Source organism: Nesoenas mayeri (genome assembly GCF_963082525.1).
Source record: "Nesoenas mayeri genome assembly, chromosome: 5".
NCBI classification, from domain to species: Eukaryota; Metazoa; Chordata; class Aves; order Columbiformes; family Columbidae; genus Nesoenas; species Nesoenas mayeri.
In genome coordinates this window covers 66109693-66181781 of record NC_137548.1, presented here as the reverse complement: position 1 = coordinate 66181781, position 72089 = coordinate 66109693, and the positions used below count along the sequence as shown (strand labels likewise).

General features: G+C 43.0%; 3 protein-coding genes across 13 annotated transcripts; 2 read left to right on the top strand and 1 right to left on the bottom strand.

Moving 5' to 3' along the window:
- Nucleotides 1-6125: 6125 nt before the first annotated feature.
- On the top strand, nt 6126-9876 carry FGF19 (fibroblast growth factor 19; the record flags this gene model as incomplete). The annotated part of the gene is given in 5 exon segments (XM_080345296.1): nt 6126-6173; nt 6175-6279; nt 6281-6515; nt 6605-6708; nt 9544-9876. Coding segments are annotated over 5 exon segments (825 nt in total).
- Nucleotides 9877-15341: 5465 nt separating this feature from the next.
- On the top strand, nt 15342-40928 carry LTO1 (LTO1 maturation factor of ABCE1). 11 transcript variants are annotated; one of them, XR_013922145.1, is made up of 6 exons: nt 15342-15462; nt 17106-17211; nt 18883-18953; nt 19829-19946; nt 34466-34709; nt 40722-40928. XR_013922145.1 is itself a non-coding variant. In XM_080344716.1 (5 exons), exons 1-5 carry the CDS (start codon nt 15431-15433, stop codon nt 40731-40733), a joined length of 339 nt encoding a protein of 112 aa, XP_080200842.1. In that variant the 5' UTR covers nt 15342-15430; the 3' UTR covers nt 40734-40928. The 11 variants fall into 11 exon arrangements, 10 of the variants coding, with proteins under 10 accessions (XP_080200842.1, XP_080200848.1, XP_080200847.1 ...); XM_080344716.1 differs by lacking the exon at nt 34466-34709; XM_080344722.1 differs by lacking the exon at nt 40722-40928 and having other exon boundaries at nt 34466-36012.
- On the bottom strand, nt 34324-48062 carry CCND1 (cyclin D1; the record flags this gene model as incomplete). Its single annotated transcript, XM_080344713.1, has 5 exons — nt 34324-34479; nt 39689-39837; nt 45235-45394; nt 45923-46138; nt 47865-48062. The coding sequence occupies 5 exons, from the start codon at nt 48060-48062 to the stop codon at nt 34324-34326; spliced, it is 879 nt and encodes a 292-aa protein (XP_080200839.1).
- Between the last annotated feature and the right edge of the window lie 24027 nt (nt 48063-72089).

Below are 72089 nucleotides of genomic sequence, written 5' to 3'. Positions count from 1 at the left end.
AGTGGGGGATTTTACATTCCATTTGATATCTGCTGTCATCTTTAGACAGATGAATCCCTTGTTTTAATGCAAGTATTTCACTTCACTTTTCAGCGCTGCTTTAGATCTTATCTCATACTGAAACAAGTTATTTAATGAACCTGAATTACTTTTGGAGTAAGACATCCCTTACCTACTCATTTTCTCGCTAGTCAGATGTGTAAAACCTAAGTAAACTTGAATTACTTTCTAAAGACCATCCAGGCTTTTTCCGTGCTGATTTGTTCTGCTTCTCTTACTTTCAAATGGCCTTTTAATTGGCCATTAAACTAGGAAATTATGGCTGATTAGGATCAATCCAAATGCAATGCTTTGGACCGACTAGCAATTTGAATGCCCTTCTTTTAGACCCCATGTTACTTCTGCTTTGTCAAGTAAAGGTCACTTTTAGCTGCATTGGCAGGATGCTTCACTAACCTTTGCCCTTCAATTCTTGACCCCAAATGTCCCACAGCCATGACTCGTTGCAGCAAGCGGGACTAGTTAAGAAGCTGCAATAAGGAACATCAGAAAAACTTGCTTGGTTTCCCGATTCATGGCAAATCATGCAGTGCAGTGGTATAGGCTTCCTTTCAGCAGAAAATTATTTCCTATGACCCCAAGTGGAAGAACAGTTATTAATAATCTTCACCTCTTGCCCTTTGAGCTTTCTACGTGACTGTCACCTGTGTTAAGATTTGAGTCTGGGTGTCTTGTGAAGAGGGAGGCAAGACAACATCACACTTTTTAAAATCCAGGTGAAGTAAGTCCATCTACTAAACTGATTTTGGAGGAGTTACATAAGAATTGTATCTCTTTGAAGATATTTCTCCTTGGTTTTAGGCCCAGGATATGAGCTGGGGTGAAAGGTAGACTTCTATGGGTTCAGCTGTATCACTTTGCTTTCTGGAAACTGAAGATGTGGCTGTGTGCAAAATATTTTTAACAGCCTTAAATGATGCCATTAGGAAACTTTGTACATTTTAAAGCTTACATTTGTTCAGAACTGTTTCATAAAGGCATTCACCTTTTCAGTAAGAGTCTTTCCTGCAATATCATAATCAAAATTACAACAGCATGTGAATAAACACTTATGGACTGAACTGACACTTTGACACAACGTTCACCCGCATTCACTAATCATTTACATCTCTCTAACAGTTTATCCAGTTCTGGTGGTAACTTGCAATTCCTAGTAGTGATAAGCAGCAGAGCACGGCATGAAATAAGAGGCAGGAAGAAAACATTTTGCCACTGACAATAAAAGAATAAAGGTAAATGCTCCATGGATACCACTTCTGACTGACAATTTGATGATCCAGAATTATTCTACCTACCAGCATATAAACTTGCAATTATTAATTTCTGCTGTAGGATGCAGGCTTGCTAGAAAAAATAAACAACTATTGTTGATTTAGTGTAAATAAGGTGCTGGAGAGCTACTGTACCCAGAAAATCAATAGGGCTTCTTCTATACCAGAATTACAAAGGATTTCATAGCACACAGAAAAGATGGAGTGGTTTAAGTATTCCCAAAGTATGAAATAATGGCCTACAGTGATGAAAAAATGCATCTAGGCTATTTGAAGCTGATGGGACTTCTGTGAGCTTTAGAGTAGGCTTAATCAGAAGATATCATTTGACTGTGAAAGTTTTAAGTCAATGCCAGGCTAAGTATTGCTCTCAGGAATGCAATCGACTGATAGTAATAGTTAAGAAAGCATTAGATAACAGAATGGCGAGAGATATTTGAAATTAGTTGGAAAGAACCAGCAATAACACATGCAACTACCAATTACAGTAGCAACGATCTCTCCAGCACATTGACCTTCTTTAGTAGAGCCATTTTAGAAGCTGAACCCCTTCGGAAGTTGATAGTTTGAAAAATCTTTAAGTATCTGATGCATTTGGATCCTACTAATTCACTGGGGACTATTGTACTGTATTATTATCTGGGGGAAGCCTCTGTGAATGCTCATCCCGTCGTATGACATCCTGTCAGTGGGTGCACGCAACGGGAGCTGTGGAATCTCAGTTCTGCGCTCATTCACAGCCCAGGGAGAAATATTGTCACCTTTATGCCTCTTGGGTTGCAGAAGCAGCTGGGAAGCAGAGCGGTCCTTGACATATGGTGGAGTAACCTCTCCTTCTTAGGCAGGTTTTTTAACTCGCGCCGTGCTGATAAGGCTCTTTATAGAACAACTCCATGCTCGAATAACCGCATAACACAGTGTACTGTGTCCTCACTTCTGCCTTTCCTCATTTGCCTGACATACTCATCTCTACCAGAAGCAAGAGAAAGGACTGGAGTGTTCTAGTGTTCCTCTTCCATGGGAGAAACAAAGGAACTTTTTTGGCTGTCACTTATGGGGTGATGTGCAGCATCTACAGCAGAAATCACAACCCAAAGGAATTAACACCAACATCTGTAGCTTTGCTTGGGACCTTACTTCCCTCCGTAATTCTCCCACTTCTGACTTCAGAGAAAAGGGGAAAAAGACTTGCAAATTTCTGCTCAAGAGTAATATTGACTCACATTTGTGTATTACCTACTCCTAAATCTGTGGGAGATCCCAAAGATAGCCCAAAGGAAGCAAAACTTCCTTGGAGTTTCTGTACCATTTTCCTCTTTCTGTAACGACTTACATATTCAAAGTTCTCACCATGATGTTCTGTAGATATTCTGAAGCTATTCTACTATTGAACTACTCTTTTCATCCTAGACATATCTAGTTCATCACATTTTGACCCTCCTATGTAATTTTTCCTCTGGTGTCTGCCACAAGGTAGCTGCTATGACCACCTTCTACTCATGGGTGGCTTCATGCCCTAGTTCTGATCATTGTGGCAAACTTCCTTGGTTTCATCTCAGTTGGTTCCAATTACGGTATTATATAGTTAGGCACAAGCCGTCTGCTATCTTCTTGATATGTCCCAAGATATTTGACTTTTAAATATAGATAGTTACGTTCTTCCAAAACACATTCAGTTCAGTTTTAGCGTTATGGAAAGCTGAAGTTCTTGTTCTGCAAAAATTACATTGGGAAAAGTGCAGTGGAAATAAATGATTCATTACAACAGGTGAAAATGCTTTTGCAGTTGTGTACTATTTGGTCAGGAGGTATTTTTATTCTAGACTTTCCTCCTGGGTTTTATTTCCTAACCCCATAAATGCAAAACGTCCTACACACACTACCAGGTTTCCTTGTTGAAGGTGAGGAGTAGGACCAGCACTGGAAGTCATGGTGTGATTTACCCTATAATTTGTTCTGCAAATAAGTTTTTTCTGCAATACAATTGTAGAAACTTGTAAAGACGTGTCTTTCTATTGAACTCCGGTAAAAAGATGGTAATAAATGATAAAGTTCAGTGACACAGATAGGACTGAATTTAAAATCTCTTCTTGCAGTTTTCGTATTTTGAAAACAGTGAGATTCATTAGCTTATTTGGCTCTAACTAAAACTGAGGCACTTAATCTGAGTTAATCATCTAGGCTTATTTTTTTCCAGAGCCAATAAAGAAATAGGCACTTCGAGAGATTATTTAACCCATATCTCTTAAACAGCTGTTTTGAGATAGGACTGTTACTATCCAGTCTAGATAAGTAGTTGAAGGCACTTACCTCTGTCACTGACTACATAGAAACGTGAACAAATGGTTTCGATTGAAAGCTTTCTATAACTAGAGAGGCCATTCTGAAAAAAATAATTAAGTGCTTCAATTTTTTATTTTAATCTGATTTTATATGAGCCTTTAAGCATCAGTCCACATAACATCAGTAACAATGAAAAAAAGTTTGCAAAAGCTCTCTATCAATTGTCAGGAAATTCTCGCTTATATCCAGCTTTTGCACTGATTTGAAGTATCATTTGGTGCAAAAGGCTTGCCCTTTCTGCCTCAATTTTTGATCTTCACAAGGGAGTAATAATAATGCTGTCAAAATGAATAAAGAAGTTGTAAGCATCAATTCTTTACCGCTGGAAAGAAGTTTGACTTCTTGAGAAGAAAATGTAGTTATGATCACAAACATTATTAACACTATAGTATAGCAGAAATAGTAATAATAAAATAGCTTCTGTTCAGTGAGATGCACAACAAAATGAACTAAAAAAGCCTTTCAGATTCATTTCAGACCATAACCTCTGTGTGTGTGGTGGGTGCTCGATACCTTGAAGAATGCATATGTAGCCAGGATGAGTTACATGCACAACTGCTGTGGGGCCCAGGGTTGCAGGGCAGTGAACTGCCTTTGTAGCAGTCATGTAATAACATTGCAGAATTCTGTAGAGGAAAAAAAAAGCAAAAAAACCCTCAAAAAACAGGGTCTGAGATGCCTTAGTATTATTTATTGGGTTTATAATATTGTGAACTTGTGTGATGTTTGAAAAGCCAGAGTTTTTCAAATCAGCTTATGATTTGGAGGATGTAACAGGAAGCACCTGAAAGTGACGTGGTCCACATTTTTATTAGTTATTCATCAACCATGAAGAGAAAACTGGGCTCCTTCTTGGATGTCTCAAGCTGACCACCAAAACAAAACCTGAAGGTAGTCAAGATCGTTAGTTGCTTTTGAAATGGTGGGTGACATACAATCCCTGCTCCAGGGAGCTTGCAATTCAAGACCCTGATCATTCAAACACTCATTGACAGATGGATTAAATTCAGTACCATAAGCTACACATGATAGAAGTGTAAGCATTTACACAAGTGCAGTCCACCATCCTACAAGACTCTGTATTAATTTATGATGTTGTCTACATGCACAGCCTCACTGAGCTAAGATTACACATAAAGACAAGTTATTTGTGTGAGTGTTTGCAGGAGGGAGAAGCAAGTGTACAAACAAAAAGGATGAAAGTAATCAGGTAGCAAAACATAAAAACAGGATTTGAAGCCGATGGGAAGTTTGTTGTTTCAGAAAAGTCGCCGGGGGTATGGGGTTATGTTTTGCTTAATTGTTATTTAATGTGTCCTGTGGATCAAGAGTTCTTTTTCTTTATGAAATCCCATCAGTACCTCATTTCTCTCTTGAGATCTGAGAAAATTCCTTTAATGCTCAGTTTGGATGGGCAGCACAAAAGTCAGCAGCAATCCCCTAAAGTGCAAAAAGCCCGGAACAAAACAAAATATGTGCCTGCTTCTTTCCATTTCTCCTGCTGCACTCACTGAGCAAGCTCCGGAGGAGGAGCACGAGTGGAAAAAGTCCATGCACAGACCAGGAAAAGAAACAATCTGTTTGATGCTCAGGTCTGGCCGCTGGCTGGCAGCAATGCAATTTTACTACACACGCTCTTTTTAAATCTTTTTCCCCCCAATCTCTTTGTGCAAATGGGGACGAATAGGAGCTGAAGACCCCCCTTAGCTTCCAGGCAGCAGCTCCCCAAAGTCGAGGCCGGTCTCAGCCCAGGTGCCAGGCTCCATCTAGTGACATAGCCGGGGATGACCAGGCGGCAATAAAGCCCTGGAGAATTTCCAGCCCGTCCAGAGGCGCCGTGCCCGTCTGTACGGGGCTGTACCACGCTGTACCGGGCTGTACCGCGCTGTAAGGGGCTCTGCCGGGCTGTACCGGGCCGCCCCGTCGCGGCATGGGAAGTGTCCGGCTGTGCCCCGCCGGTTGCGGGTACCAGGGACCGGCGGCACAGGCTCACCCAGCGCTCCCTGGGAAGTGACCGGGGCTTGCGGAGTCCTGCTCTGCCCGAGGCTGCTTTCTCTTTACCGAGGTGTAAAAAAGGTGTAAAAAAGGCGAATTATCCTTCTGAAAAGGAAAATAAAGGATGGGCAGCGGCTAAGGCGGGTTGGCTCCCACACCTCCGCATGGCGGCGGGATGGGTTTGGATTTACACCCGCCCACCCCCGGTCCCCTTCCCGGCGCTCACACCAGGGCAGGGGTTGCGGGAGCGGCGGTGCCGCCCGTCCCGTCCCCTTGGGGACCGCGGGGGGTCCGGCCCTGGCCCGACGGGGAGAGGCGCTGCTGGAGACTCGAAGGAGGGAGAACTCGGAGGTGCGGATGGGGAGGGAGCGACTTCAGGGTGTCCCCTGCGACATGATGTCATCCGATCAATATTTTCGGGGGGAGTGACCGATCCCGACCAATTCCCGCTATGAAATGGGCTCTATATTGGAGCTGGATGCAGCCGAATCGATCGGGCTGATAACGAGAGAGCTATAAAAGGCCGGGGGGCTGGCCCGACGTACAGTCCCGAGGTACAGCGCAGCCAGCGCACGCAGCGCACGGCCGTCTCTCCGCTCCCCTCCGCGCCCCTCCGCGCCATGAAGCCGCGCCCGGCCGCCCTGGCGCTGCTCAGTCTCGCCGCCGCCGCCGCCGCTGCCATCTCGCTGCCGCTGCCCGACGCCGGTCCTCACGTTAACTACGGCTGGGGGGAACCGATCCGGCTGCGGCACCTCTACACCGCCAGCAAACACGGGCTCTTCAGCTGCTTCCTCCGCATCGGCGGAGACGGCCGGGTGGATGCCGCCGGTAGCCAGAGCCCGCAGAGTGAGTACGGGGGGCGGCGAGACGAGAGCGGGGCGGGATGGGGATGGCGCCGCGGAGTTAACGCGGTTTTTCTCTCTCTATCCCTGCAGGTTTGCTGGAGATCCGCGCCGTGGCCGTGCGCACCGTGGCCATCAAGGGCGTGCGGAGCTCCCGGTATCTCTGCATGGACGAGGCGGGACGGCTGCACGGGCAGGTGAGATGCAACACTCCGGTCCTGGTAACTCTGTCCCGAGGGAGTTTTCCAGCCCGGCTGCCGCGCTGAAGCGGCCGACGAGACCAAAGAGCTGCCTTTCTTTTAACTGCTGCGGTTGGCAAAGGGTTAACAAAGCTTTCAGGTCCCCATCACACCACCCCCACCCTCTTTTCTCTATAGGACCGGTGATTCTTGTCACTATTCCCGCCTGTAAGGCCGTCAGGATTATTAGAATTCAGCAAGGGACATAATTTAGAACGCAAAACGTGTGTTGCGTGTCCCCCGTCAAAATATGTTGAAAATACAATGCAGGACAAAATTGCATTTATGTTCAAAAAGTTGAATGACCTGCTGACACCACTTTGCTAAGTCAAGCTTTTCCCTTAGGTATGTCAGGGTTAGCCGGTCCTTATCAGCGATATAAACTTGTTTTTTAAGCCACATGAATAAGCTGCCAACTCTAGGATTTGAAGGGTAAGATTTAGATTCAATCTATAACTGAGTTATGGGAGCCTGAGTTTCACAGACCGGCAGCTTTTTATTATGCCATAGTAAAGATGCAGCTCGATTCTGCTTTGATTACTCCAGCAAAATTCCTGCTGATTTAAATTGGGCAAGGACTTGGCCCATTGTCAAAATTCCAAGTGTCTTTAATAGGAGCAATACTGATATACTAATGTTTTTGAACGTGTATATAACACACAGCTTTTCTGAGCTAGAACCAGTCGATGCAGTGCTAACGTGCATAGGTTTAGATGATACGGCAGGTCAATTATTAGCTTGATGTTTTAATGTATATCCCTAGCAAAACGATCAATGAAAACAAAGCACAGCCTGGATCCAGCTCCCATCAGAGCTGCCGGCTGGACTTTAGCAATCACAGAATTTTAAAGTAGCTTTCATATAACACTGTTTTGAAGGCATATGCATATGCCTTGACTGAGATTGCATTTGTTTGTATATAGTATTAATTGCAGGGTTTTTATTTTCTGAAAATACAATGGCGTGTAGCCATGCCATGGTGTCTGCATGTTGTGGGCACCTGCTGTCACCTCTCTTGTTAACAGCCCAGGCTGGCAGCTCCACAGATAATTCTCTGTCTTATCAGTGCTGCACTGAGGAGTGGAGGAACAAAAGGGCAAATACGGCATCTGGGGACTTGAACTGGGCAACCACTTGCACTCCTGAAACGTGACCTTTATTAACACTGGAAAACTAGTGATTAGGGTTGATTTTTGAATGTGCAGCATGCCACGTTCTGTAGTTTAGGGGAAATGGTGTGACTGCTTAATATATTGATGTACTATGAATTCCTCCTGTGAAAAAGATAACCTGGAAACACTTCAAGTGCATTTGGTACTTGTTTAAAAAATACACGAGAGGCAATCCCAATGAAATTAAGAGAGAATTATATACTTGAGGCATGGAGGTGAAATCAATAACTTACTCATAGTGTGCTAAGAAGCTTTTTTATTTCATCATCCTTGTTAGTGAGACTGAGAACTCATAGAAATAAGCACAGCTAAAATTCAGCCATACATTTGTATCATAGACACATATGTTTCTGAGCTATACTGTGTGTAGAAAGATAAATATTGTGTAATTTAATTTGGAGAAAATGCCTTTTTAAAAATTACTTGATTAGTTTAAAAAGTGCTTTTATAAGACAAGCAAATGCATGCACTTAATTGTACTCCATATTATTAAGGATGTTTGAGAAAGGACTGAAGAGTATCAAATATGTTCTCCATTCAGACAGGCAGAGCACTTATATAAAGGCATTTTTATCACTGCAACCTGAGACATAATCAACAACTGTCTTTATTGACCGTGAGTTCAACCACCTGTAGTGGCTGAGCCTGAAATAGCACCGGAGTTGAAAGAAATACAATGCTTGTGTAAGGATCTGTAAAGGTCTGACCTGGTGGTGCAAACTCTTAGTATACTATCCGTACAGTATATCCCAACTGTAATTCTCCAAATTCATACCCAAGAGAATACATTCTTATATACAAAATCTTAACATGCTGGTATCAATTTGACAGTTCTAACTAATATGTAATGAGCAAATAACATCGCATTAACTGGTCTTTTGTAATTTTAGTAAATGCTGAGTAAAAAAAAAGACAATTACCTTTTTAGTATTTACTGACTGGCCGTATTTACATGAGCGCTTGCTTTGTGCATCCTCCAGACCTCATCCTGAAGTCCTTACACAGACAAAGCTCTAACAGAGCTGGAGTTTTATAGCTGAGGATGGTTGGGGTAGCTCTTGTGACTGCAGTTAAGGACTGTCAACCATTAAAGACAGTTTATCTAAATGAGCACTGGCAGCTGAGATACTTTTTTCCTATGCTCAGGACCAGATAAGTGTCATAGCTGTGGAGAAGTACACATCCAGGATTCAAAGCTTATTTGATGTGATGGATGTGAATTAACTTCAGGAGTTCTGGATTAGGTCTTTTAATGGCCTCATGAACCCAAATGCATATGATACTCAATGTGAGGGGGTCTATTAGAATAGAAATAGAAATAGAAATAGAAATAGAAATAGAAATAGAAATAGGAATAGAGGTAGGAATAGAGGTAGGAATAGAGGTAGGAATAGGATAGAATAGAATAGAATAGAATAGAATAGAATAGAATAGAATAGAATAGAATAGAATAGAATAGAATAGAATAGAATAGAATAGAATAGAATAGAATAGAATAGAATGGAGAGGGACACCCCCACTGTCAGCAAAGGGAAAGGACTGGTCACATCACAGGTTTATGTTGTGAATACCATGAGTCTGGTGGGTGTATTTGTAATTCTTGTTCCTCACTGCTGTTCAGCTCAGGTATTCCACTGAGGATTGTTCCTTCGAAGAAGAGATTCGTCCGGACGGCTACAACGTATATAAATCAAAAAAGTATGGAATATCAGTGTCTTTGAGCAGCGCCAAGCAAAGACAACAATACAAAGGCAAAGATTTCCTTCCGCTATCTCACTTCTTACCAATGATCAACACAGTGCCTGTGGAGTCCACAGACTTTGGTGAATACAGTGATTACAGCCAGGCGTTGGAACCAGAGGTGTACTCCTCGCCCCTCGAAACAGACAGCATGGACCCCTTCGGCATCACCTCCAAACTATCGCCAGTGAAGAGCCCCAGCTTTCAGAAATGACTCTGATCACACGCACACACGTGTTTTTAAAGAAACACGTGTTGTTCATGTAGGGATATTTTTGAACTTTTTTGTATAATTCAGTATGGAGCCAGCCCTTCCCTTGCGATGTGTTGGAAGAGGTGAGTGCCCAGAGGCTACTCTATAGTCTGAAGAATTGCCTACCCATAGTTTTATTTGGAAAAGAAGGATTAAATAAGAAAAAAACTTAGCAGCTTCATCAGAGTTCCTCTGTTACCATGGTGATGAGAAAATAATCACAATTTTTCTACATCAACTTCATTACCATGTATGTTCACCTGCCATTTCTGCTCATAGAAGCAAATGCAGAAAGACTTTTTCCCAGTCACAGGGAGGTTAATGATCTCTTCAGAAGCCTTAAAGACAAACATTTGGAACAAAACACAGTGAAGGAAAACCTAGCAGATGTGGTTTACTCAAACTAGAGTTAACTCTGCTTCTTGAAAACCTGCTGACAACGTTCTGGGAAAACTTCCTATTGAAAGCTTACCACTGAAAAAACAATTCTGCTTGTATATTGTGCTTTTTCCTCCCTTAGGAAATAAGGAAAGAAAGGGAAACATTTCTTCCTTCCCTTATTGCTAAACGGTACTTTGGAAAACTGGATCTTTGATTTCTTTTATAGGCTGATTTGTGTTCACTGTGGGATCAGCATCATCCAGCAGGGAGTTCTCATTGACAGTGAGAACTCGGTGTGCGGTTGGAAGAGTGCACAGAACTAGCATTTAGCAGATCAAATTAATGTTGAAATTAAGGTTCTGTTGTATATAAGCATGCATGTCATTAGCAAACAGAGAGAAAAACTGAAAATGGATCATGTATAGGTCAAATCAGTTGCAAAATAGGTTTTCTGTTTAACCTTCAACCATCAGCAATTCTTTCAGGTCCCTCCCAGGCTTGATTCTGCATCAATGGGAATCAGGGAAGAGACAGTTTAGTGACTTAAATAGCACAGAATTGGGCCAGTCACACTGTTCTTCTTGCAGGAAGGGATTACGAGTACCTCGTGGCCAAAAAGCGGATGTCTGATGTCTTCAGTTCTGTAAAAATTGGATGAAGGAATAACCAAGGTGAAACTAAAGGAAAAAAGGAGCAATTCAAGAAAAGGGTTCAGGGATTCTACTAGTTTCCAAAGATTCATTTATAATAGAGATTTCTATACCAAAAAAACCTCTACTGGAAATACTGGTGTTCTTCTGACCTAGCACTTCATATTTATAATTAATTTATTAAATACATACATCTGTTTATTTTGTTACTGTTATTTATGCTCAAAATTCTATTTATATACTCCTGAAGGTGGGTTTTTTAGTTGTAACAAATTTTGTGAAGTTTTGTAATCATGAAATTTTAGCAAACAATAGCTTTTAAAAAATTCTGTGCATTATCAGTAGTGTAATGTGTACATTTGCAATAAAAAAAATCATCTTCAACACTGAAATCCAGTTGACTCTTTTGTCACTGCTTTAGTCGAGAGATTTCAAGGAGCTTTGGCAAACTGGGGCACCATGTGAAGATGGTGGCTCTTGTGAAGGTGATGAAGCTGAGGTACCACAGGCAAAGACATGGAGACACAAAAGGGTTTCCCAAAAACTGGGGAGTGAATGCCAAGGCTGGAATTTGAGTGTCTGTGCTGACAGTTACTGATGAGCTCCAGGTGAAACAGCAAGTCTAAGAAAAGTATGTTATGGAAGGGTTTTGGAAACAGCTCATTAAATGTTGCCCTTGGGATGCATGAAGGTCACTCCATCTAGTCTTCAGTTATTGTTCACTTGATAAAACAAATAATTGAATTCAGTTTTAAGCTGTGTGAGTGTGCTCTGATGTTTTCCTCACATTCCTCATCATTCAACCATAGAACAGAATCGAGTCATCCTTAAGATGATCAACGTTAAGAACATGAAGTCCAACCATTAACCCAACACTGCCAAGTCCACCTTCAAACCATGTCCCTAAGTGCCACATTTACACATCTTCTAAACAACTCCACCGCTGCCCTGGGCAGCCTGTTCCAATGCCTGACAGCCCTTTCAGCAAAGAAATGTTTAGTGATATTCAACCTAAACCTCCCCTGGCACAACTTGAGGCCATTTCCTCTCGTCCTATTGCTTGTTCCTTGAGAGAAGAGACCAACCACCTCCATGCTCCAACCTGCTTTCAGGTAGTTGCAGGTCTAGGACCACAAGTGCTGCCCGCAGGCATCATAAATTATACTTTATGGGTGATAAAGCAGTCATGGATTTGCATCTACTCTATAAAAAAAACCCCCTGCCATCATTAAAAACTGCCATCCACAGTGCTCTGGCAGCAAAAGAAACTGAAGGTTTCTGCTTGGAAATGTCATGAGTCACGGAAATTGCAGATTTCTGGGCTGGCAAACACCTCCCACAGTGTTTCCCATTCTCCTTGGTGCTGAGCCATTGCCACACATCCGGAGGGCTCCTGTGCCTCGAGTGCTGGGAAATGTAGTCCTGATTGTCATGGTGTTCTAATCCGAAGTTGTTCATTTCCATCCTTGATCAACCACAATATTTTATTTGAACACTGGATATCTTTCATGACCCTTTTCTAAAAAAAAGAAAATAAAAATTATAATTAAACAACAGCAGCAACAACAAAAACCAAACCCAGAAAATGAAATAAAATAAATATGAGCTTTCAAAGTTGTGTCAAAAATCTACTTTAAGTTTTCTGCTAAAAAAATGCAGAGTTTTGATGGGAAACATAGCAAATAATAGAGTCCAGAGGGTATGCTCTTTGTTTTAACCAATGAGAGGGTTTTTTTAAGTAGATGTAGTGTCGTTGTTTGTGAGTATTGCTCCAGAGCTCAAAGATGAGCAACCTTGCATTTATGCACAGCATCTTGAGCTCTCCGGTGCCTTTATTTGCTGATGCCTTTGGATTTGCCTCTTCCGCCAGCAGCACAGGGTTTCTTACTGCAACAGTGTGGTTAGAGATGGTTCAATATTTATCCAGATGGAGGGAAGAATGCCAGGAGAGAAATTACCCACACAGCTTCCTGCAGCACTTCGGTTTTCCTTGGAGGTTTCCCATCCAAGCTCTGACCAGTTCTGGCTGTTTTGCTTATGAAAATCTGACAAAGCGACAGCTTAAGGTGGAAGGATTACTGGAAAATGCTTTTTCTTCTCTTTTTTTACCATCAGACACCTGACTCGGTCAGGAACTCGCTGTGCAAAACCTCAAAACACCATTGCCGATGGTTCTGTGGGAATGTAAACATCAGCACCACCAGTCACTATATACGTCCCAGTTGATTATCGTTTCTCAAAGACAGTAGAATTGCAGCGCTTTCATTTGAAGGAGAACATTTTACAGCCCTAGAAAGGTTTTTAAAGGTCAGGTGTCAAATGTCTCCTTGTGAAGTCTCGGTTAGAAGCTGTGATGTGCAAATACGAGTTGTTGGAGTAGTGGGAAGGCTGGAGGAAAGGAGATACTGGGTATCTCCATTTCCACTCCGGGGAAGTGTGAAAAGCTATAAATCTTTTATTCAAGAGCCATAGTATCAACTTAGCTCTGCTCAAAGCACCAAAACTATGTTAGTGAAAAATTTGGGTCCACTCTTTCTACTTTGTATATGAATGAAGACACAATAAATCAAATAAATGTGCTCTATTTTCTCAAAAAGGTATGGAAGCCAACCCTCCTTTTGGGCAGCTTCAGACGTGATGAGAGCAGAGATGTATTTCACCTGAAAGCAAATGGGATTGCAAAAAAGACATCACTGTGACTCTGAATTTAGGGTGAATTTGTGACAGTCTAGGAACACAGAAAGTTTATTGTGAACCCTGTTGGATGGAACTGATGGTTGAAGGTATGTAAGAATGCCCCAAAATGAAACCAGTGTTTTGTAGTCTTCTTGCCAGGACATTATTACATTTTCAGCATTTTTCATCAATCTCACTGTCTACTGAGATCAAAGAACTTGTTTTTTTATTAGCTTCCAAAGCAAGATGTAAATTGTAGAGGAAACCTTCAAAGACACCTTGAATTTCCATTGCCTTTAGTGAACAATGTGTGTTTGCTTGTGATTGTGAGGTTGTAGAGCAGGTAGGTGTGCACACCTGGCAACCTTCAGTGATTTCATGTGAGATCCAGTGATACTAAAACTTTAAATTAATGCAGAAAATGAACCACCCAACTGACAACAGTCACTCTGTGTAAATCAGTAAAACCTGTTGCAATGGAGTATTTTTAATGAACTGTGATTGCTGCATCTGCTTGGCTAAACCTTCGGTAGCACAACTTCATTTCTGCTCCAATGCAGTTTTATTTTGTCTTTAGACCCGTTTCTGGATTTTAAAGCCATCTTTTCGAGTCCTCTGCCCTCCTGTGTTTGATTCGGAGGATAACAGAGCCCCATAGCCCTGGATCAGCAGACTGCTTTGTTATGCCCACACCCACATTTTTATTGAGTGTAAGTCTCTGGAAAGCATTAACATTAAAATGTATATTTATAAATGAGTGTAAATGCTTTATTTTAACAGTGTTGGTCTGTATACAAGAAATAAATATCGTAGAAAACAGTCTAGAATGGCACACTAAAGTTTGGCTTGGGTATTTACATGGAAAATATTTACATTTTGGGTATATACACCTAAAAAATACACTACTTGAAAGTCAGAAATGTTTCAGATCGATGCAAAACTAGTTTGTACTGGAACCCAGGACTAGTGTGGCTGGAAACGAGCCCCCCAACTCACTCCTTGCACTTTGTGTGCATGAACCACCTCCTGGGCTGCCCGCACAAGTTAAACCATCCAGAAAGTCAAGAAATCAGACAAAATAATTCCTCGGTAAAATATATATGTTTTTCCAGTACCATAACTTGCATTTTCATAGGAAAAAGACCAAAATCAATCCTTTCGCTGACGCTATTTTTTTTCCCTGCTCCCGCTTTGGGAAAAGAATTGCAACACCTTTCTCATATTAAAGAAAATATTGAAGATAAGTTGTATCTGAGAAGAAAGCAGTTTCATGTTCTCCTGAGCACCACCCATGAACTTCAGCAAACCCTGGAAAACGATGAAAAACTTTCAGAAGCTGAGGAACCTCAAGAAACTCAGATGGAAACAGCGACTAAACAGCAGATGTAATGTGAAGACTACTGACTATCCTATTGAAGAATATCCAAGTGTCTTCACTTTGTATTGAAGCCAACAGTAAAAGAGATGGAACCGAAAAACAGTTTTCTACTGCTTCCGTGCATTTTTATACAAGCACCGGGCTCGCTGCCGGAGCGGACGGGACTCGAACCGCCGTCCTCACGGCATCGGCGGCGCTCGGGCGTCCCCTGATGGGCAAACGCCTCCTCGGCGAGGGGCGGGGCGAGACGGAAGGGGGCGTGGTCAAGCCTCAACGAGCCACGCCCCCGCTGCTCCCGTACAAGGGGGTTGGCGCATGCGCACTGGCCCCCCGCTCTCCGCGGCCCCTCCGGCTCGCCGTCCGTTCCCGGCATGCCGAGCGGCGGGGCTGTGAGGGCGCCGTGGCGGCGGCCGCACCTGAAGGCTCGGATATGTTTGACGAGATCGTGATGGCAGACGAGAGGTGAGAGTGGTGGGGAAGCCTTGGTGGGGACCTCGGGGAGCGGGATTCCACCCGGGGAACGGTCGGTCTAGGTGGGGAGAGGGGCCTGGCCTGGGCTCGCACAGTCGGCGGTAGGAGCTGAGAGGAAAACCTGAGGGGCGAAGGGCAGGTAGTGAGCCTGAGGAATGACGGGGACTTCTCCCCTTTGTTGTTGCTGAGTGACCGGTTTGCTTGATGCAGCACAGTGTTGCCAGCCAGGCAGGGAGGGGATTGTCCCGCTCCACTGGGAGCACCGAGTGCAGGGCTGGGCACCACAGGGTAAAAAGGATGTAAAGCTACTAGAGAGTGTCCAGAAGAGGCTGCAAAGTTGGTGAAGGGTTTGGAGGGGAAGCCATATGAGGAGTGGCTAAAGTCACTTGGTTTGTTCAGCCTGAGGGCAGAGCTCATGGCGGCTGCAGCTTCCCCAGGGGAGCAGGAGGAGCAGGTGCTGCTCTTTTCACAGAATCCCAGAATGTCAGGGGTTGGAAGTGACCTGGAAAGCTCATCCAGTGCAATCCCCCCATGGAGCAGGAACACCCAGATGAGGTTACACAGGAAGGTGTCCAGGCGGGTTGGAATGTCTGCAGAGAAGGAGACTCCACAACCCCCCTGGGCAGCCTGGGCCAGGCTCTGCCAGCCTCACCATGAAGAAGTTTCTTCTCATATTTAAGTGGAACCTCTTGTGTTCCAGTTTGTACCCATTACCCCTTGTCCTATCATTGGTTGTCACCGAGAAGAGCCTGGCTCCATCCTCCTGCCACTCAGTCTTTACATACTTATAAACATTAATGAGGTCACTCCTCATCTCCTCCAGGCTAAAGAGTCCCAGCACCCTCAGCCTTTCCTCATAAGGGAGATGCTCCACTCCCTTTTCTGTAATGACCAGTGACAGAACCTGATGGAATGGCAGAAAGATTTACCAGAGGAGGTTTAGGTTGGACATTAGGAAAAGGTTCTTCACCCAGAGGGTGCTGGACACTAGAACAGGCTCCCCAGGGAGATATCATGGCCTCAAGCTTGACAGTGTTCAAGAAGCATTCGGACAAAGCCCTCAGACACATGCTGTGAATTTTGGAGTTGTCCTATGCAGGGACACGAGTTGGACTTGATAATCCTTGTAGATCGCTTCCAACTCAGGACATTCTATAATTCTATGATCTTGGCTCTTCCACTGTGTGGGAACTTGACCCGGCGTTGGGAGCTTGCAGTTATTCTGATGGAAGTACTGCACTGGATTGTAGAGTGCGTTGTTCTTGGCAAATTGTTGTAAACTGGTTTAAAAATATCGTAGTGTAATTGCATCTTAATTTAAAACAATGTCATGTGATATTTCTAAATACCTACAGTTGTATTTTGGAGATGATGGAGCATGTTGAGTATTGGAACAGGCTGCCCAGGGCAGTGTTGGAGTCACCATCCCTGAAGGGGTTTAAAAATACATGTAGACGATGTCTTTAGGACATGGTTTAGTGCCGGTGTTGGGTTAACAGTTGGAGTCAATGATCTTCAGAGTCTCTTCCAACCAAAATGATTCTATGGTTTTGTTTCTGTGAGTTGCTTGTGTGCAGTGTGAGTGTGATATGAAATGAAAACAGGTGCTAAAACTGATCTTTCTGTCCTTACAGGTTCCATGGTGAGGGGTATCAGGAGGGGTACGCTGAGGGCAGTCACGTTGGAGTTGTTGAGGGAAGGAGGTATGGATTGCTGCACGGTGCCAAGATTGGCTCTGAGGTAAATGGGAAAATACTTCGGAATTGCAGTGGTTTTGTCATTAGAATATAACTGTTAGGCAAAGCCTGATGTGTTGGTAGTCTGAGGCCTACTGTAGACTTATAGAATCATGGTTCTGTGTATTGCTGCACTCACAAAATGATGTCCCTGCATCAATAAGGCTTCCTAGAAATAAAGGGCCTGAAGAGTGCTAGGGAGGCACCTTAATTTGTCTCATATGTCCAGCTTGAGTTTATCACAACATGACGTGTATTCAGTGCTGTACAGTGTACTCCCAGTGTTTTTTGACATGAACTGGGTTTTTTCAGCTTTGATGGGAAGCTGTTCCACAGGATTCATGGCAGTCTTTAATTCAAGTATAGCACCACAAATATGAATCTGTTCCATCTATTGAAAACCTTTAGTTGATGTGGCAATTTGCCCTTTTGGTATTTTCAGGTTTCAGAAAGTTAATTGTCTACAGAAAGAACAGTAGCAATGGTATTAAGCCCCTTTGAAGTGAAAACGTTAACCTGTCAAATTCTGAAAGGATGGTTATTGTAAAATTTTGGTTTGCATTTGAGTGTGATACAGATATATACAGTGATGAAATATTTTCTTACTTATACTACAGCTATGTAGTTCAGAGATGAGTATATTAAACAGCAGCCTCCAAAGCTGGATAGTTATATACAAAATGGTCCTAGGCAGACCATAATAGAGAAATGCTCTAATCTGCTTATGTTGGGGAAGCTCCTGAGGACAGTAGGACTGTAGACAGTGAGTCATGTTCAATGAAAGACCAACTTGGGTAATCTTAGACCTGTCAGCCTATTTTGTGTCATGGGCAAAATGATGATGCTGATCTGATACTGGCCTTGATTGACAGAGAATTAAAGCAAGATGTTATAATTAAAGGATATCTGTTTTCAGACACATCGCTCAGGCAGGACTAGACACAGTGTCTGCTTGGGCTCAAGCATAAGATTAGCCCTGTGTCCTTGTGGCAGACCAGTACTAATTAAGCTGAGGAGTCTGTAACTAAGTGTCCAAGGGCCAGGTGTGTTTTACTGTTGTAGCTTGTTTTTACTGCAGTGGTAACTGCTATATCTGTCAGTTGTCTCCATTTGCCTTGGGTCTCTAAGCAGTTTTGAGGCATGCAAGTTGAATTTTTGTCAAGAAGAAATTACGTGGAAGCCTCACTTCAAATATGCTTGAGCACTTAATGGAATGTTAGGTTCCAAACCAATGTTTGGGCCTTAAAAAGAACCTCCACTCTGTACCTTAACAAAAATAACTAACAGCAAACTGGAGCTACCAAAGCATCTTAAATAAGTTAATTTTCAACTGTCTCCCTACTGCCAGACTTTAATGAAGTTTGGGGTTCAAAGCATGTATAGTATGGCTAGTGTTTTGCAAAATTGCTTTTTATGCTCCCTTTTAAATATTTTGTCCTCTAATGCTAAATAGATTCTTAGAAAAAGTTTTATGTCTCTTGTACTGTGTAGTACAAGTAGCCCTCATCTATCCTACCCTAATTTACTAAACTTTCCAGCATAGAAACATATTTGCATATCCAGTGATTTGTTTCCTGAAGAATGGGATACAGTGCAGTGCATTATTTTTGTTTGACTATGTATACTATATATTTTGTTTTGATGTTTTCCTCATGACATTCTTATAAATTTGCAGATTGGCTGCTACCTTGGGTTTGCACTGACGTGGCAGTGTCTGCTCCAGAATTGCACAGATGAAAAGAACAGGTGAGGTTAAAAAAATAAAAATGCTTTTCCTTTAATACTGTTTCAAATTATAGTGTCCACTTTTGTCTCTTCCCTGATAAAAAAGACATACTGAAAAACAGAAGAAAGGTGAGCAGAAGGCCACTAGAGTGGTATCAGATGCTGGACCATCTGATACTGAAAAGAGAAGGGAGCTTGGTTTCTTCAGCTTGCAGAAGAGAAGACAGGGGAGATACCGAGTTGTACCACATCAGGGGAGGTTCTAGACAAGGTGGATACACGTTCCTTGGAGAAGTGCAGAGTAAAAGAACAGTAGGCAACTTTCACAATTTGAAACAAGTGGTCCAGAGAGACTCTAGAAGCTCAATTTTTGTAGAGTTTCAAAAACTGATTGGAGATGGCCCTAAGCAACCTTATATGCTGAAGGTGGACTAGGTGACCTTCAGCTGCCCCTTCCAACCTACATTTTTCCATGACTTCCATCCTTTTATCCATATTTTTTTGTTCTGTCAGTTTTGATTCATTTATCTGGCAAAATTACCACCATACTGTCAGCCTTTTTGATATGTGTTCTGGTGAGGTTTTCTTATTGCGTTTCTTTATTTTCCTCAGTCATCTCATTAATATTTTTGAAGATTCTTGAATATTTCTCAACTTTCGCCAGTTAAAAGGGAAACCTTAATTTGACAGTTGTGCTACAGCGTAATTTCTCATTACGGCTTAAATATGTATCAAAGACTCAGCGAGCTAAATGGGAGAAGGATGAAAGGCTGCGTTCTATACTCTGAATTATTATATATTAATCTAAGTATTAGTATATTTTTCATATTAATGAATTGAAAAAAAACTTCTGTAGTAAGTTCATTGTTTTTTCTGTTTTGATTTGATTTTTGTAGCAAAAAGATAAAGGCTCTGGATTCATTAATAGGGATGATTCAGAAATTCCCATATGAAGACCCCACTTACGATAAGCTGCAAGAAGATCTGGAAAAAATCAGAGGAAAATTTAAACAGGTTTGTAGGATTAACTTGTTATTTTAGCACAGAAAGAGTATTAATTGCTGAAAATATTTAGTCTCTAAAGCTGCTCAAAACCACTGCATTTGTGCAGAGGGATTATTGTTCTCCTTTTGAAATCACAGTAAAAATACTTGAAATGAAGTGAATTAAGTGAAAATACTTGAGAGTTGAAAATTCCTGAACGGATAGCAAATGAAAAATAAAAGTACCTTTTAAAAGGAAAATTGAAAGTATTATTTGACAGTTAATTAAGAAGAAAAGAAATTAAGAAATCAGTTTTGTTGAACAATCTTATTGGAAAATAGATGCTTTGATACACTTCTGTGTATTCTTTTTTAGGTTTGTTCAATGCTAAATATTCAGTCTGATTTTAGAATGGGTACTGAAAGATCTTCATTAACATTTTGAATATAACAGATGAAGATAAACGTGGATGACCAAAGAAGAAACATTAAAAAAACCCTAGATAACTGGGAAAGTGTTTATCTACTCTTATTTAAAAAACAAATAGTCAAGAGGTGCTAAATATTAAAGGGGAAAGGGAAAAGCATTTACCTTGCATTACCTTGTTAAATGTCATTTAACATTTATTATATCCAGGTCCTGTTTATGATCACTGAAACACCAGTGTGTAAACCTGATAAATAGAAATACGTGCTTTCATTCCTCACTACCCTTGCACTGACAGATTAATTCCTCAAAAGGAAAACAGATGCATTTGCAAAGTTTCCTTATTTAAAGGGTGTATGTTATTTAAAAATCTGTGTATGCAGATCATTCAGTTTACACGATGTGTAGATATTGTAGGTGAAGTAAAATATAATAAATTGCTTGCAGACTTCGCAGGAGGGAACATTTTTGTGGATAAAGGGTAGAATGACAAATGAAATCAGAATACGAAGGAGAAAGATTAATATACCTGCCTCATAAAGTAGCTGCAACTCACCAAAAGTGAGTGATGAGAGAAATGAGACTACCAAAAGAGTTCTGATATTGACATACTGTATTTATTAGTACCTTTTATGAAGGAATAGCTTTTTATGGCATAGTATGGCTTCATAAAGAGAGATTTGGCTACCATGAGAATCGGAAGCTATACACAGAGTAAATTATCCTTAATAACTGGCTGCGGGGTACTTTGTTTGATTGTCTTACATGTGCGACTGTTCTACATAGTGAGTGTCAGAGCCACCTAGTGGAGATTGTTGTTGTGTTGTGTAAGAAATGAATTATAAGAGCTCACAAATATTTATATACCCTGTTTCCCCCAAAAATAAGACAGGGTCTTATACAATTTTTGCTCCAAAAGATGGTTACTTTTTTACATGTATATCTGCCTAGACACTATTTAAATTGGCTTTTTAAATGAACTGTGACTAGGGCTTAGTGACTAGGACTTATTTTTGGACTAGGGCTTCTATTTTGAGCATACTCAAAAATCCTAGAAAATCATGCTATGGCTTATTTTTGGGGAAACAGGGTAGATAGAAGTTGTTAAAATCAAGAGTACAGAACATGTGAGCATCATATGGCTCTTCTAACTATATGGTGAATTTCTTTGAAATAAGTAATATTGAGGTAGGATTTGTTTGTAGCTTGTTTTGTCACTTGAGACCTTGGAAGAGACGTGACAACTTCGATGGTCCTTTCATTTAGGGCAGTTTGATTAGGCTGGCTTTTAATTGTTATGCAGCTAAGCCACCAGGAACCAGAACCAGCACCAAACTGCATGTACCTGAAAATAGAAGCAAAATAAAATAGCATATCCTGTAATCTCAATAAATAAGGTAAGCACAAAAGAAAAAAAATACGTACAAAAAAAAAGAGCTAATTTGACTTTATAATGACTTCAGAGAAATCCAAATTTGAAAAACTTATCTCTGCATCCACAATGTGGTTTATTTTTCCAAATCCAAGTATTTTACCTGTTTACTTAGAATCAATGAAAGATATGGGATATTCATCTGTGATTGACTCAAAATATTTTTTGTTGAAATCCGTGAATTGTGCTTTAAATAAACTCCCCCTGGATGTCGATCTAAAAAAGGCAGTTTTGTTGTTCTTCTGAATGATTGTACAAGGAGAAGGAAACACTGGAGGCCTAAGTATTCATGTTTTGAGTGTGACCTTTTTTGGAATCTTTGTACATGGTTTACAAAAATGCTTGTGAAAGCAAGGAAAGGGATGTGAGAGCTCCAAGTGTCTGAGAAACATTGGATTAATAGTAGTGTATGATACAGAAGTCATATGCAAAGTGCTACTGTAGAGATTGTATTGAAAACAAAGTTGTTTTTGTTTATGGAGAGAAAGGATCTTTGCAGGTCAAGCAATTCATGACTGTTATTTTGAAAATTGGTCGATGGCTAATTTTCTTGTATTGCTTTAATTTTATTTATAACAATTAAATTAATATTATTACAATAAACTATTATATAAATATATATGTATATGCACATCTTTAACTGTAAAGATTATAGCAACTAGGATTTCAAACTGGGATTTGCCAGGTGTAGAGTTGCCTGTTAGGTCTTTAATTTAGCTCCATGTGTGTGTACATACTGATGAAGTCTCTTATTCTACAAGTCTGTATTTTTCTGGATACCTTCTGTCTTATGTCTCGTATGGGCCTGATGGTGTTGATTAAATGAGGTATGCTTAAAAATGCTGTTGGATTATGTAGTCGTATATTTTCTTCAGTGCCAACTTTTTAAACTGTTTTCTTCAACAGAGTCGTGGGGTTTTCTGTGATGTTCAGGGCTGTAACAGTGGAGTCCTCACAGCAAACTTTAGGGGTAATTTTTTTTACTTGATTTACAGCTAAGGAGTTAAAGCCCAGGTTCCATCAAGAATATTGATTTGCCTTAACCAGCGTGAGGCGTCTAACGTGACTCGTTCCAAGTAATTTTGCATGTTGAGTACTTGGATACTTCAGAATGTGTTTCTTGCCAACATCAAGAGTGGCTGTGAGTGCCTGGCTTTTTGCATGTTTGTATTTTTGCCTGTGTTTCTCAGATGAGTCACCTAGAAAATGAGGAACGTTAGCAAACACCATGTAAGGTGTGCGCTTAAGCCAACTGGAACGCTACTGGGGAAAAAGAAATCCATCAGATTTCAAAACCCAGTATTCAGATTTGTGGAATACAAGTGTATGTTGTGTTTTGTTTTAGTTTTTTCTTTCAGTGCCTTTCCTGTTATGTTAACATCTTCCTAAATTCTGTAACAAATGAAAACAAATTCTTGTAAATGGCTTCATTAGTTTCACACCCTATTTACTCCTCCTGTGTCTTGAGTGGTCAGGACTCTGGTGGAAGCAGGTGTTACACTGTAATTAAAGACTATCAGAAGGTCTGTGCACAGAGAGGATGAATAAAGCTTTTACGGACAATGGTCATTCAGATATTTCCTGGTTTGAATGGTTGACTCTGCAACCTAAGCGTTGCTTTAAAGATGGAGGGGAAAAAATGCAATCTTGTAAATGATAATGTTGGCTATTAATTAGGTGGGACTTAGACATTGTGGCTCTGTGCTGTATCTTCAAACAGGTTTGAGATTTTGCAGGAGCATGTGATTTGTTAAGACCAGTTACGGTAGAAAATTTCTGCTGAATTTATTGAAGTAGTTAAGACTTAAAAACATATCGCTGGATTCGTCACCTCTAGTTGTTGTTCAGTAGTCAGGGAGGAGTGTTCGAAACATTTCACTTACAAATTTCTGACTTGCCTGGGCTGCGTTGGAGCTTGTTTTGTTTCTTCATGATCATCTGCCAGCTGAAACTGTGGAATACAGCATTTTATTAAAAGGTGGATACAAAGCTAATTTACTGCTAGTGTGCTGAGATCATTGCAGTCCAGAAGACTTGTAATTTTTCTTTCTGTGGTATGTGATGAGTACAAGAAATAGTGAGTTTTGAGGCATCAGCAGAGAAAGGTAAACTCTGACCACAGTGAATTCATTCCCTGCAGAACTGCTGATTCAATGCTGTCTTATAGCCATGGGATCATCAGCTATTGATACCAAATCACCCATCACGGGAACACATAAATCTGATTTTGCAGGTTATCTGTGTCATTGTAGTAAAAAAAAAATAGGGTGGAGTTTATTAAAGCTTCCTAGTAAAATACATGAATAAAACACTAGTTCTAGCTTCATTAAGCAGCATATTTTCTTTCCATTCTTTGTAAGCTGTAAGTGGAAGGGATCAGTTTCAGCTTTGAGTGAACATCTGTAATCAACAGAAATAGGTGAAATAAATCAGAAAAAAAATCGGGGTTGTTGACTTAAAAATCAACCCTGTAGGAGTAGTTTGGCTCATTCAAATCCAGTTACTTTTTTCTGCAACAAGGTTGTGATAATTTACACGTGGATGTGTAAGCAAGGTCTGGCTTCCCCGTTTGCTGTACCTTGTTTGGTTATGCGACTTTTGATCCAATTGCTCTTGTGGTATGAAAAATATAAGCAATGATGTGTTCTAATATGCGCACAGAACCCGTGCAAATCACGTTGCTAGCTTTCTGGATATACAGCATTTAGGGGAAGGAAAGTAAAGATTGCTTTACAGCAATTTTGTTACAGCAGTGGGTTCTGGTCTAATTACAGCCTAAAACTTCAGCTTTCATAGTTTGGCAAGTAACCATGAAGATTCTCATTTTACAATCTGCAAGAGTTGCTGGGTTTGTTTTTAACGGATAAATTTGACAGTACACATCACCCTTAAACATATATATCACCAGAAAAAATGGAGATGCGGTGGGTGTGAAATGAGTTCTGCAGCCAGTTTCCAGTTGTGAGTTTTGGTGTCCAGGATCGATGTGCAAAGGCCAACTAGATCAGTCTGGTACCGAAGTGCTTCAGCGCGTCCCAGTGTCTGGAATTGCAGAACCAGCTCGGCCTCTGTTGATGTGAAAAGTAATAAGAGTCTTCTAAGTATAGAACCCCATGCACTCAGACTTGAAAATATGGATATGTGCTGATGTACAATGCTGTTACAGATCCAAATAAGTTCTTTTTTAACACTGCGTGTACAGTTTGTTCATATGTAGCTAACTTGAATATCTCTTTGGCATCACACTGTGAATATTCCTGCCTTAATCACAGAAGTGTTTATTCCCTGAGTATAATAATTACATACTTGCAGCATTTTTCATCCTAAGATTCTTCAAGTACTTTGCTTTACCGAGTGATGTAATACTATGCGGAAGGACACGTGGTCACTAAGCTTGTCTGAAATACAGCCAATGTAGGAGACTTCAGAAATCTTTATTAACATAAAATAGTACCTATTCATTCTCATTAAATATATGAAAGGTAAAAAAAAAAATCAGCCGTAAAATGTGCAAGTTAATTCCGAAGTGGCTTGCTATACAATGTTTTTAGTTGTTTATTTCATGTACACGTGTAATTGACCAATAATGTGTCATTCTGTGTGTGTTTTTGGCTTGGCAAAATTGCCTACAGATTTCTGAATGGGTATAAGGAATAGCATGTAGCTTTTGTCTTGAGAAACTAGAAAGCTTGATGGTAGTTGTGCAGAATTTGTATGGATGGCGTGAAGGAGTGGGATACTCACTGCAAGAATTGAACTGGTATTTGTTTGTCGTAAAAGGATGAAGTTTATTGTAGCAAAATGTTTAGGCAGAAAGATGATTATTCAGTGTCTCCATCCTGACTCTGAACTGGACAGAATCACCATCAGTATTTGTCACGATCTTTCATTTTTTGACTGTTCAGCAGTACATTTTACTCCTTTATCTCAATGTAGCAGTAATTACCATTTTTAACCTTAAGCATCTTCAGGATTCTGGGGAATAATCAACACCGCGTGGAATCTTTTCTTGATAGTAGGAACTGTGAGTCAGCAACCCTTTAATTTTTGTAGTTGCAGCTATTGTTCCAGCAGCAAGCTTTACTGCTATTGTCCACTGTTTGTCCAGCTCACGTTTACTGGACTGTGGGAACGGATTAGGGTTTCATGGCTTTTTTTTCCTTCTTGCATAAACTCTTGATCAAAGACATTCCTTGGATGACAAAACATTGTATACTGTGTCACACAGTCCTGACCAGACTGCACGAACAGTAGTTTAAAAACACATGCCTACATTGTTCTCTAAACTGGCTTTTTTTTTTCTGCAATGTATGTGCAGACATTGAATTTTTGAGACCCCATTTACCTCCTTTAAAGAAAACACACATACAGAAGTTATTGTTAATAAGCACTCGACAGTTTCTGAAGTACAAGTTAAAAACCAAATTACTATTTGAAGCTAAGAATCGCTATAATAATCTATCACTTTTAAGCAGAGCTAGAGGTTATGTCTGCACTGTATTTCCTTCTCGGGGAGACCTAAACCCACTTGGATTTATGGCATCATTTTATGTGTCGCATGCACAACACCCAAGTAAGACGGAGAATGATTAGAGCACAATTTGGGAATTCATAACCCTGCTTCACCACAGGTGCATTGTTAGAACCGCATGTTGAGAATCTGGCTTATTATAGTTGTATATCTTTTAAGTTCCCTTATGCAATAAGATGAGGACAAACTTCTTGGAAGTCCAGTAGCATCACGATGTCTCAAACCAATGGGAAAGAAACACATTGTGTTAGTGAAAAATGTGGAAAGACTATTTCAAGGAGCTTGTGATTGTGATTGGACTTGTGATTTGCCTGAAATTCTCCTTCAGGAGAAGCACAGGACAAATGGGAAGAGATCCCTGAAGACACCTTAAGCAGGTTTACAGAGGAATTTAAAAACACGGAGGGCTATTAATATATTTAGGTAATGGGAAAGTTGGGAAAGAGAACACTGAGGTTTCCACAAACATGTGAGGCTTTGCATGTATTTGTTGACTCTGTTCAGCACTGTCATGCAGAAGTGAAGGCAGATGAAGTTTTTAATTTACATAGGAAAAATATTGTCCATAAGGGAGGAACTTTTCTGATCCTTTGCAGTCCAAGGGTCTCCATGAAAAGAGAAACTGGGATTGATGTGTGGCTGATATTGGAACAAAATGCTCATAGTGAATGACTGAATCAGCTACACAAATACTGAGTCAAAAATGTGAAATCACGCTATCTTGTCTATAAGAAATAACGTTTACTTTGGAGTAAATAATTGCTGATGCCTTCTGGAAGTCTTGGGAAGATGTTATGTGTACATATAAAGAGAACATAGCTATATTTAACAGCATACATAACAGAGCTTCATATTTAAAGTGGCCAGCAACCAAATGGAAAGAACTGTGGCCTGCGGGTGTTCAAGGAGCAAAAAAAGCTGCTCAAAAATAATACCCTGTATTCAAACAATCTATAGTGATAACATCTAATACAAGGAGGGATAAAACATCAAAAAGCTCAATTGACCGTTTCAGACAGTTTGCCATCAGAATAGTGACTTAGGACACTGGGTCACTCTTGTCGTAATGCTCTAGTGGGGGTTTAGTGGCCCTTGTTAAATGCTTTGCCCATCTCAGCCCTGCTCCTTGAAAACTGGTGCTAATGTTACAAATAACATTCTTAGCATGAGGAATGTGTAGCTGTCCTAGAGGAGCAGGGATTTAATGGAATATACATTGCGGGTGGATTAAGACAAGCGTCACAGGGCAGTCAGGTGGGGTGGATGAAATAACCAAACCGCACTACTCGGCCACATATAATCTGAAATGTACTTAGCAGGTTGGGAATGGTGAGTGGAGAGCAAGTGCCATTCTGCGATGCACACGCTATGTGCACAAATCAAAGCTCTAGAGCTTCACCACGTGGACCCAGGAGAAGAGTCCACATGTCAGGTCTGGCCTGGAGCTTGGCCTGTGCATGTAGCGATTCCTCCTTCAGTTCACTTTCCTGATGGTCTAAGACACCTGTACCTGGAGCTCTCTCCAACCCCGCAGGGTTACCCTCTTAACCAGTTACTGCTTTATAGACGTATTTGTCAGCACAAGCACTTCCAGGCCATTCTCTCTGACTTTTTCCGTATCTGAAGCCAGTTACTGGTGGGGAAGAAGTTCCTGTCACCCTCTGGTCACCCACCCCAACTGTGTTACTAAGTGTGAATTTAGCAACAGTTGCTTAACGAAGTTCTTACTTTGCTTCTTTGTTTTCCAGCTCATGCCAGATTAGTCAGAGCTGAGCAGCTGTAGTCGAGGTCTCATTTGACTGGGCAGGTGGCTTTCAGGTAGGCTTCACCCCTTGACAGACACATGAGCAGGGAAGATTGCACTGACTGTCCGTTAGCGTATATTTTGAATATGATAGGAAAATAATTTTCTGCTGTAGTCTTCAAGTGAGTGGACAGACTGTTATTCTGGTTTTGCTGGGGATTGCTATGTGTTTTTTTAATTGGAAATAAACACTGATTATTGTATTTCTGCAAGGATATTATAATGTAAGACAAGTAGCGTAAGCCATAAAATCCACACAGATGGATTTTCTTTTCTCCTTCTGCATAAGAAAGGAGACCTCTCGCAGCCACTAAACACAACCTCCTGTGTCCAGAGAGGTGACTTGAGACAAGTAAAAAGCTGTTGTCGGTCTATGTACGGTAGTAACTGCTCCTGAAAAGCTTGGGGCTATTCTTTGAATGAATTGATGCTCTGAAGACCACATTAAAAATAGCTTCAGGAGCTCCGTGGTGTGGACCCAGGAGCAGATGTTGCCCACACTGCGGGTGATGCTCCTGCATCAGCAGGGACCACGTGGAGCAGAGATGCTGCCTGTGAGCACAGAGTCTTTCTGCCAGTAGTTCCCTCTTCAGGTAAGAGCCCTCAGGAAAATGCTGGATGTGAATTCTTAGCGACTTCCCTGAAATACGAGGCTTTTTAATACAAAGTCTTCACACAGGCAAGAAGTAGGACAGATTAAGTAGGGCTCTGCAGCTGCTAATAGGATCATCAAGTAACTATTTCCATTTTTCCTCTTAAATATCTATTGCATTAAAGAAACAAAGGGGTAACTTCTGCCTTGTTCCGAAATGTGTACACTTAGACCCTAAAGAACAAAATCCAAAGTCTGGCAAGTCTCATGTTATCAGTGCAAACCAGCTGACTAATTTGTAATCGCTTTCTCATCATTTGATTGGAATATTGTGTGGAACTCAAAAGCCAGATGGGAATCTCTGTTTGCCATGCCAGTCCAGTTACTAGAATCAGTTTTATTTGTGGGATTGTAAAAATCCCATGTTTGTCTGAAGAGATATATTTCCCATAAAATGATGCTGGCAGGAATTCGTTAAAATGCCATCATTTATAGCTTTACTGCCTTTGTCCCATTGTAGCTTTTCAGTGACGTTGCCAGGAATCTTTATTAGGGTATCGAGCCTCCATGCCTGGGTCATTCCTATGACTCCTTTGAAATAATAGCTCCAAGCATCACTTTCTCCTCTATCTTCTGGAATTTTCTATCACTTAAAATCCCAGATGTGCTTGCATGGAAGTGGATTCCAAGTTTTTACATTTAACAAATCTTGTTAATTCTTTAATAAAGAGTGTGAATGTAAGTGCTCATAAAAGGTCCAAGCTTGTCAGTCAGTCTGAGTTCAGCAATGGAACTGAGGGGATTTTTTGAGGGATTTTGGAGGTTTTTCTGTGTACATCTCAATCTGATGTAGGAAAATAGAGTATTTTTCCCTTTAATAAGCTACACTGTAGCCTAGCTGAACATGCATATTTTTTGCAGCCTATAGTAAATTGTTTTTCTTGCCACATTCTTGTCTTTCTGCCCTTCGCAATGTGACTAATACTGGCATAGTTCACCCAACATTCAAATTTAGTAGTCTGCGTTTAGAGATGATGTCTGAGAGAAGGAAAATCTAAGTAACAGAGCCAATTATATGGGCTTAAATGGAATGAGGCGTTCCTGACTGAGTCCAGTTTAAGCTTTGTCTTGAGCTGTATTTCAAGTCACTGTGAATCTAGTTCCGATCTTTGGCTGCTACACGAACCTTCCTCAGCGGCCAACTAGCGTAACTTGACCATGTTGAGGAACTCCCCATTTTAAATGGCATAAAATTATAGACCCCAGGATGTACTGATATTACTTTACCCCCCTGATCTGTCATTTTACGGTAGCCCACATGCTTCAGGTTTCCATCAGAAATGACTGAGAAAACGCAAGGTGCTGGGATTCTTCTGATGCAAATGGTGTCCTCATCTATTAGTAACTGCACGTTTTGCGCCAGACTACGTGTTAATCTCAGGAGATTCATTGTTTCCTTTACCGTACTTACTGCATTGAATCAGTTGTAATGCGAAGTTTAGTCAATGGGAAAACTCTTTGCAAAATCAGAGACAAGCACTGGATGTTTTACATGGATATTTTTTTTTAATTAAAGCAGAAATATTTTCATAGGGTAAGTAGCCAAATTCATAGGTTAGAAGCTTGACCATCTCCACTAAGAATAAGCTGTTTCTGCTGTGTTCAGCTCTGGTAATAATTAATAATGAGCATCCCCAGTTTTCAGAGATACTTTGGAACGTGAACGGTAACACAGGTTATAGTTGCTTCTCAATTTACTTTATAGTCATATATATATAATATACATATAATTATATATATATGTAATATAATTTCTGTCCTTCTAGGTCTAGTTCTTTTTAGTGTATTTTTAATAGGCTTTTACAGTTTTCAGGTTTATTCCTTATTATTTTAGTGATACAATACTAAGATACAAAAGCTCTTCATGAGGGGAAGGAACGGAAAAGCAAGCAGATGAACGTCACTGCTCTTAAACTGTCTTCTGTAAAGGTATTCCAGGACACAAAACCTTACACTGATAAATAAATAGGAATAAGCATTCTGTAGCATCCAACTCCTACTTCATTTTACCTTTTATTGGCATAAACCACTGAATGGTGTTTTACTCTAATTACCTTCTTTAAAAATACACATCACTGTGACAGGCAGTCACTTACCCATTGCTAAAAACACCTACGGTTTCCTGACATAACGACAGGAGAGTCAAAACCAGAAAGTGCCACGTGGTTTACTCGCAGCATCAGGTAGTTCTTACCATTCAGCATTTGTGAAAGCCATTAAAAAATAAATGACGAGAAGCAGACATTGGGTTTTACCAATTTTATTTCTAGACTTTAGTTTTTTTTGCTGGAAACTTCGTCTGTTACAGGTCTGTTGGTGAAAATGTGCATTTCAGACCAGTGATGCCAATAAGTACAATATAAAAATGTACAAATCTGAATTGCTTGCTTACTACAGATTGTTATAACAACGTGACAAATAAAGCATCTCTGTTGGCACTTGAACCCACTTAACTGGATTTGGCCTTTTAGTACATAACAATATTTTAAAGAAATCTGCAGTACGCACTGCCACTCAGTGTAACACATAATAAACCAACGAGCACTAACTTAAGAATCATGTTTGGTTCAGAGACACAGAGATGCCACGAACAGAAGTGTTTTATGAGGTAAGCAGTAAAAAATGTTCCTGAAATTTGGACAGAATGTATCCAGTCCTCCTGGGTCCTGCGACTGCTAGTAGCATTGCAATGCTTTATTTACGCACTATGTAGGATCTTAACTGCATTTGCCTCAAAATGAGTTCTAATTCTGTTTTGGTTTAGCAGCATACAGGCAACAGCTAGATTATTCTTCAGCATACAACTCTGTTAGCTGGCTTATTTATGAGATTTACAGGCTTTTTAAATTAGCATTATGCTATAATTAAAAAAAAAAACAAAACACAAAACAAACAAAAAAAAACCCCCTAATATATCATAACAGATTAAACACACAAAGTACTTAGAGTTCCAGATAATAACCTATCACACCAAATGACGCGTCCCAACTGATGGGAAACCACATCAGGTGGCACACAAGAGTTATATTATAATGCACCTTTCATATATCAACGTGGCTAATAACACAGCTTAAAACTACTATGATAATAAACCCCAGATCAGACAAAGAATCCAGCTTTATAAAATGTGGAACCACACACAAAAAAAATGACATTACTTGATCTTCTGAAATGTCTGCTGTTTCTTAAATTAACGCAACCTAGTTGCAAATCGCGAGACCCATTCAGAATAACGTTCGATGCATTTCCGTTTGCAGTAGAACTATGAGGCACTGTGTACGAACATTAAAACCTGGTCTAGACACGGGTAACTGAAGTATGAGGTATTGTGAAACAGGAACCTTTTTGGAATAGAGCAGTAATCACATTAAGTAAAAACTGATCACATAAAAAAAATCTACAAAAAAAAAAAAATGATGTCAATAATATAATTTTCTATGAGAAAATTAAAACTATAACATGGCAGTATATGACATTGTATAACAAAACAAAAAAAAATGATCCACAAAATAGCAGCAAAACACAATGACAAAGATACAGAAAAGCAATGTTAATTTTTTTTTCAAACCATGCTGGGAATTTATCCATAGCAGCTCAATAAAAATGGAGCATCCACTCCTTTTCTTTTCTCTTTTTCTTTTTCTCTCTTTTTTTTTTTTTAATTTTAATTTTATTTTTTTTTTTCCTTTTTTTGTTGGTTTTTTTTTTCCGTTGTTTTATTTTTACAATCAACACCTTAGCGGCATTTTTCTCACATACATTTCACCATCACATTCTCCTCGAGCATCAACTTCAACAGCTATGTCCACGTCTCTTCAGCTACTTTCTAAAATAATAATAAAAAGATACATAGCCAAGATGTGCAAATTTTCTATTTGTAGCTAAATAAAAAAAAAATGGGGCATATACTGGAATAAGAACTTCTTTCAAGTACTCCAATTTTCATATCTATTAACTATGGCGTTCTTTTCATGGTTAGACTGCTTTTGAAAATGTATAGGAAGGGGCCAAATCGCCGGCTTTGTTTTGGGTTTGTTCTTTGAAGCGTGTCCTTTATTTCTTTAATAAGCTGTGTTAAAACTGCGCCATCAAGGGTAGAAAGATCCTTGTTTTGAAGAAGGGGCGATTGCATTATTTTACAAATCATACTGGCCTTACGAACATCCTCTGCAATAAATATTCTTTTTAGCCTTAACTATAAATTATATATTTTAGTGTTTAAAAACCTTCAGTTGTAAAACATCTAGCGACAATCCTTAAACTATGTGTCCTATACGTGAACCTTTAAGGCCCCTAATTTAGAAAGATGAGTTGGCACCAAAGGATTCTAAACTTCAGCTTTTCTATAGAAAAGGATAGGAAGATATCCTGGCAATTTGTTAATGCAATTTCTCTCGCTGGAACACAACCTTCGGCAAAAAGAAGTCACCTCTCCTCTAACACCATAGTTAAATGCACTTGCTTTGCAATTCCAACCTTGCGAACAAGCACTTATATATTTCCAAACCATTCCATTAAAAAAAAAAAGAAAAATAAATCCCACACAATAAAAGAATGTATTTCCTATATCTAATGGACTGAAAGTGCTTTGAATGGAATGGTTTTAGAATATAACAAACAAACAAAGACTGAACTGTGGATTGAACCCGACCATAATTAGGCGGAATATCTGTGGGGTCAGACCAGCATTTTTACACAGGTAACTACAAAAATATGAAGATTACAAAAATATAATATATTATGTCACTATTTCGGTTTCTCTTTATATAATAGAGTATCGTAGGAGTAGTACATTGGCCTTTCCCAACAATGCTAAGCTGGAACCCTACAAATGCCTTATGCCCAGGCAATCCACAGGCACAAAAAAGATTAACATATAATAATGCTGCATACTAACATACACTAACTTATGGGTTACGTTAACCATTTATAAGGTGAAGAGGATAAAAAAAAAACCTAAGGAAATAAAATAAACATTTACAGATGAAATATAAAGTGACTAAATGCATAAGCAAGCAAGATACAGAAAAGCCTAGAACTGCGTTAAAGCTATGCTTTTTAAAGAAAAACAAAAGAATATTTCATTTACTATCTAAAAAACAAAACAAAACAAACCTCTTCTACTTTAAAAATGGTTGGTTGATTTGTTTTATATGTAAGAAATCAAATCTAATACCTCCCCTGGAGACATTTTGTGTGTTAATGCCTATTTTTACAACATACAGACAAGAACACTTTAATATAAAAACTAGTTGATTATTATTGTATAAAATCCTCTATTTTTGTAGCACAAACCCCTGGGGGTAATGCAAATACTATTTTTTTCTTTTTTTTTTTTTAAGACAGTTTTTGGGGTATTTTTTTGTTGTTTATTTGTTTGAAGTCACAGATGGAAGGGAGACAGAGCAAGAAAAAATAGAACAAGACTGATTTTCCCTTCTGGTATAAAAATGTCCTGGAGAAAAGGGTTTCTGCGGGGGAGATCCTGCTGCTGATTCCTTCTCAGATGCCCTTTCTTTGTCTGCTTTTTCTCGCCAAGCAAAGCCTTTAGCAGAAGTCCTCTTAAATGTTCACATCTCGCACATCGGTAGGTGTGCAGGAAAGGTCTGCTTCATCCTCTACAGTCTTTGTTTCTGAAGATACGTTGTGCTGCTGTGCCTGACGTAGACTGGATTCGAGGAGGGACTCAATCTGTTCTTGGCAGGCTCGTAAACAATCCTAGAGAAGATTAAACGGAAGGAGAAAAAGACCCAAGAGTCCTTTAGAAATAAGATCACAGACCGAATACCGTTTCTTGAAAAAGCAGGAGAAATATAATCAAGTTAATCTGGGAGGACGGCAAACTCAAAGGAGTCTGAGAAACACGGAACAGCGCATGGATTGGACAAGCTACCCCGTTTTCTGCAGGATGCCAACTAACTCTTCGCATCTTCTATCTAATGGCCAAGGTGAGCATCCCCATAGATGGTCCTCTGGACAAACCGAGGCTGTTTTGTTTTTAGTCTCAGCCCACAGGTCTACAAGTGAATGTGACAGATGCTCCGCTACAGCGACACACATAATAACTAACCCAGGCAGGACATTGACGCACCAAGATGTTCTAGTTTGCGCTACTACTTTTCCGCCCGTGCTGTTAACACTTCAGTTCTGTGTATTTTTTCGACGTCATTGTCCTTTTATACCTTTTGGAACAGTCTGGACAGCAGCATGAATCAATAATCAATCAAAATTAAGCGAGTGGAACTGCAAAGACATGAAACTGGGCTGGAGTCAGTCGGTCCAAGTGTTGCCGATGCTGTAACGATTTACACTTCGGCATTACGGTCCACTAGAAGTGATGGTCACCAACAGTGATGTTCCCAGGCTGAGTTCCAATAATATAAAGTTCTTAGATGGAAGTGCCATGTATATATTTAGATACACATGCCCAAAGTTGCCTGCAGTTCAAGTTAGCCAACTGATTTCTAACTCCAAAAGCATCTGGACAGAAAAATGTACAGGACTGTATGACTCCAAAATGGAGAGATCTTTCAGAAGCACCACTAAACATCTTTGCAAGCACGTGTTACAAAGGGCTGCCAAGCTTTCAGTTTGCTACCACATTCACCCTGAAATCTCAAGGTGAGATCTCTTTCTCTGGCTTCAAAAGTGTTATCTCGGAACTGAATATTCAGGAGGGTGCACAGACTTTGGTGTGAATTCCAAGCATAAAGCAGCCAGCAGATCACACCTCCTGTGGGGAAAGGTAACGTCCCCCAGGCATAATGCTGTAGCATGAGCAGATATCTCCAATACTTATCGATCCACAGCAATCGGAGACGGCCCGTTAGCTCAACCTGTTCAACTTTCTGCATTCCTCAGAGCCATTGCAACGCCACAAATGGTGCCTTAAATAGGCAAAACAATCACGCTGCGTTTTGCCAAAATTCCTCCAGCATGCTGTTTACTCCTATCTTTATAACAAACATCGTAAGCTTTTCCCCAACATATTTAACTCTGTGTATGAAGGACTTTGAAGTTGCCTTTCAGGATTGCCTTTTCTGATTTAACCTATGACATGTGTTAGCCCTTGCGGTGAACCCAGTCTTCCATGATAAATTGCCGTCAAAAGTGTTAGGATGTGCATGACTGAGAATGAATGTTGTTTTCCTGAGAGGGTGACCTGCCTGCTGTTTTCTTTTTTTCCCAGTTTCAATTCTGCCTTCATTCAGAGGCTTCTTGTGTGATCTACCAGCTTTTCACTGATTCCACTACCACAAGAATCTCCTCTGCCACCAATAAGGGCACATGGCATTTGGGGTAAAATAAGATTAGAAACCCAAGCAAACAATTCTCCGCGAGTCCTTTCTGAGAGAGAGGGAGGTTAATCCTACCTCTAAGCAGATCAGACCATCAGTTACAGCTCACTGAAAACACATAACCTATGACCTTTTCTGGTTTAAACCCTAGTGTAATATTTCCTCTTGACAGAGACACACAGCGTTTTAAATGACAAAAAGAAACGCCTCATATCCTAAAGTCATCATGCCTTGGGCTCCGACATACCTCTGCCCTTCACAATAAGGTCTCTGTGAAGTCCTTTTGCCCCTTCTCAACATATGACGGATCAATCCTGACTCTAAAGCTTCTACTTGCAGGTCCTGGACCAGGACCTCAGTCACACTTGGAATTAGATGTATTAAAGAGCAGTACAGGAATACGGGTTTAGGTGTTTTTTGTTTTAAGAATCCAGGCACTTTGGAGGATAATTGTGTTTTAACAAGGTGGCGTGTTCGGTGTTCCAAACTGAACGCCAACCCATTTCCAAACAAACCCTCTTTTTTGCAGAAGGGGAGCTTCTTGTTTGATAATTCTTATGGTTTTTTAATCCTAACCATTTGCATATAGTGTTTTGGAGCTCTGCAAACTAAAACCATTCAAAAGAATTTCTATACATACCTATTCTCCCTCTGGAGTCCGGTCATGAATAATTACATAGGGCTATGTAATTTAAAGGTAATTTTTGACCACAGAGTTGTTTTTCCTGTGAGATTCTCAGCATACAGCACGTTGTAACTGTATGTTTTAAAAACATAATCTTTACCGTGTATTATGAACAGACTACATCTTAAACTACAGTTGGATGAACAATATTTTTGAATGCTTTAAGCATTTTTGTCATTTCTTATTCAGATGACTATGAGGTGAATAGTTTGTCTGCGGCACTGTATTAGTTAGCAAAAATAACTGCAAAATATAAAATCCACTGTGAAGAACCTCACCAAAGCTGTTTTCCTTCTCAGTACTTCACAATGCTCAACAGCAAATACAAAACTTGAGCGTTGCTCTGATAACTTCTCCCAACAACTTTTCTGCTTCACTACCCAAATTTTCAATGCCCACAGTTTGTTCAAGGTCATAAACCCTTCCTGGATTAATTAAGCTCCTCAGTGAGAGGAGAAAAGAAAGACTCGCTAGTTTAACTGATGTGGTCAAATACCTTTAACACACACAGGAGACATGATCGGACTCCAGGGTCAGATACTAAAGGAAACAAACATCAACAACACAAAGAAACTGCTTGGAAATGCTTTGTTAGTGCCGGACCTGCCCGGATAACGAGCACATGGTTGAAGGTGCCTCTGAGTAAGGGCAGGCAGACGAATTCCAGTGTTCTAACAGACAGCGTGGAAACCCAATCTAATCTAGTTTAGCAAATTTCTGGCCTGGAAATGAATGTCAGGTAAAATTCAATCTGTTTGGATGATGGGGTCAAGAATAGAATGATGGAAGACAGCCCAAGACTTCTAATTGTGATTATCTGACTTCTAATTACCCCTGATCAAAGGCAAAATGGGAAATTGGACTCCTACCAACGTAAACATGAACCATAAAGGAATTCCAATCAGGTGATATTCATTTTACTTTAGATTCAGCTTTCTTTGAGACTAAAGGTAAAAAAGTGTAATTATGTAACCTGAAATCCGACAGCCCCGCTGCTCTAGCTAATAGATAATCAGGGAGAATGTGAGCCGGGTTCTAACGCACGCCCTTCGTATTTCAAGACCATCCAATATAAAGCGTGTTCACCTCTGTGGTTTGACAAGGGGAACCATCGCTGCAGAGTAACAAGCTTCATATACACGGTAGTGAAATGAGATCGTGGGAGTAGCATTTGTTACCGAGTATAACATATCTTATGGGAAACATATTGTTACCTGTGTATGAAACTGAGCAGTTTACTCCAAGCAATAGTAGTGAAAGATGCTGTTCCCTTATTCCATTAAGAACACATCATACATACACCTAGATATAACTTTATGATGCTTATTTTCTGTAGCAACCTACACAAGAACCTTACTTCTAACTCTAGCTGCTCTAACACATAAATATATTTAGTAATGAAAGCCAGAGGGGAGTTAGTTACTTTTAAAGCTACTAACTCTAAGTTCAGGTCATACAGGTTGTGGCCTTGCAGCGACAATAGAAACAAGCAAGAATTCTCCTTCTTGCTAAAACTACTTTATTTTCTTTCAAAAGAGCTCTGTCATCCAACCAAGTCACATAAGGACGTGCTGCTCTTCTCCCAGATGTGAGAGAATCTACTTCAACACTCTGTATAAGGAATGATTAAATGATGTCGTTTGAATCAGATACTATCAGAACAGATATTTTTTCCTCGGTACCTGCTTCAAATACCTTGCATTGGATAGTGGCCACCCCTACACTGAAATATCTACGTTGTTCGCAAATGGACTAAAAGCATTACATTTACGTGCCAGACCGAGCAGCATGTTATGTCAGCATTTGAAGTTCTTAGAGTATTTAACATTTCAGCACTGGATCCATATTACTTTAGCTGCAGGAATATAAATGGCAAAAATAACGTGCCCAATACTGAGGCATTGTTAAGGTGATCAAAATAATAAGCTGAGATATTTGTCAGCAATTGTTTCACATAGTCTATCAAAAGTAAAATATTCTTTTGTGAATAATTATGATGCATTCAGCTTTCCAGAAATCACTCAGTCCTGTCAACAAAGTCCAATTATACAAACCCACTTTTGCAGTGTCTGGACTAGCACAGCTCTCTATGTATTTAAATTACTAACATCTAAAATAATTTAACAGCATCTCCAAGATTCTACCCGCTAACCACAGAGTTGTCTTTATTTGACTCATTGTCCAGCACTTGGAGACCTCACAAGAACCTTTTTAAAGCATCTATTTATTGGTCTTCCACATTGTTACAAAACAAAGCTCAACTCTGCCCCAACTTCACACACCATTATGACATGGATCATTGACTTTAGGTCTTCCTTGTCGGCTCCCTTCCTGGCCCATTCACTCATGAAAGGTTTATTGCTCACTAGTTACTGATGTGCATCTCCTGGAAGCTGCGGGGCAAAAGGAGTCCTGTGAGGACCATCTACCTTGTCAGAAAGTCGTGGGACAAGCATTTGTTCCGAAAAGGAATTCAATACCGGCTACTGTGCAGGTCTAGCACGTAATAAACCAAATTAGATCATTAGAACTCTTTTAAGAAGGGCTTTTTCACACCACTTGGCACAATAAAAGGCCTCGAGAATGGTCAAAGATAAGGTCAGAGATACGCCAGGTCTCAGTAACTATTTCCTCATCTTATTTTCAAAGGTTTGTTTTACATAGACCCCTGGTTTCATTACCTACAACCAACCACAGCCTGTGCAACGTCCTAAATAGATGCAGGGTTCCCTTTGCTTTGTCAGATACAAACATCAGCGCTGGATGTGGTAATCACTGATTATTAATGGGTATAATGACAGCTAAATAACCAGGACAGACAAGACGTTGTCAAAAATCCCACTCTGAGGTTTAACTTTATATGGAGATTTACCATCAGATTAGCTACCAGGCAGCGTTCATTCTTAAAACTCTAAGATGAACCGAGAGAAAAAGAGTCACTTACCGGGTCACATTTGATAACTTGTGATAGGAAATGTGTGAGGCATTGATAGGAGAGGAAAGTGTTAGTGTTCCCCAGATGCAGGCCTTGCACAGCTGCTACCACACTGCCAGCCGCGATCATGGAGGGTGGGTTTGAAATAAATTTAATATCTGTATGAAGAAAGGAGAGAAAAATTAAAATAAAGTAAAAGACTGCAATTATTGCTGTAGGAGAAGCCTGCCCATACACATACACTCTTCTACCAGCCAACTACTGCATCCGAAAAGGCAGGGAAAATTGTGAGCAGAAAGGCGCCTCCTGCTCTAAAAGTGTTACAGGTCCAAACCTGTAAACGCTTCTCCACATGAGCAACTGTGCTCGAGCGAGTAGCCCTTCCTAGCACTAAGCCTGGGAGGCCATTCATCATTTTGAGGTATTTTTATCATAAGCAGGGCCCCCGTTCTTCAAATGTTAAATAACGTGAATAATGCCATTGGGGTCAATGGCACCATACATCTGAGAAAACCTGTCCGTATTCTTAAATTTTTCGCGTGATCAGATCCAAGGTGCTCGCTAATAAGGAGTCCTTGCGGCCTTTAAAGCAGAAACCTTGGCACTGGCATTCAAAGGAATATAGCTTTAATGAACAACAACATCAACAAAAAGAAAAGAAAAAGACAGCTTAACCCTGTCAGGAGGCAGATAATCCATATTTAAATTAAGGTTTCATCTTAAAAATGCTTTGTCTCAACCTAGTCTCTTGTCAGTGGCTGCCATCCATCCTGGCAACAGGGATTTAATGTAAATGTGGCATAACTAAGTGACGGGGGTCCCAAGAATTGGCGGACAATCAGTTACATTCTGATGTGACACCATGCTGACAAGAGGCTGGGCCCCCTTCCAGACTGCATTGCTGTAGGTCTCTCCACAAAGCCACTCCCATGATTCCTTAAGGGGCTATCTCTGCCATTTAGCATGTTTTTGGATTTTGTTTTGTTTTGTTTTTAATAAGAATAATCCACATTTTAATGCTAAGGCTCTTTCTGCTGAACAGGAATGCGTTTGATCCGTGGCGCTGTACACCTTGGAGGAGAATCAGAAACAAAGGAAGTAAGTGGCACAAGTAAACGTCTAATTCGGTGAGGAAGAAAAGGGAAACGCCACATTATACACAAGAACCTGAGATACATTCCTTCAGCTTTTATCAGAATACAACTTCCTCCGGGTTGAAAAAATATAAACCATCTGTCAAACCCTTGAATGAAATCAAAGGAATGGACAGCTTAGAGGGCTCAGTGGAACAGTTTAAGTATTAAATCATGCATCTCCTTTATTATGATAAAATAACTTTTGTGTCAATGTTTTACCAGGGAAGCTAAAGACTTCGGGACTCTATGAAAGTCCTCTCTCTGAATCCATTCATACACCTCTGACACTCCATTGTGGCCCTGGCCAATACCCACCTTCAAAGGGGCATTTCGCCCAGTGTTCTATGAACCTTCAAAATTAAACCGATACGATGAACTGTGGCCAAACTTTTGTGATGCGCTGCCAGGAAAAAGGCAAGCTGGATCTAAAGTCACCTCATTTATTTTACTACGCTTTAAATACATTCAGTTTATCCCCGTTTCCTAATCTGCCCAAATAAATACACCCACCTTCTCGCAAGCTTCTGTCATTCCCAGAAATCAAAGAAGTGCAGACCGCTTATGGACACAGCACACATTCCAAAGCCAGTCCCCTAACAGAAACACCGATACCCGGTCACAGGTAGACTTCAGAAATGAGGGATTTCGGTGGGCAAGCATGAATGCCACCAAGATTGGGTTGCTCGGAGGGGTACGGTGGCACTGCGTTCGCGACACTTATTTCCTGAGCCCCACAAACAGAACACGGCCAAAACGTGTCCGTTTAATGAGCCTGTCCTGCCAGGATCACGTTTGGGATGAATATTTGCGTTCTTCTTTTAAATGGAGCAGTAAACAAGAACATGAATTCATAGTCACACCCTCATTCTTTCCAAGGTGGAAAAGTGATAATGAAGTTTAAATGACCAGTTTGCGTCTGTCCCTATAACCACTCCAGACAAGCAGCATGGACTGCCTTTTTGTTGCAACTCAACAAGGAATTATTTGTGGCAGAGGCCACTAATTTCAGCATATTAATCAGGGGGCCCCTCTCGCCTGTAATTGGATGCCCCCAAGTGAAGAGTGTGGCATCATTGTCAGCCTCCATCGCCTCATCTTGCGCTATTGAGCGCTCAGGAACAAGGGGGCTTCGGTGAGATGAATTAGACCTGACACAGCCACAATGGGGTAGGGGGCCCCATCAATTGAAGCACACATCCCCAGTAGCCTATCTGAGACTTCATCCAAAAAGAATAAACAACTTCAGCGTTGTTAAAAAGAGAGAGAGGGAGAGAGAGAGGAGGGGGAGGAGAGAGAAGAATGCCAGCCACCCTGAAGGGAGGACAAAGCAGGCATATAGGCGCTGCAGCGCTTTAAAAAAAATTCCTAACAAGGCGAGTCACCCCTTTTCCTTTTTAAATGGAGCAGCAATTCCATCCGTCTGGAGAGCTGGGGGCTATGAATGAAAATCTTTTCATTGAGGCAAATCAAAACTGCGAACATAAATCACTTGCTGCAAGATGCAACAGGTTCCAACTGGTCGCATACCTTGAGACTTCCAATTTTATAAAGGCCGGAGAATAGGAGAATTGTAACACGCTTGTTTCAAAGGGGGATCGTGCTTTCTCCATCGGAGAGGAGGAAAGCCACAACAATAATAATAGCAAATAATAATAATAATAATATAAAAGGAGCTCGGTATGTTTTGATAACCAAAGGAACATAATGAAATGCTGAAGCTCCAATATTTGTTGCTGTTCATTGTTATGCTTGTATAGAGCTGCAGTTCTCCCTCAACACTGGTCTTAACTTGGGCCAAAAGAGGCCTGCTTCTTTTTGAGCTCTCCCTGCCTTGCTCGGCCATGCCAAAGCCCCATTCATTAAGCTCAATTATGTCTTAACTTCAAACAACCTCTGGTTTGGGTTTTCTTTTTGGTGCTTTTTCTCCCGAACCCACCGCAGCACAAAGACATCCTTTGGTGAAAATGCCATTTTTCGAAAACTAAACCAAATCAAACAAATCCACTTCTACCAGCCACACAACTGAAGAGGGAGCTTAGAAGGAATTCCCCTCGATTTCACCTTGCGGCGTAACCTTCTCTTTCTGGAGCAACACGCGTAACACTCATCTACAAACACTTCCACAGCCTTCACCTTGTTAAGCCACAATTTCTAAGCGAGAATTGTTTTGCTGTCTGTTTTTAGGAGACCCTCGGTTACAGCAGAGGACGCGGGCTGTGCTTCAAGCAGAGGATAAAATGCACTTGCCCCCGAGGCCACTTGAGCGAGCGTCAGTGTTTCCAGCGGACTTTGGATTGCGCCCCCCAGCATCCAGGCAGCGCGACGCGTTTGCAGGTCCATCCCGGTTCATTTTGGCAACGGGGAAAAACACAACACAACCCAGCGACAGCAAAGCAAAGTCCAGATGCTACTTAAGCCACATGTGATCTTCACTAGCCAACAAAAGAAGTCATGAAGGAAAGCAAGAGGTAGAGAGAAATCCTGACATCCAGAAATAACAGTGAAAACACAGAGAGCCTCGTGGCAGCCTTCCTGAGCAATATTCCCAGCTTCAGTAGGGAGCTGAAGAGGGCCCCAGCCCTGGTGAGCTCAGCACTGCTTTTTTTAAAACCTAAGTCAAACTCCCAGAACATGGTTCTCATTTACTGATCCATTCTCCAGCTGTGGCGTGTAGCAGTGTTAAATAAAGGCTCTGGATGAGCTTCCTAAAAGAAACATAACAACACCGACAGTAGATCAAAGTACTGGACTCTTAGCAAGTCTCCAACCTTTGAACTACTCTTGTTTTTATCCCTGTCATTGCCAGCACAACAACCTAGGTTAAACATCCCCGTATCCAAAGGGGAGCACAGGTAGCTGCTCTTTTTAGCAAACAGCCGAGGAAGCTTCAAACTGAGCGAATGGCGCATTCGGAGTCGTAGCAGCCTTATCTGGTAGAATCTGGCATGGAGAGTTATGTCTGATTTTCCCAAAATGTTGCTGCGGGTAGTTTGAAGGATGTTTGAAGGTTGTAGCGCTCCGAACACCGAGCATTATTCCAGGCAATCTAATTTACGAACTGCCCGTTATGCTGATGTTAGGCCCGAGATGAAGAGCAATGCCAGTGTTTATGAATTTCTCTTTTATGGCTTGGTCGTTCTATATATAGGCCTTGTAGTAGGGCTGATACTGTGAAATGATTTTTTTCTTCTGAGTGCCTGCAGTCTTCCTTCAATCCCTCTATACCAGATCCATCTCTGGAAAATAAACTACACACCATTAATTTCTGCCATTGGCCACACACATCCCACCGAGGTTTTCAGGTGTGAGTCCCTCAAGTCCAAATGCAGCCTTGATCTCTTTTTTTAGCACAACTGCTACCGAATATTAACATTTACTAAAGCGCTGTATCTCCTTTACACTACGTTTTTATCAGTGTCAACAGAGTGTCTGGCATTCCTGGTTACGTGCTACTGCAAAAGAACATTTGCTTTGGCTGCTTTTCCTTCCTTATTCTTTTGCCATTCCCGCATTGGTCTCGCCATACTAAAAGAAAACGTGCTGAACACGTTTGGGTTAAACAGAGGATCTTCCCTCTAGAACTTCTTTTGTCCCCGCTCCTCGTGGGAACCGCGAGATCTGGAGAACAGAGGGAATTCTTCTGCACCTTTTTTCTCTTCCCCTCTTGCTGGGGTACAGCGGGTAAAGCCGGTACATGTACAAACGCACACACACACACACACACACGCTACAGTCAACACGGGGACTTCAAAGAAGCAGCGTGCACGCGCGGTGCCCTTGAAACCAAAGATCAGGCCTCTGCAAACCTGGCTTAGCGAACGGTCGGCGCTTTTGGAGGCCGGCCCCGCACATGGCTCCGGCGCAGCACGTGGTCGGGAGGGCGCAGATGGCAGCGCCTGGGTCCTGTGCCAGGAAAGCCGCGGTGCCGCGTGGCCCTCCTCCAACCCACCAGCCACCGACCGAGGGGGGGAAGAGGCAACTTGAAGAGGTTTTTTTAAGAAAAATACCCCACGCAGAGCTATTCACCAAGCAAAATCTCCCTCCGCCTTTAAAAACTGAATGGATCCACGCGGGGAGGGATTCCCCGTAAGCCTTTTGCAGCCCCCACATAAAACGCGGTGTGCGGAGGTGAAGAAATCCTGCCTAAGCTACAAAGAGGGGGGGACTTCTCCCTCCCTGACAGCAACACATACTTGACTCAGAAGCAAAGTATCTTCTGGAAAAATAAAAAAACAAAACCAAACTTACCTCTGCAAAGTAATCCACCTTCTGCAAACAACAAGGGGCAATAATCGGGGCTTAAATTACCTCCCCGCAGCTCTGTGAATTCGCTTTTAGACCAAACAGCTACGGGAAGCTTTACAAGCCAGGGGGTGTGTAGGGGAGCGACGCGCTTTGCTTAACGTGCAGGGCTCATACCTGTAGCGCACAGAGCCACAAAAGTCTGAGCATGTTTACGGATGATCTGCTTGGTGTCCTCTGCCAGAGGCATTTTAGTAAGGAAATGTTCAATGAAATCGTGGGGGGTCATTGCAGCCAGATTCCATTTCAGCTTATTCACCAGAAGCAGCTCCATTTGCTGCAAAGACAAGAGAGGGAGGGAAGGAGAAGAGGAAGGAGAAGAGGGGGAAATGTGGTTAGCTCCGCTCGCACACGGCCGGACCGGCAGCATCCGCAGCCGGGACACTCAGCCCTCGGAGGGGTTTTGGGATGGAGACGGACACACACACACACACGCACACGAATCCTCCCCCGTTGGATCCCCGGTCGGCCGGGGGGTGCAGGGGGGGACCCGCAGTGCGCCCGCGGGGCCGCCAGGGGGCGCCCGCGGCACGCCCAACCGCGTCCGGTCGGGGCCGCTCCGGTTATTTGGGGGGGTGCGGAATTTAGGGGCGCGGGGGATGATGCGGCCACCCCCGGTACGAATCGACCCCCGGCCCATCCCGGGCCACCCCCGGTGGGGCCACAGCTGCTGCGGCCGCGGGGAGCGGCTCCCACCCGCCGCCGACAGCGGGGCAGCCCCCCCCAGTGTCCAGGGGCTTCCTAATAGGCGCTTTTTTGTGTTTTATTATTATTATTTTCCTGAGGTGTTTAAACATGAAATTACCAGTAATTCGTCGGGTCTAATGGAGTTATCTGTATAAATGCACAGTTTTTCTGCGGTCAGAGGAATAGTTTCCTTCATTTTTGAAGCCACAAACATGCAGGTAGCTCCCAGCAGTTGCAATCGGCTTTTCTTGAGGGGTTCGAACGACAAAAATCTGTCCAAATAATTCATAGCCAAGGGGAAAACTTCCTCTTCGCACTTCTGCTCCTCGCAAACCTGCAAGAAGGAGAGAGATCGTTGAAGAATAATTTAATATAGGCGAAAACTGGGCTTGTCCTGTCTTCCCTTCCCCCCCCCCCCCCCACCTCCCAGGCTTTGCAGGGCAAGGTTGAAAGAGACGAAGGGGGAAATGCAGTGGGGGGAAACGGATAAAAAATGGAAAAACAGAGACATCAAAGAAAATGAAAGAGAAAGTCACGAGTGACAAAGTGGGGAGAAATGTGGCGTTAGATATCCGCAGGCGATTCATGCTAAAATGGGGGAAGGGGGGGGAGAGGATCGAAAAGGAGGTCTGTCCCCATCTTCCAGCCGCTAAGACCAATTTTTTAAAAAGGAAGAAAAAGGAAAACGGAGGAAAATGCGACCCCCCGTGCCTGGGAATGGGGTGCAGAGCCAGGCTTGGCCCCGCATTTATTTATTTCGCTTTTATTTTTTCATCCAATTTGCCGTTGTGCTGCCGATTCCCCTCTCTGGTCGAGACACAAAGGTGGCGTCCAGCCTCATTTCCCCAGACGTCATCTTTTCAAAAAATATTTAAAAATATTTAAAAAATCCGTGGAGCTTTCAAAAAAGGTTGAAAATGAAGCGGCGGGGGTCCTTTACCGAACCCCGTGGCCGTGGTCATCCTGGGGGGCTCCGGGGAAGCCCCCCGAAGTGAAATTCACCGCCTCCCTATTCGCCCTGCAGCACAACCGGGCGCGACATTTCCCAGAGCGAGGCAGGGCGCTGCGCTTTCAAAAATTAATTAAAAATAGATCGCGGGCGCCCAGGCCTTCCGAAAAAGCATGAAAATGTAGCCCAGTCCCTGGGGCTCCCGCTGGGAGCCCCCCGAGACTTGTCCCTCCAGGGGACGAGGCTCTTTCCAACTCGCTTTTCCCAGGCAACCCTGCAGATCGCCGCCGCGCACAAGCGTGCCTTTGAGGGGTGACCACAGCTCCAGCCTCTCTTCGCGCTGAACAAAGAAACTTTCACCCTGCAGCTCCCCCAAGAAACGCCGGAGCCCCTCGGGCCGGTCCCCCTGCCCGCAGCCCCAGCGGGGTCCCCCGGCCCCCGACCTTCTTCCCCCGGCCCTTTCCTCCGCTCTCCCCCCCGCCACACACACCCTTGGCTTGCTCCCCGGGACTTTCTTAATTTTTTCTCTCGATTAATAAACACTTTTTTTTTTTTCTTTTGCTTTGCAAATAAAAAAGAACAAAGATGGCGCATAACACTGGCACGGGCAGCCACTTGCATACGTGTACAAGGATATTAATTTAAAATAAAATCCCCAGAAAAAATTAACTGGCATGGTTTCCCGGCGCGGCCGGGGGCTCGGCAACCGGGGCCGCTCCTCAGAGGGGGGTCCGGCCGAACCGGCTCTTCCCCGCGCTCCCCTCCGCCGGTACCGCTTTGCCCCGACGGCCGGAAAAGTCACCGGGGCACCCCCGGACCCCCCGACGCGGTGTTACCGGCGGTGAGGGGGAAGGGGGGCGTCCGCCGCTCCTCCGCGGCGGAACCCGAGGATGAAGAAGCGACAATAACGGCGACAGCGATCGGAACCCCGGTTCCCATCCCCTCCGTACACCCGAAGCCGGAGCAACGTGTGCCGCGCCGGGGAACTTGATTTCGGGAAGGGGGGGGGCGCCGGGAGCCGCAGGAGATGGGGGGGCAGCTCTCCGCCTTAATTCATTTCGGTGCCGAAGCTTGCAAAGGAAGAAAAAAAAATGCCCCGAAAGATACAAACCTCCAGCATCCAAGTGGCAACTATTTTCCTCATATATGGCAAGATTTCTTTCTGCACGCACTTGAAGTAGGAGACGGAGGGCGAGCAGGTCTCCTCCGCCTTCAGCATGGTCTGCAGCACCCTGTCATTGAGGAGGTTGGCATCCAGGTAGGCTCGTCGGATGGTCTCCACCTCGCAGCACAGCAGCTGATGTTCCATGTCTGCCTCCGTGGTCTCCGCTCAGTTTTTTCTGCAGGAGGGACTGAGTCAGTCGCTCGCTCGCTCCCTCTCTCTTCCCCTTCCAGGAGTCCCTTGGATGCTGCTTCTGCTACTGCCGCTACAGCCCTCTGGAGGCTGCAAAACTTTCTAACTTCCAACAAAACTCTCCTGTATAGTCCCTGTGACGTTACTGTTGTTAAGCAGAGATCAAAGCACGAGAGAGAATGAGAAAGAGAGAGAGAGAGCCAAAAGCAAGGGGCAGAGCCCTAAAGCCATCCCATAGGCTTCAAGTCCTTCCCCTTTGCTTAGCTTATAGAGAGCAGAGGTTTAATGCAAATGCAAATGAGACAAGGGCTTGCTTTCAAGGGCAAGGGAGAGGTGGGGGAAACCCAAATTGTCTCTATCATGCATAATTTTAAAAATGGAGCGAGTTCTGCAATGGGAGCCAAATGATGAATGGGGCCAGGCCACACACAGACACGCGGGGGTATAAATACAAGGAGGCTTGGTCGGTATTATTTTACTGGGGGCGCCGGGGAGGGGGACCGGGGCACGACCAGTGCGTTGCTGTTCCTTATCAATTATTACTATTGCCGTCACCGGTGCATACCTGCCATATCTGTCGCTTAAAAGGCCGCGCTCCCAACCTGAACTCCCGCTCTTTGTAGTCGATCCCAAGGGAAAAGCTTTCTCCCATTTCCTACTTTTTCCCAGCCTAGATGGTTTTGCCGCACGCCAGAATTGTAAAGACATTGGGGTCTCCTCCCCATTTGCCAAGATTATGCTTTTTCTCCTCTTTTTTAACATATTTCTTTTAACTTTAAAGGTTTTGCCATCCAAAAAGGGCACAGGGGTGGCGGGGGACAGGGCGCCAGCTAATCCGAGCCGCAGCGGGCAGGCCGCGCTCAGCACCCCACCCCCACCGCACAGCCACCCAGAAAACATATCCCAGCAGAGCAGCAAAATGGTGGCCAGAGCTTCCTCTTGCACCTAAAGGGAGATGAATCGGTGGGGGGGGAAGAGAGGGAGGTGCCGGCAGCCGCCTGCCGGGGCCTCATCCGACACGCCACGCTGCCGGGACAGCCTGTCCACGCGTGACGCGCAACCACGGGGCCCCACCGTAAATAACTCCCGCGATGAACTGCCTGTACCTGAAAACGCTTTGCTTTGCGTCGTTTCTAATGAAAAAGGTCTTTTTTAAACCCCCTCGCTTTCTCGAGGGGATGATAATGGAGCTTGGGGCCTGCTGGACAACACCGAAGGTGCCACCAATGCAGCGCTGCACGGGAGAAACGACTCATCCCGCGCCAAAGCGGCGCGGGGAGAAGCGGGAAGGCCATAAACGGGGGTTCACGCGGCCTTCTGCCCGCTCGCCCCTCAACCCGAGCGCTCGTATTGACCCCAGCCACGGTGTTTTAACATCAGCCGGGTGCAGCGCCGTTAGCAGGAACGGTGGCACGGCGTCACCAGCAAGGTCTCCTGGCCATGAGAACATGCCGTGGAGGCCATGCCATGGTGGACACGCCGTGGAGTCACACAGCATCTCTCCTGCATGACCTGCGGGGAAAAGCAGTGCCAAAGATCACAGGGCATGTTGTTGCACAGTTGCGTGTTTACGTAATCTCTCCGCGTGAAATATCTGCCCATCTTTCCTAGTTCACCGCTTTGCTTGACCATTCGTCTCCATTTTGGCTTCGCTGGCACGTCGGAGGCTCGGGGATCTCAGTTCCCCTCGCACGCCGCAGCCCGTGGGGCGAATCCGGACGGTTCCTCGGTGATGCCCCGTGCCCGCGTCCCTCCCTTGTGCTTCGACACACATTTCTGTTTTCACAACTTCAGCTTTTAATTTTTAAGGAAGAATCACGCCACGACGCTGCGCTTCCAGACTGGATCGCAGCCTGCCCGGGATGCAAAATTAGGGGGGTCGTATTTAATTGACTTCCCTGCACCTTTCTAGCGAGCAGCGGCTCTGGGGGTGCAGGGACCCCGCTCCCCCGGGTCTCACCCGCTCTTTGCCTCCAAACATTTGTCCCCGGCCACGTCGCCCGAGTCACCCGGGCTCCGTCACCCACGCCTCCGGCATCCTCGCCCTCCCGCTTGGGGTGGGCTTGCAGAGAGGGGTTGATCCCCCCCCGTTTTCAACCCGAGGCCGGTGTTTCATTCACACCCGCTGCCGGCGGGCGGGGAGCGGCGCTGGCCCCGGGCCCGGGGGAGCCCCCGGCGGGCGGCGCGGGGCGGCGCGGCCGCAGGAAGCGGCCATTAGCGGGAGCCAATGGGGGCGCCGGGCTGTTACCAGGCGGATCGGGCAGATCTCGGCGCGGGGCTCGCCCGGTCCCGCCGACACAAAAGGGGGACGGGTCACAAGCGCCGGAGCCGCGGCCACCGGGACGGCTCGCCCCGGTGACAGCTCCGCGCCCCGCACCGCGCGGCCCCGCACCTGCCCGAGCCGGGGAAGCGGCACCGCGGTCCCGCCCCCGTCGCTTGGCAGCGGGACGGAGCTGCGGCGGCGCCCGGCGTTACCGGCTCCCCCAGCCGCCCCCGAGGATGCCCGCTCGGCTCCCCGCCCCGGGGTGCGCGCTTAACGGGCGCGCCGCCGCCCGGCCCGGGGGCGGGATCCGCGCTGCGGCCGCCGCCGCTCTCGCCCCGGGGCTTCCGACAGCGCTTCCGACGGCGCTTCCTCCCCCGCCGCTCCCGCCCCGCCCCGCGGCGCCGCTGCCGGGGACGCCGCTCCCGCCGGCACTTTCTCATGACGTCACCCCGCCCCGCGCCGCCGCCCGGCGAAAGGGGAAGTTTGGGGTGCGCGCCTGCGCGCGGGGGCGCGCATTCCTTGCGTGCCGCCGGCCGCCGTAATCTTCCGAAGAGCCGCGCGGCGGCGGGAGCGGCACCGACACCGACACCGACACCCCAACCCGACATCCTCGGGGCGAAACGGCCCCGAGCGGATTGAACCGGCACCAACGGACCCGCTTCCCTTCGCTGCGGCGTCTAATTATGTCTTGCTAATGAGGCGCGACGTGCCCCGGTGCGTGGTGGATTCAGGGTTCTTGGTCTTAGGAGTTGGACTCGATGGTCCCCGGGGGTCCTATCGCACTCGGGACATCCTATGATTCCATGGTTCCCGGGGCTCTGGTGGGACCCTGGTGAGGAGCACAACCTGGGGACAGCCCAGCCCCTGGGTTGCACAGCCGCCCACCGTGTTTTCCCATTGGGATGCACACACTGGACATGCTGCAAAACCAAATGTCTTGTAGATGCATCTGAGAGGTTCCCCAGACTGTCCCCCTTAGGCAGACACAAGTGTTTATGGATGAGATGCTCCTACAAGGCATCACTGAAGCCTTCCCTTGTTTGCATCTCATGCTGGCCGCATCAGTAGCCACAATGCAGGGTCGCGATAGGGGATTTGAAGGAGCAAAGCTCGGGGAGGATTCCTATGGGACATCCACCACCGAGCTGGGGAGAGGCACAAGACTGGATGGAAGGGAGGGGAAGCAGCTGGACAGGGTGTCAGGAGGTCAGGAGGCACCACTGGTGGGGCTGGACCGGCCACAGCCACCTTCTGGAGCTGGTGGAATTCAGCCCAAGTTGAGCCTTGGATGGTGGAGGTAAGAAGGTGGAGGAGGGAGGCAAAAGGGCTGAGGGCAGGGGGAGAAAAAGGAAGGAACCAAGGGCTGGTTTTGCTTCTTTTCTTTATCAAGGGAAACCTCATGTCCAGCTGTGCCAGAAACGAGCCGGTGTGAGGAGAGGCAGCAAAGGAAGCCTGGCAGACAGCGTCGGGGTGCATAGACAATGTCCTTATGCACCAACATCCTCAAAGCGAAAACGTTTCTGTGGAAAGTATTTTGATTTTAAAACCAGTTTCGCTGTGTGCTGTTAACCCCGAGGTCTCAGTTAACAGGGCGTTCTGGTAACACATCAGCATGAAATTAACCAACATAGGCTCTGGTGTGTGATATGGATTAGTGGGCTATGGAACGGCAGGTCTTAGCCACACAGAGCTTTGAAATGTGATTTACAAGGTAGAAAAGGAACGTTTTCTCTGTTACCCAAACTGATGCTTCCTCTGTAGCGTTGCAAGGCAACTTAAAGGCACGTTGTAAATACTGTTAGTAATTTGTTGTTGAATTGGATATTGGCAGCAGTTTTTTGAAGCATGGTCTTGTTATTTCTCACGTCTCTTTTCACCAATATTGTGAAATAAAAATCACGGGGAGGTGTTTTGTGCTGATTATGGGTTCAGTTCTGCTCCCGCTGAGCTCAGGTCGCTGTAACGGGGCCGTTTGCTGATGTGATGACTTGCCCAGGGTGGGGGACAGAGGGTTTACTGGAAACATTCCTACGCTGTGTTATTCATCAGCGGCAAAGCCCATGCGGAGTACCTTGCATCATTCCCAACAAGTGCCAGTAAATCAGTGCATATCACATATGCTGCAGAAAAGCTATTTCAGGAATGTCTTAGGTGTCATCTTCCTATATTTTGTTTGTCTCCCTCTGCCAGAAAAGGTGCATTAGTGATTGCGATCCAGACTATCAGATAGGCTGGGCTGGGGGGGTTGCTCCATCCAGGTGGATTTGCTTTGTAGTTAAACGTGTGAGCTCCATAGAGAGGTAGAGGTGTGATGATACAAGCTTATCTTGAGGCTCTGGTCTGAATACAAACGAGATTGGGCCCATTTTTTTTCACCGTCTCCACCACCCTTTCTCCAGCTCTGGGGACAGATTTGTGGGGACGCTTAGCACTTTTTAACTCCCAATTTAAGCTAGCAGCAGTTCTAGGGGTCAGCTCTTCTATACATCAGGCACTTGGCTCCCTTCTAATCTCCTCACCTTCTTTAATTACTGCCTGTGGCAGTTCCCCAGTCCTCTGGCAAGGTCCCAGTTCCTGGTGCATTAACTTGGGATGGAGGGAGAGGCTTTCAAAATCAAAGTCCTATCAACATCTGACACCCGCCTAATTCTTTCTGTATTCTCTCATCCTTTCTGTTGACTTAAAGTGAAGTCCTGCTTTTGGAAAGCTCATCTGCCTTATTTCTGAACCTCTTGAATATCCCTGTTGAACACATTTGGTTGAACAGCTGCAATGACCAGAAGAACCTGCCTCTTACTACTACACAACATTTCTCATGAGGATGAGGAGAGAAACCTGTTTCACTTAGAAATGGTGGACTGGACGATGTGGATGATTAGGATTTAGGTTATTTCACTGTGGTTCAGTAGCACGAGCAATCCAGAAAGTTTCCTTTGCTTCTGGTGTTCTGCAAATGACTTTCCCCACTCCTTTTAGGTAGGTGGGCACCGTTGCGTCCCCAGCAAGAGGAAGGTCTTGTTGTGTTTTAGAGCAAGACCCATGGAAACTGAGATTGCTGAAGTCACCTGCAAGATGTTTGCATCCCTCAGAACACTTTGAAAACCTCGACCGTTTTACTCCTTGGTTGTGAAGTGGATTGGCACTTCTCTGAAGGACAAGTATGCATTCTTTGAACCTTTAGTAAAAATCGTTTGGCTCGAAACCAAGTCTAAAACACTGGATTATGATTTTCACCTGAAGCATAGATGACAAAATGATAAATTTGCAAAACTCAGGCATTTTTTTTGGAGCGCGTGAATTCAATGGGAGTATTACCATCAACATCAAAGGGAGCAGGATTGAACCTGTAATGTACAGCACTAATGACTACAATCAAATAAACTTATATTACCTGGGTTTTCTACCACCTTTTGCCGTGTGTGTGTTTGCACTTTTATGTGTGTGCCAAAGGAGTGGGCAGTTATACTAGGTTGGTAAAAATATAAGTAACGATGCAGAGTGACAAGCCTTGGGGATTCTGGTCTACTCGTTTCCATAAATCAGTAAAGGAAGTGAAGAACTGAAAACCTTGAAAGGTGAGATTATAGACTTAGTGAAGACTTCAGAAATATTTACACTTAATTTGATCTGCTTGTATTTTTTTACTCATGATGGAGCTCAATTTGATTAAAAATGAGTATGGAATAGCATCTCTCTCTAGAAACACAGAATCCTGGAGTTACATCTTTGTATTCTATTTATATGTATTGTTTCCTTTTGCTGTGTTTGATTAGTGCACCTCAGCAGTAGCTGTTTTGTCCCCTCTGGTTAGTTCTTACCTGACTTGCTCTTCTCAGTGGAGCTGCATCTTGTGACAGAAGAGAATGTCAGGTATGATAATAGCCTCCTATTTAACTCAATTGAATGTCTTTTGTTGGCTAATTTTCATTTGTGTTTACATCCTTTTCTAAATTGCTCAGATTTACAACCGTAAACTGGATGCTACTTCTTGAGGGGGTGGGAAAAAAGAGGAATCAGCTTTCTGAATGTGTATTACACTTCAGAGGAATTAAAGTAAAAATCAAACAGGAACGTCAGTTTTGATGAACAGCTACAGCAGAGATGCTTTGTTTCCAAAGTATGACATTTTCTGTGGTCTTAGTATTATTAGCCTAGAGTTTGTGGCAGTTATCAGTGTCTGCTTTTTAAGTAAAAAATAATCAAAATTAAAAGTATTTCATTAGAAATTCCCTATATCCTTTATGTTTTCTTGATTCCCAGCTTGGCACTTGAGTGGCTTTATTGAAGTGCTTAGTCTGCTGTTGCCCATTGATCAGATCCTCCGTCATTCAGAAAGTGCTGAGGCTCCATCAGCGCGTGTAAAACCTCCATTCACTTGCTCATGGCAAGGAGATCTTTTGTCATGTAGCTGAAAAATTTGGGAGATGCTCTTGTGGGATTCCCTTGTCATGGTTGCATCGGGCTAAGGAGACGTCTAGGTGAACACAGTGAAGTTAGACGAGATCATCTGATGGAGATGCTCAACTGGAAAATGGTACGGCACACGGGTGCAAGACTTCAGACACATGAAGAAAAAGAAACAAGATAATATGTATTTCTGACCCAAAATACAGAGGTCTCTGCCAGGCACAAACTTGTGTCACATTGTGTATTGTGACATGAGTGCTAATTGCGACACGGCTTGAAACGCGGAGGTGATTTCCCAGGTATTGTGCAGGGAAAGGGAGGATCTAAAAAAGGGGGATGGCTGCGTTTTTTCTTGAAATGCACCATAAAGCTTATGTCTCCGCTTTAAAATCTGTGTATAGCTTGAGCATATTGTGTCCACAGCCAAAGTGACATGAACACAGATGACCCCATGGGAAGGTTGAGGCTTCCTGGACGTGCCCCAGGAACTCATGGCCTCGAGGAAGATGATGCTTGTGGAGCTGTCAGCATTTTTAAGGGTGGTGACAGCAGGTCTTGGTCTCTCAGTGCAAGCATTTAAAGGCAACAGAGGTCCTGAGGACATCAGGTATCCCTCTGGCAAGATTTCTATAGAAGGAGGAAGGCTGAGGCGTGTGGGTTCTATCATGGCCGTTCCTGCTGCGGCTGAGCGCTTGGCTGCCTGCCTGTGCCGGCTTTTGTGATAAGGCCCTGTGCAAAGATCTAGCATATTTTTAATCAAATGTTTCCATTCGTTTTAATATGTTGTACCCATCAGATTACAGTCACTCAGCAAAAATCCAGCCTTTGACACACAGTCTCATTTATCCTTGTTCCTACCATGCGCCTGGCTCTGCTTTGCTGACGTTGGTTCTGGTTGTTCAGTCCTCTTGTAGGTTGTTTTCTTTTGTTTTGGGTTTTTTTTTCGTCTTTTTTAGAGGGGGATGGTGCAATTAGCCCGATTGGAGCAACTAGGCCAAGGAACACCAAGCAGTAAAATAAAGTCTTGATGACATATTTGAACTCTTGTAGACCATGGGTTATCTGATCTGCAAGGTCACTGCTATTCTCTGGGAAAGTTTGAAAGAATCTGCTCCTGTTTCAAGCTTAAAGGGCCCTTCTTGACAATTTTAGGATGCAAATTCAGGTTTTTCTTTGAGTATATTCAGTTCTGCACAGGTGAGTGTTTCAGAGTATTTACTACCTGTATTTTTTTAAGTTCTGTTTGGATTTAACCGCTCATCAGAGGCAAACAGAGTACAATTAGAATTAAACAGAAGGAAAAAGTGACTCCAATAAGGCTCCTTCTGCTACCAAAACGGAATGAAAAGCAGAAAGGAAAATAATACTAATGTGAAAATGAGAAACCTGAAAAGAACTTTAAAATCCCTTTTAATAATTTAAGCTGTCGTCAGTAGCAGAGATAAGGAATTATATTTCAGCCATGACTTATACCAGGCATGTCTTAAAAAGACAAATTGATAATGCCTGAGCAGACTGTCCCAGGGAATAAAAAAGTGCAGAATTAGGCCCTGGGAAGCCAAATATCTTTTCCACTGTTCAGCCTGTAGAAAAAAGAAATGGTGGCCCTTGATCTTTAGCAACTCTAACAGATGGATTTGGGGAAGCAATAGGAAAATATCATCATTGAAAGTTTTGTCTTTCTGTATTTATGAAAAGTCAAGCTGTGCCTTGCTCAAAATGTTCGAAGCTCTTATGTTACAAAGATTTGGTATTAGTCTGATTAGCTTAGCAGTATTCTTCTGTAATACACATCACAAAGCCCTGTCAGAATGAAACTGAATGCTAAAAACATCACTTAATAACTTTCACAGACCATTAAGGTTTAAGGCTACAACGTGGGAGTTTATTACAAAGAGACCCTCTTACATCAGCATATACTTTAATTAGAGATATTCCCCCCGCAGGCTTTATTTGCTGTGAAGTGGGATGCTCTGATTTTACGTTCCTATACACCCTGGCTCAGCTTTGCAGTGGGGCTGTTGCTGTAACACACGGAGTCCTATCGGAAGGGATCCAGGAGGCTTTTCTTTTCCTTTCGTGGGGATCGGAATATGTCAGATCTTGGCCGTTTTACCCTTCCTGGCCGTGACAAACTCTCACCCCTCCGTTTCCCTCCCATTATAGCAGCAGCATTATCCGGCAGGATGAGGTACGACTTCCCTCGCCGGCCTCTTTCATGCCACTCCGTGTGCTGTTGGGAACAAGGATAATTCACGCCCTTGCCTCAGGGATTATAAATGTAATGCCCTGAAGGAACATGTAGTTCGTCTACAAAGCAAGGCACTACTTGTGCCATAAAAATTCCTTATCACCCAGTAGGAATATGGATTCAGAGCCATTTATTTGACTCTGTGTAGGTGCTGGATTTTAAGGAAGGATCCTACTACCTTCTGATTATCTTCTTGGGCTGATTTTACCCCGGTATAATTCCACGGTCTCCCATGAAGCAATTTCAGACTCATTTTGGGCAACTGAGGAGAGATTGGGTGCGTGTACTTGAAGTCTGAGTGACAGCACGATGTGTGCTGGAGTCCTTGGCGGGAAAAATCTATCAGTCTCCATTGATAAAAAGTTTATGATTAATCACCAGCTTGATTACATTAGCCTTTAATTAAGCTTGTAAGTGCCAAAGAACAGGGACTTTGGTGTGTTTTTTCTTCATTATCTCCTGACCGTGGCTCTGCTGGTGTGATTTTATGAAAGATCTTGCATTGATTTCTTAATACAACTGTTCCCAACCCCTAAAGGGAAATTAAGGTCGTGTCCTTCCTTGCTGATGCTTCCACAGTTGGAACCATTTCAGTGGAAAGCAAAAATACAGGTGAAAATATGTGTTGGTTTCCTTTACATTGTGGAGTTACCATCCTTTACCTTGCATTAAATTGCCGGCTTTTCCTGGAGCTCTTAGGAACCCACGCACACATCCATGGGGTTTTTTTCCCATGGAAAACTGATGCTAACCATGGGTCTACAGCTGGTTTTAGTGGTTTATAGTAACCTTCCTCATGCAGGGTCCCACTGAACATTACAAACTAGTAAAATACCTCACCACTGATGTGCAGTGAGTGCCGGGATGAAGCGTGGAGGATGTTCAGCCCAAAGTACCTGGATCAAGATGGTCTCATCCAACACCACAGGAGCCAATTCCATCTCTGGTGAGAAACATCCTGGGATGATCAAGGGCCAGAATGAAAAAGGAGAATTTAACATAGTAGCTGGGAGAAGAAAACATTACAGATCTCAGCATAATGAAAAAGGAGAGTTTAACATAGTATCTGGGAGAAGAAAACATTACAGAGTCTCAGGATTTCCCCAGGGAAATAAGGTGATGATTCCTGGCTTGCTGAAGGATTTGGGCTGAGGTCTTGTATCTCCTCCTGACACTGAGCCATTTTAACCCCCTTTTTTTTTTTTAAACCTATCATTTTTAATGCTTTTCCACGCCTGAGGCTTTGGTACCAAGCAGCCCTTTTGATAACTGCAGTGCTGTAGTCCCTGAAGATCTCCCCCATCCCCATTGCTCCATCAGCACAAGGAGAAACAGCCTTGACAAAGATCCCCGCGGGACTCTGTGTGCATGGTTCCTGCACCGAGAAGTGAAGATTCAAGTGCAATGCATGGAATTTGCAAGTGCAGCTTCCCTCCTTCCCAGCCCACCCTCCGTGCTATAAAAACATCTTTTGACCGGCGGTTGTTATCCTTACAGAAGAAAATATAACAGCAACAAAGTGTTATTTGAAATATCAACAACCAAGGGAAAGGCCGGAGCGTGTTGCTTCAGGAGGGCAGTGTGATGGAGCTGGAGGAAAATACAGCTCCTTTTGTCACAGAGGACACAGAGATTGGGGTCAGGTAGGATTGGCCACACTACTGGGTGATGAAGAAGGACCAAACCCCCTGAAGGAGAGTGGTTTGCCACTCTGGGTTCCATTGTAAAATTTGTTCATCCCGCTCCAGGGACCTCACACCATAGGACGAGGTATCGAGACACCTACTCTTCAAATATCCATTTAATCCAGTCCTTAGTAACTTAGGTGCTACAGTGGTGAGTGGGTCAATCTCTAAACTCACCTGAAAATCTGAATTTTATCCGTGTTCTCAAGTCATTCACTGTCTAGCAAGAGTCAGCCCCAAACCAGAATAGACTGAGACCTTCGATGGTATCACTCTGAAGATAAGGAAGAGACTTGCCAAACCAGATGTTGGCTTTCCTTGCATGCCCAGCAGGCAGCCGGTGAGGCATCCATCCTAATGAAAAGTCACTTTTATTCACAAACCTGCCTGTTCTTCAGGAACCCTCTCTGCTGCCTTCACATCCAAGCTGATGGAGCTCAACCAGCTCGGGGTTCTGGCTTCACTCGTGGCGTAATTATCCGTCTGGCTCAGCTGATCGAGAGATGGAATTGCACACAGGTATGCAATTTTGGACTAGTTTAAATGAGATCACGTCATAATAGGAGTGATAGTGATGATAATATCTTATGCTATAGGTGAGCAAAATAAGCTATTGTCTCGAAAGGTACCTGACAAGTGGTACAATGCGGTGTTATGTGTTTAAGGGGGAGAACAGAAGTTACTTCATTCATTTTCATCTGAGCCTAGGGGTTAAATCTGGGAAGCAGAAGCATCTGCATGAGAAATGTGGTATGAACCATCAGCTCAGGCTGATAGGAACAGGCTCCCGCACAGCCTATACCAAACATAGTGTGATACTATCAGATGGAAAGAGGTTGTATGCCTAGTGTAGTGTATCAGCCTCAGATAAGTACCTTTGCAAGGGTTTTCCATATCACTTAGCAGCTTGTTTAGCCTATCCTGATTCACCAGTAGGCTCTGCAAGAATTTCTCACAATCAGTAGAAATACAACAGCAGACCTAAAGGACAACCGTAGAGAGCAAATACAATGATGGACATTAAGTGTGTGTTTGTGCCTCTCCCGAAAAATGTCCCCAGCTGTTTGGTTTCCAAAGTATTGTAAATTCATTGCTATTTTTGTTTGTTTGTTTCGGTCCTTTCAGCATAATTTTGCAGTCAGTTTTAGGAAAAGGAGCAAAAATCTTGATTATTGAAGTCGTGTGGTATGTATGATGGAGCTTTGCAAAGCCACAGTTGTTCTTTTTTTTATCTCAGCCTGCACAAAATAATCAGTTATCTCTCTCTGATTCTCAGAAGACTCTATCACAAACTGACTATAGCAAGATCTTTTACTTGTGCTTGTAGAGACTCATCAAATATGACAGTTGATAAATGCCTTGCCTGTGAGGCCAACTTACTTGGTATTAAATTCAAATAGAGAAAGATAGCATGATTTATGATGCTTTTCACCTCCTTTTTACTATGCACCTTTTCTTATTTACTGTTTTGCAAAGTTTAGCGATTGGTAATGGATTTGCCAACCATACAAGCTTAGAAAGTTTCTCTCTCTATTATCAAGATCAATGGTTTCCTCTCTTTCTAATTGCAAACCACTTTCTTTATTATGAAAATGTTAAATTTCCATAAATAGCCTTCCTAAGGGCTAAGCAAGTGCTAAACAAAACTAAAAACAAAGTGGGAGGAAGTACAGTGCAAATAAATAACTCAAATGCAAAGGCTGAATTCTTTCAGGAGGAGAACTTAGGAGGTGCTGAGCACCCCTGAGAGCCACTTGCATTGATGAAGGTCAGTGTGGAGGTGCAAAAGCATCCTACAAGGCCTCTGAAAACAGCTCGTCAGCCTTCCTGCTTCGGCCAAAGTCCAAAGCTGATTCAACGCAGCATCAAGCCACAAAACTTTACTCACAGAGATGGAGAAAGGAAAAGCTGGCAGATGAAGATGATAGCAAAAGTCTTAGATGAGACTTCTAGTTGCTTAAATGCTGTTGAGTTAAATACTGCCTGTCCATAATTTAACTCCTGAAAACCCAGAATATTGTTCTACATGTTATGACACAGAGAGCTGATGCGCAGAACATCAGCAGTAATGTAATATTGACAGACAAATACAGCTATTGTATTCATAAATGTTCGCTTTACAAAGCAAAGAGCATTGTAAGGACTTATACTTAATGCTAGCATGGTAGACTGCAATGTAATCAGTGTCTTGGATGAATTGAGAACACAAAGAAAAATAGATTAGCCAACAACTAAATTGTATTTGTCTTGCTTGACAGGGCTAGTTCAATAATGAGTCATTTTCTGATCTAATATCGCTGCCATCTCTAGTATTGCAGGTAATTGTTACTGCTGAGGGAAAAAGTTCAAACAAACCAAAGGCTGAAGAGGCAAAGGAGTATTAGCAGGTCCAACGTTGGAGTATTAACGTTAGTCTGGCTGATCCCAGCAGATGCAATATACCCATTAGTTGCAGACTCCCTTGAGCTGTGAAACCTGGGTCTCCACCTCGTGGGGTCATTACAGATCTCACGAGGCTTTTGTGGAAAGCCGAGTTGTTTTCCCAGGCGGGATCGTAGCTGAGGGCCTGACGTATCCTTCACTTAAGCTGTGCTGCCCACAGTCTGCTGGCCACCACGTCCTTCACCTCCAGTGGGTTGGGCGAGAAGAGCAGAAACCTCGCTCTGCTGACCCCGTCGGGTGATTTAGCCAAAGGCTGGATTCTTCCACCTTTATGAACCTTGTCTTTATCCAGCCTGCGGTGACGGCAGCTCACGTAGCCAAATCCCCAGACCAGCTGGCACAAGCATTGAAGCCAACCCAACTGGAGCAGCCCAGCCCTCAGGACAGGCCAGTAGCCCAAGTATTTCCCCAGGGGCCTGTGTGGTTTTGCTGGCCGGGGTGTGTTCCAGCAATATCCAAGCTGGCAAGCTCAGGCACGTCTTCATGAGCTGCCTTACTTCAGGGACGGGAGCACTGACGTATCTATTTGTTGGTAATCAATGTGGATGAATAGGAAACTCTGTCCCAAACCATGCTGCTTTAAGGATTGAAAGCATTCCGCATTTATAAATTGCGGAGAGTAATTATGGGTTTTTTTTTTTGAAAATAGTTGTCAACTTAACTTTAAATGTTAAAATACAACTTTGTGCTGAGGTCAGTCAGGTTCCAGGTGGAAACGTGTTGTGGAAGACAAATATTCAAAGCAAGAATGGGCATGAATGTGATTGGGCTTGATTCTGATCAAGTTTACATTTGTTTAAAGGCCCAGCCCAAAGCCTGTGAAAGCCATTTCCCTGACGGAATAAATCAGCCAAAGCCAATGGCATTACCCTACTGTCAGCCCAGTATGGGCGAGATCAAACCCCAGATCATTATCTTTTTGTGGTTTTCCTTTTTGCATATTGAGAGGGAGTCGGTGTGAAGGGCCATTGATTGTCTTGTAAAACACCCTTTAAGTTCAGTGGGGGCCTGTGGACTCTGGGCAGGATATGGCCCATAAAGCTACCAGGAGGCTGAAGATCCATTCATACCCCTGGTGTGCACTATATCTGGTTCGTTTTGCTGCCAGAGGCTAATCAGACAGTTAATAGCTTTTGCATAGAGAGCCAATTGACTGTGTGCGATGTGAGAACCTACCCAGGCACGAAAATACAAAATGAAAGAATAAGTTAAACCACCACATACTTTGGGGAAATGCTAATGGGTGACAGTTATCATTTACCACCTTGTTCTCTTGTTCTTTCATCAGAATCAATGACTTAATTTTTCTTCTTTATTATTTTTTTTTTGTGCATGATGATGATGCTTTCATGAAAAACGAGTCTATGGAAATACTGAATACCAGTAAGTCAGAAGAAGCAAAAGATGCAAAACTGCAGTTTTCCCATGGCCTGAAAATGACTCCCTCCCTGGCTCAGGGCAGCCACAGGTATGCTGTTAATTTTAAGTCCTCTTGCCAGAAGGCTATAAAATGTCTTTTCATCTTACGTTACATAAGTATCCAACAAATAAGACGACTGTTATTACAAAGGCAACCACACCGAAAAAAAGGTTTCATTTACTCTGAAAACCTGCATTAAAGACTTCTGATGTCTCTGTGTAACTTGTAGGTTTCTGAACACTGTTGGAGAGGAAAATTCATTGAATTCTTAAAAAAAAAAGAAAAGTAAGTTGGATGCACTACCAAACAGGGATGCTACGAGGAGCCACGTGGTAAATCTTCAGTTGAACATTATGATCATTTACTCTCAAATGTGAGCTTCTCTATTCTTTCGGTATACCAGGCAGCACTCTGAAAAAAGGTGCTAATATTTAGCGCTTTTAAATTAAACATTTTGGTGATTTTTCTGAACGAAACGGAAAATATCCGTATATGACAGGAGTGAAAACTGTGGGGTGTTAAATACATCCTAAGATCTGAGGATGCCCAAGACTTAAGAGAAAGTGCTCAGCAGCCACTGGAAGGGTCTTCAAAATCCTTATGCTTCTTATCATCAAAGAAACAATTCTGCTTGACTTTGTTGGGTGCTGAAAGTTGCTTTGCACTTTGACACGATTTTCTTCAGGAAAATAAAATGTGGTTTTGTGCTGGTAAGATAAAAACAATGTGACAGTGAGATAAGGCATAGGAGCATGACTTTGTGAGGGTGATTCCAATATCCCTCTCAGTAATTAAGGCATTCTTTCTGAAGCTGGTTTAGTTGCGTTGTATCCTTCTACATCTTCACAAATGGATAGGCATATTTAAAATATGTTCTAAGTCGGTTAACTTCCAGGCAGTAAGTGATCCTCACCTGCTCATTTCACAGGAAATAAAAAAGAAAACAAACAAAACAAACCCCAAACAATAGAAATCTCCACGTGTGTGTTGACATCCTGCTTGTGAACCAATATTGTCACAAGCAATAGGCTTGGAAAGAGCAGAGCAATCAATGAATATGAACTGACTTACACTAAGCTAAAATTAGGTCCAATATCCTGACTGAAGTTATTACAATTAACTAAATAAATACACATTCTCGGTTAATTATTTTTGTAATACCGTAGTGCCTAGAGGCCACGTGTGAGACTGAGAGCCATCCCTACTAAGCACTGCAAATACAGTTAAGGTACAGCCCTGGTCTTGAGCAGCTTGCTGTTCATATAGACAAAAGAAACAAAGGACTGGAGACAGAAATTGTTCTTTATTATCTCCGTGTCACAGAAACAGGCCCAGAGAAATTGAATTGTCTTGCCCAATGCTGTGTGACAATTATTTGGCAGGACTGAGGAGCAAATAGAGAACATCAGTATCCACTTCAGGAGCCTGCCCGCCCTTTCTCTAGCAAAAATCCCTTTTTTTACCAGCAGATTTCTCATGGACAGGGCTGCTCTGGACTCCTGTTTCTTTACATTACATTCCTCTTTTGTTTTTTGAATGCAGCACAGTACGTAACAGCTGGAGGTTTTGGGTTCTCATGATGAGCCTGTGTCACATCCATCTCACCAATGTGAAACACACCACTGTGTAGTAACAAATGATGGTTCACTAGCAAAAATTCAAGGCCTCAAACACACAAATCCATGAGCATCCATGCTTCCCTAGGCTGCTTTCACTTGGTTTAAGAGTTCATATCCACTCTTTGGCAAATCCAGAGCCAAGCTTGGCCTCCTTTGTGTGCATTTGGAAATCAGCTGTGTAAAGAAAGCTTTTAAAATCTCATTGCAAGGGGAGCGAACATGCCTTGTAAATCCAGAAATAGCCCATCCTTTTAGGTCAAAGCAACTGATAGTTACAGCCTCATTCCTCGGAAACAAAAAACTTACCTAGCAAATACTTTGGCTGCAATAACTAAGTTGCTTTTGTCACCATTAGCCTTTCTTGATTAGTTTCTTCTGCATTGTGTACTTGCACCTATAGAACTTAAATGCATCCAAGCAGAAATTGTGTTTCTTGCTGACTCCTATCTGCTGAAAAAAAATATAGAAATAGAAATACAAAATGTCCAGGGAATGGTGACACTTCTCTGTTTTCAAAGAGAGACCCCACAGTGGCATCTTTAAGCATTATGGACCTAAACCCAAGACACCTGCTTTGGCCTTTCTCCCTCTACTTTCTGTCAACCTCGGTTCTTTCAAAATCAATGATGAAATGGTGCTGGCTTTAGCTTAATCTAGAATTTCACCTTCCATCTGTAGCCAAGCAGCGCAGTGATGTAACTAGTTCATAGTTCTCAAAATTTTTCTTCCCCCTTTCTCTACAGAAGATAAATCTCAGAAGAAAGCCGAAAACCACGAGTTTTCAGAAGTACGATTCCTATATCTTTACCAAACAACCTCAAATTTGTGTTCCAGGCTTTGATAGATTAATTTTGTAGCCAATTAACTACATTTGTGGATTGGAGGAGGTTTGACAAATTGGTTCAAAATAAGTAGTCGGTTCTTCTTGTAATCTTAACTGTGCGGTTACTTGTAATGATTAGGTAATGAAAATTTCCCTTTCCAGCAGTTTAGCTATAAAATATGACTTTATGTGAGTCCTTGAGTCCATGTGGAACTCTAAAAAGTCAACGTCTGTGCCATCTTCCCAGCCATAAAATTGTTTTCTGCCTCTTTGCCAGACTGAAAGTTCTAAGAAAGGCCCAACTGACAAATTACAGAACAGTGTATTGAACAATATTTTTTCCTAGATAGCCGCATGTCTGAAACAAAATCTTCCTCTAAATAGCATGAATGTATAATTTCAATATGTTCTTGTTTTCTAGATCTGGAATATTTATTTACCTGAAACCCTGTAGCTTGAAAAACATATTGTGAACCGAAGAAAAAAACCATAATATATGCATAATAGATGGCTTAGACATTTCCCTTTTTGAAGTCTCCTGGCTGAGAAAGTGAAAAAAAAGAGTCCTCTGTATTTGATGAATGCAAGAACCAGGTTTCCAAGCATGGAAAGAGCCTTTAGAAACACAAGCGAGGTTTTGATCCCTGGCCCCGGTGTCATCCATCCTGGAACGCTTTCTGGTTTTATTATTTTAAACAGGTCAGCAACAGGGAGATGGGAAACTGTAGAGTTCAAAACAGACACCTCTACAGTGTTTTCAGCAAAACATCCCATGGTTTCAAGTGGAAATGTAATATTGGTCCTGGATCACTTGCAAATCACTGAGCCTTTTGCCAGTGGGAGCCCCAAGTCTCTGGAACAGCAGCACCTCTCCATTAATAGGAATAAGCTCCGGCTGGAAAATGGCTCTTGGGTCCCAAAACCTCCATCTGTCCCAGCTCCACCAGCACATTTGGGGCTCATTTGGGTTGCACATTGCCACGATGTCCCTGAATCCAAGTTGCGAGGAGTCCTTGGCAATGAATGAACAACATTTCCCATTTCTGTGTCAGATTAATGGGAATCTTGTGACTTGCTCACAGTGATACAGTTAGGGTTGTATATTTGCTGGTGTGGACAGGAACACGGTAGCTGGTTTTTTCTGTTTCCTGCATTTGAACACGATGAAAATATGATTTGGGTCTTCTGTAATGCTATTTGCTGACACTCTTTCTTCAGGAAAGTACTTTGGGAAGAACAACAAAGAATTCTTCGGTGAATTTCCTTGCAGAAAAGGTTGTGTTTGTCTTGCCAGCTCTCAAAATTAAAACTATGTTCCAGTCAAAAATGCCTATTCAGACTGACATCAAAGAGACAAATGCGAGCAGGTCAAGGAGTTTAATTTCCATGGCACTTGCGTTTGTGATTCACATGTAGGGCGCAGCAATGACTTACATGCCCATTGGCAATAATGTAATAGGAGGCTAGTGTGAATAAAGAGAAAAATGAATTGGAGGTAGCGGAAACGGGCCAAATTCTGTATTCAGTTGGGTGCGTGGAGCTCCTTGAAGTTGGGCAGTGTCGCAGAGAGCACGATCTGTGGGTCTTTCTCACAGCAGCATTTCCATGAATACGTATGAATACCTTCTGGAGCGGCCTCGCCATTGCTGGTGGCCCCAGCTGAGGCTTTCAGAAGTGTTTGGGGACATTCATCCAAGATGCTCGTGGGGGACCTGATGCCAGAGGGCTCCTTTTCGCTGCCCAGAGATCGAGTCCCTTTATTATATTAATAATCAGGCCGAACATACCAGACGACTCCTGAAAATCTGGGTCTCAGGGCATGTTTCCTGAATCATTTGAGGTGTGTTTTCATACCAGCTTTTTAACTTCTCAAAATCTCTAGTTAAGGTGGAGGACTGTATCTTGAGGTATGAAAGCAGGAGGTATGTAAACTTTTTAACAGTGTCTCTGTATTCTCCTACTACTCTTTATTTGCTTTTCTCATGGGACGATCCAACTCGGCATTACAGACTGTTGATAAATAGATTTTCAGCCCATTTCATTTAACCATTACTGCATTTCCATATCAAAGATTTTACACTTTTGGCGTGCCCGAGCTTATTTTATTTGTAATCTTTTTTTTTTTTTCAAATGAAAAGTTTGGAATGTTTTTTTTCATTATGTGTTTCATCTGCAATGCACTGCCCTCGTGTTATTTTTTAAGATGAGATCTTATACGCTACCTCAAGTCATTCTACAACTCGTTGGCTCGTATTTTTTCTGGCCTCCTAATCTAACACAATTTCTATGTTGAAACTTGTTGCTATTTTTTTTCCAAGGATACACCATATGATGTTAAGCATGTGCTGTATATCAAAGTGCAAATATAAACTAGTTGATAGTCTCTAGTCACACCCTGGATAGGTGTGGCGGTTGGGAATTTTTCACTTTCTGGCTGGAGACCAGAATGTGCTTAACATGGTTCCACATACAGGATTTTGGTCGGGAGAGAACTGGTTGGAGGCTTTTTGGTTGCTATTTTTTAATATATATATATATATATATTTATGTATGTTGTTTGAAGGGTTGGGAGCTAAATAGTTGTACTGTTTCCAGAAACAGATTTTTACTTGTTTGGCTATATTTAGAGCTGCAATCGGGAGATTTGAGGGCATGATAATCCACTGCCTTGCTGTCTTTCCTTCTCTCTATTGCTTTGCAGATGAGAGGACGGACGAGCTTAACTCTAAAGTCAGCCTAAGGGATGGTGCAGAGCTGCTACTCCAAGAGAAACTCCAAGGAGGAAGTTATGACTCAGAGAGCTGCAATTCCTTCCACGGTTCCTCCTTGTTCCAGCCGGGGAAGTAAGTTACTTCAGTATTTGTGCTGCTGGACTAAAACTTCACTTCTCCCCCCACCCCGTGCTTACAAGCCTCAGCTTGCAGAATAGAGAGGAGAGGGATAAGGAAGGTGTCGCTAACCTGGGAAAGGGCGTTTTGCTGCTTTTGACACCTCGGTTGCCTAAGCAAGACAGTGGCAACTCGAGTCCCATGTGGGGTTTCACCATAAACAGTCACCCTATAGCCACCCACTTTTTCTGATTTGCCAGTCATTTTGCAGAGCTATACATGGCACATTAATACCAAGAGCAATGCACAAACTATTGGACAGCTTTATACTGTTTGTTTTTTCCATGCAGATTGTTACGTCATACTGATTTTCTTGCTTAATTTTCATAGTCAGTAAGATGTAGTCACTATCAAGGTACAGCTCACCAGACACCTCTGAATTGCCTCTCAGACGATCAGTTTCTCACTGACTTTGATTTTCCATAGTAATAGTTTGTTATTAGAGGCTGGCAAAACATTTGCAGGCAATAATTCTCTTACCATAACAGAAACACTAACAAGGATATTCACAGTGAAATGTTCAAAATCAGTGTTTCTGCACTGGCAGTGCAACTCTAAGGCCTGAGAACACCAACTGACATATGATGTATTTGTAAATGATGCACATGACTATTCACCTCCCTGACATTCTGCTCAGCATCAAAATGCTGGGGGGAAAACTAGAAAATTCACACCTTTGTTTTAAATATGCTTTTTTATGGATGGGCAGCAGGGCAGAAACACTGTACAACAATGCAGAAGGACCTCCAGTTGAGCACAATTTTAAAAGAATTTATAGTATGATAGTAAAATATTATGTTAACCGAGACAGTGTCAAATGAGAGCACATACTAAATATTTACGTCATGCACTGGCCTGGAAGATAAAAGGGGTCAGGAAAACAAGAGAGGAATTCATCCATATACACATCAGCTAGGTGATCCACATAGGAATAAAACCTCAGGACTTGTTACTCTACCCTGTAGGATCACCAGAGCGAAGCTTTCGGGAAGTATCTTGCAATTAAAAAACAAAACAAAACCAAACCAGGAGTAAGAATCGACTTCAGAAAATAGATCTGGCCCTCATATGGTGTTCAGCAGCACAGATACACATGCATATATATGCTCTTGCACTTCCTGCCTGAGCTATATTGGTTTCAAAAATAGCCCCTGACAGATGATTCAGGCTGTTGGACCAACTTCTGCTTTCAGTAGAGTGGACGGAACAGAACACTGAATTTATGCCTCCGTATGTGAGCTTGTGTACTGACATGGATAAAGCTCATCCTTATGCTTTGAATGGCATCAGCGCTAATTCACCGGAGTACCCGACAGATCTACGGAGAGATATAGAAAGAGAAACCCCATTCATTTGAGCTTGTCTTTATTTCTACACTGGAAATAAGTGATGTAAAGGAAACACGCGGTTCGAATGTGCAAAAGTTGCTTTTATTCCGCGTCGGTTTATTCAGGTATTTTAAATGGGCTTAGTTAGAACTATCAGTTGAGCTTTTTTGACAACTTTGTAAGAAAGCCTTATGTGGCTAATTCTTAAATATCATCAGACAGCAGGCTAATTGTGTCCAAGTGCACATTGTTGCCCCAGGTAGCAGACAACTTCCTGTGTTGAAAAGATGACTTGAGAGTGATAGACTTGTAGACAAGGAAATATCATCTTCCAGTCCTGCTGTGTCTTAAAGTAATCTATGAGAACCCTCCTTAGCTGAATTCCTGTGCTTAGCCAAGGTATTAAACACACTCAGGATGTATTAAACTCATACACCTTCTAAATTACTCGATGGTTTTCAGTTCACATAGCTGGCTAATTCAGTCAGATTTCTAGTGCTACCAATAACTGAATATACTGAAGTGCCAGGAATGTTATTTACATAGTTCTGTAATAAATGTGCTTGCCTGTATTTAATTATACAGATGTATGCAATGGACACCTTTACCACTTTCTGCAGTTACTATCCTGTTCCAAATGGAACACCACTTTTACAATGGGAGAATACCTTGGAAAAGCAAAGATTCACATTTCATGCTTCGGCAGTTCCGAACACGTAATCATAAATACGGTAAAAGAATCTTTACTGCAGGGGTCTCAAACTCGGATCAAATTATGTACCCTTTCAAATAGAGGTAAATTCAAAATAATTCTGTGAAGTCAAGTCAGAGGAGAATCACTCTCCCTGGTAAATATTACTTTAACAAAATTGGCTGGATGATTCACTGTGAACAACTCAGTGAAAATGCTGTATGTGATTTGCATACCCTTCCTTTTTCTTCATATTCCTCTTTCTCTTCCTCATCCTCTTTTTAACCTTTTCCACCTTCCTATGGGGTGCATGGAAGACCTAAGAACCTAAATGAAAGCAAACACGAGAAACAGATGGTAGAGTTAGCAGTTTGGGTGGGATAAAAACAACCCATAACTGGAAGTGCGGAAGATGGTAAAATACCAATAATCCATATTGATATCTGACATTACTAACAAAGGGTTTGCTCCTCGTATTGTTTCAGTTCCTGAGAGCGCCCCTTGCCTTCTGCGTTGTATAACATAGCCTGAATGAATCGCGGCTGCTAAAGGAAAAAGGTAACACTGATCCTACTCTAAATAGGATTTAATACCGTGCTCATCACCGCAGTGTCTGAGAGCGAGATATACTATTCCTGCTGCGGCACAAAGTTCATGGAATATCAAGTGTTGATAATCTGCGCTCGGAGTCTGTAAGTGTATGTACAAATGGATCAGATCCACAGCTGGCATCTGTCTGGCTCCAGATCTGGTCCAGTAAGTTTCTAAAGAGTAGTTCACGACAGACCATTGAAAACTTCCAAAGAAAGTCCCAGGGCACATGACAGAAATGGCCAAGTGGGACAGCACTGTAGAAGAAAGAAATCCTGTGGGTTCATTTCTTTAAAGCATAGAAGTCATTAATCATTTCTATTCCTTTCCATTTGAAACAGCTGCCTGCCTGCATTTGCTAAGTAACTGCTTTCCTAACCACACAGAAACTAAGCTGTGGGTCCCAGAACGCTCATGCTTCCAGATATTAATAAACAATTTCCCTCTTTCACTGTGTCAATGAGAGCACTTTAACATTCTTAGCATCTGGTTTTGGTAGTGAAATAAAATGCTAATGTTTCCACACTTTATGAATTCCTTCCAAAAATCGTTCTTATTGCTTATCTTCTCAACTGAGGCTTCAGAAATTCAAAAGCTCAACTTGAAAGATCTCAGTGGCCTTCTATCTGTCACCTGTGATGTAGGATGTTGCTCTTTATCGAGTTAGAAAATAATCTCTCCCGTCGTGCTTTTTTTTTTGCTCATCCTCTTGTGAAGCTGAGTTACATTTTCCATGTAAGCTCGTTGCTTCAGAGAGTATTCAGTCATCCCTACGGGCTATTGCGATCAGAGAAATGCCAGCCAGCAGGTGGAGACGCATGAAAGCACGAAAGCAATCTCAATTCATAGACAGGCTGCTTTGACATTTCATTCCCATAGCCCTGGCCAAGCACTCGAGCGGCTCAGCGCCAGAAAAATATAGCGATCGGTTTCATGGAAAAGTTCAGAATTAAAATCTTGGCTTGCTGACAAGACACGTGACGGAGCAGCTTGTGCCGGGTGACCGCTCCGCACAAAGAGCCGGCCAGCCCGTACCTCTCGTGTCGCGGGGAATCGTGGAGGGAGGGATGTTTTGCTGCTGACTCTGGCCTGACCTTGATTCATTCAGTTTGTTCAACAGTTCGGGGCTGCCTGTCAGCGTCAGCTGTGCCGAGTGACGCCGGGAGCCACACACGCTCCGGTTCGTGCAAATTCGCTTTCGGCCCCGCGCTGCACGGCGATGGAGCTCTGGTACCTCCGCCACACTCTTCACCCAGATGAATTTCCACCTCTTTGCTGTAAAAGCGCAGCTTGAGTTGGTATGAAAACAGCTTTGCTTCCTCTGTTCCTTTCGTGACTCCTCCCACCCAGTGTTTCCTCTTTCGGAGTGGAAACACCATTGTAATCGCTATTTCTGAAATATCCTTGCCAAGATCAGGAAGTGCAGAGGAATACATGAGTGTGAGGAGGGGGAAAGGTGGTTTGCGAGTTATTTTGGGAGTGGGGAAGTTGTTTACATGGAATTGGGAGAAAAGCTGAGCATAATTCTGTGTTGTCTTCAAACCACTTGTCAAGTTTCTAGCGCTAGTCTCTCT

Excerpts from the sequence above, each read along its gene's own strand:
- LTO1 (XM_080344714.1), top strand. The coding sequence starts at position 15,431 with ATGTTTGACGAGATCGTGATGGCAGACGAGAG. Across the intron at positions 17,212-18,882 it reads GTGCCAAGATTGGCTCTGAG|ATTGGCTGCTACCTTGGGTT; the intron begins GTAAATGGGAAA and ends ATAAATTTGCAG. Across the intron at positions 19,947-21,608 it reads TCAGAGGAAAATTTAAACAG|GGCAGTTTGATTAGGCTGGC; the intron begins GTTTGTAGGATT and ends CCTTTCATTTAG.